Raw genomic sequence first — 67,032 nt, forward strand, 5'->3', positions numbered from 1 at the left:
CCGAGGGAATGGCTACGATCTCGAAAGCAATTTTTAAACGTGGGGCGAGGATACCCCTCCACCCTTACATCAGGTCGATTCTCGACCACTTCTAAGTCGCACCGTTCTAGTTGACGTCCAATGCATATATGATAGCAGTCGCTATCTATATTTCATTTGGCGAAAACAACCTCGGCAAACTGACAATAATGGAACTCGACTGCGCCTATTATCTAAAGAGGAGTAAAGACAATGATTCATACTACCTCTCTAAGCGATCAATGATCGAATAAGGGATATTCGGTTACCCTAGCAATGCCAGGGCTTATGAAACTAAGTATTTCTTCTTCGAGTATGAATGAGTCAATAAATTTAAGGAACCGAGTAGGTTTTCCTTTTAATTCTAAGACTGCCCATCCTCTATCTTTAACTCTTCTTTGATAACTAAGGCTAATGAATTTTTTGTTTTCTTGTAGAGAAAAAAATGACTAGGTTGTCTGCGCTAGTTGATTTTAGACACATCGAGGCATTTGGTCGCTTGCCCGAACAGAGTCGCGACGTGAAGCTGCTCGTGACTACTCTGAACTTGCGAAAATATGGTTTTTTCAACCCCAAGGCATTTTTGGAAGCTCCAGCACATAAGTAACTTCCTCTGTAAAAGAGTTTTTTATGTTTTTTACTAAGAAGAGAAGACTTTTCTTGCTGATTCACTTTTCTGCCATGCAGCGACCATGCCACCAAGGGTCGTAAAGACGTTGAAAAAAACTAAGAGGTTCACATTCCCTAAGATTAACCTGACCGAACCAGCCGCAGCGACCCCCAACGGTATCCCTACGAGGGGAATACAAATTGGTGCCAAAAGGCAACAACTTGCGAAGCAACGTGAGGAAGCTCCCCAACTCGCGATTGCTCGGGCTTCGAAGAAAAAGACCGTAGGCCAGAAGTCCAAGAAAAGAAAGCAATTACACGTTGAAGAAGACACTGAATCTAAACCAGAGGGCTTTGGGGTATTACTAGGCGGGCTTCCGCCGTACCGGATCTTTTCTACAGGGCACCCTCAAGAGAAGCTCCTAGGACTTCAGCCTCTCCCAGAAGCTCGAGAAGGAGAGAGGGAGCGACCATAACTGCCCAAGGGGGAGCAGTTGAACAACAAGTCAAAGGAGTGCCTGTTTCTTCTAGGCGAGCTCGTCGGTTCTGGATTCAATGAGGCAACTACCAGAATATTTACAATTGGTGGTTTACACCCTCTTGGAATGCCAACTTGCCACAGCCTTTGATGGGTTCGTGGCTTCTCGACCCATCGACTTAGTGGCCACCGCACTCCAAATGCAAAGTCAGGTAAAGCGACTTGTTTTCTTCGAGAACTCTTCCTTACCAGTCAAAGCTTTAGTATTTTAACAACTTACAAAAAAAACTAACTTCTCATGCTTTTCTCATGCAGTCTTTGCTCGCCTTGACCGTGGCCTAACAGTAGATGGATATGGACTCTGCTGGTAAACTTCACAAACTAAAGGAAGAAAATGCCAAACTAAAGCAAGATCTCGCAACTTTAGATGCAGAGGCAAAAGCTGCCCAAGTTCAGGTGAATTTATATATGACTGAGAGGAAATCTGTTTTGCGAGCATTAGACTTCAACAAGGTTGAGCTCGAGAAGAAGAATGATGAAAATAAAAAGTTCCAGCAAATAATAGTGAGACTCACTAAGAAATTGAGCTAGAGAAAAAAGGAGTTGCAAACGAGCTTAGAGCGCGAAAAGGAAATAGAAAAGACTCGGGCTAAGTTGTAGGAAAACTTAGAAAAGTAGATGAGGGTGCTGTAGATAGATCTCGAGCTAGCCCAAGGCCGAGTCACTTCGTTGAACAAACATATGAGGCGCTAGAACCTTGGGCTCGAGAGGAAGACTGCTCACTAGGCAATACAAGTTATATACAGCTTGCGGCTGAGAAATCTGGAAATAGATATCTTCGACCTCCCTGATGATTACCAAGGAATTCTTGTTTATATGCTCGAGGCTGAAAAGGTCGAACAGTGAGAGGAACAAGAACTTTCCCCGGAGGATGATCAGTTGAAAACAGGTATTCCTGAAGACCACGCAATCGATCCGAAGGTTGGCAATATAGTGTGTCACTTCACTGAACGAACAGCAAGAGGTCGCACCCAAGGGGCTTGGAAACAAAGACTAGTGATCGCCCCATTTTCTACTGAAATTGAGCCATTTTGCTTATTCTTTTGTTAATGTAGCTCCTTGTCACTTTTGTATACATTTTTTGAATATATAAAAAAAGAATTTTTGATCATTTATGATAACACTTTTATAACTCAAGCACTTCACAAAACAAATGTAACATATCCGATCATTGAACTTGTAAAATGTTATAAAGAATAAGATTATTAAAAACTTGAGATTACAACGCAATTATTTCTTGTGAGGAGAATTGGAACAATCTTATTCATGATATTTACAACAACGAAACTTTACAAGTAAAAAAATGATCAAGATATAAGCGAGTTTGAAATTACTGATAATAAGGGCAAAGATGCTCAACATTCCAAGCTCGCGACACTTTAAAACCATTAAGCCTTTTGAGGTGATACGTTCCAAGTCGTATTATCTTAACGATGTGATATGGATCTTCCTAGTTAGGCTCTAATACCCTCGTACTTGGTTCTCTTGTGCCGAGAAAGACTTCTTTCAAAACTAGGTCGCCAACCCGGAAGTCCCTTCTCCTAACTCTAGAGTCAAAGAATCTTTTTGCCCTCTGCTAGTAAAAAACTATCCTTAAAAAAGCCTTGTCGTGATATTCTTCAACTAAGTCCAAACTCGCACGTAAGAGTGCCTTATTATCTGTTTACTAAAAAACTCTCTCCGAAGTGAACCAGTACCTACTTCCATTGGAAACGTTGCCTCGCAGCCATATGTTAGCAAGAAGGGTGTTTCTGAAGTAGAGGTTCTCGGAGTCGTTCTATATGCCTATAGAACTTCTGGGAGATCTTCAACCCAATTGCCCTTGGCTGCACCAAGCTTGGCCTTCAATGTGTGCTTAATAGTTTTGTTGACAGTTTCAACCTTACCATTGGCTTGCGGTCTTGCCATTGAGACAAATTTCTTATGAATCCCCAACTCTTTGCAAAATTGCTTGAATTTCTCATTATCGAAATGCTTCCCATTATCAGAGATGAGTTTATGAGGAATTCTATAGTGGCATACTATATTTTTGAAGACTAAGTATTTGAGCTTTTTTGTAGTGATCGCGGCCAAAGGTTCTACTTCGACTTATTTAGTGAAATAATCCACTATGACCACCGCATACTTGACACCCCCTTTACCAGCTGGCATAGGTTTGATGAGATCAATTCCTCACATAGAGAATGGCCAAAGACCAGTCATTGTTGTTAACTGGTGGGAAGGAGCTTGCGGGATGTTTGTAACTCTTTGACACTTATCACACTTTTTCAAAAAGTTGAAGGCATCTTCGCGAAGCAGGGGCCAGTAATATCCTTGTCGGATAATTTTATTGGCAAGAGATCATGTGACAGTGTGATTACCACATATCCTTTCATGTATCTCTCTCATGATATAGTTTGCTTCATCATTGGTTACACATCGGAGGAGGGGAGTGCTAAACCCTCGCTTATACAACTGATCCCCGATAAGTGTGTAACGAGTAGCTCTAGTTTGTAGGAGTCTTGCCTTAGCCTTGCTATCGGGAAAAATCTTATCTTGGAGATACTGAAGAATCAGAGTCATCCAGGAAACAGATTCAGTTGTAGCTACGACCTGATCAGGGGAGCTGATGCTGGGAACCTCGATGTATCAAATTGGAATATTATCCGGAGCATTGGAATCCAGCGATGAGGCTATCTTTGCCAAAGCAACTGCGATAGAGTTACTATCTCTCGGGATTTGCTTGATCGTATAAGATTTGAAGGGCTTGAGCGCGACCTTAGCTTTTTTCAAATAACTGATCATATTCTTTTCTTTGGCTTGATATTTTCCCAAAATTTGATTAACAACCAATTGTGAGTTGTTATTAATGTCGATCATATCTGACCTCATTTCTCTTGCTAGTCGTTGACTAGCAAATATCGCTTCATACTCAGCTTCATTATTCATAGCTTTGAACTCAAACCTAAGGACTTCATAAATGCGAGTCCTTTTGGGACTGATGAGTAGAAGGCCATCTTCGACTCTTCTACTGTTCAAAGACCCATCAACATAGAGACTCTAAGTTGACAAGTTTTGAACAGTTTCCTGGACAACTTTGCTGGCTGGTTGTTCGGATTCCCAATCTGGCTGATGGGAGAACTCTGAAATAAAATTAGAAACAACTTACCCTTTGATTGTTGCTTTTGGTCTGTAATGTAGATCGAATTGACTTAATTCCATAGCCCACTTAAGTAACTTACTCCCACTTAAGTAACTTACTCGAAGCCTCCAGCTTCTGAAGAACTTGTCTGAATGGGTAGCTGGTTAATACATGGATGATATGAGCATGTAAATAAGGTCGCAGTACCCTAGAAGTGATCAGTAGGGCAAAAGCTAATCGTTCCATCTTTGGATACCGTGTCTAGGCGTCCAGCAGTCGCTTGCTCGTATAATATACTAGCCACTAAATTCTGCCTTGTTCTTAGATGAGAGCTGCACTGATCGCATATTGAGAGACGAACAGGTAGAGAAATAAAATTTCTTTGGGAACTGGCTTGGACAGAAGATGTGGCTTTTCGAGATGCTATTTTATTCTTTGGAAGGCTTGCTCACCTTCCGGAGTCCATTCAAATCTTTTGTTGGCCCTAAGTATATTAAAGAATGGTAAACAACAATTTGTCGCTCTTGATATGAAGCGACTGAGAGCCTCTATCCTCCCATTTAAGCTTTGAACCTGCTTCGGTTGACATGACTTTTCATATCTAAGAAAGCTTGGATCTTTTCGGGGATGACTTCAATTCCCCGATGGTTAACCATATCCCCTAAGAGCTTCCCAGAGGATACACCGAATGAACACTTGAGAGGATTGAGTTTTATTCTATATCTCCGAAGTATGTTGAACATCTCTACAAGATGGGCTATGTGATCTGAAGCGACATGCGACTTGACCAGCATGTCATCGAGATAAACTTCCATTAACTTTTCGATCTACTCGAAAAACATACGATTAACCAAATACTGATAGGTTGCCCCCGTGTTTTTTAAACTGAAGGGCATGACTTTATAACAGTATAGTCCTCGATCCGTAATGAACGAGGTATGCTCCTCGTCGGATGCGTATATCAGGATTTGATTATACTCCGAGTAGGCATACACAAAACTTAACAACTCGCACTAAGAAGTGGTATCAACGAGCTGATCAATTCTAGGCAAAGGGAACCTGTCATTTAGATAGGCTTTGTTGAGGTTGGTGAAATCAATGCAAGTTCGCCATTTGCTATTGGGTTTCTTCACCAAAACAGGATTGCCAACCCAAATAAGGTAATAAGACTCCTGAATAAACCCGATTAATAGGAGCTTATCTATCTCAACCTTACGAGCAGCATAACGCTCTGGGTATAGGGTTCTTTTTTTTTGGTGAACTGGCTTGATCTCACTGTTGATGTTGAGTGCATGACATATCACATTCGGGTTGATCTCGACCATGTCAGCAAAAGTTCAGGCAGAAACATCAATATTCTTTCTGAGGATGCTTGTCAAATTGGCAGCGAGCTGAGGGCTGAGATTACTTTCGATTCTCAATATACGGGTCATCTTGCTTTGGTCGACGATGCCTCACAAAGAGTCTCAACAGGCCCACTGTGGGAATACTTCTCTTGAACCCAAGGATCTAAATTGTGTTCCACTAGACTTGGCTGTGGTTCGATCTTGCTGATCGTCATAACCTGCTCAGGAAAGCCGATCGACTTCCCTTTCTCTTTGCATGCCATTTGCACTGCTCTTACATAGCAGTTGCGAGATTTACTTTTGAGAGGCCTTAACTTCCCCGCACCCTGTCGGTGTGGGAAATTTCATCTTTAGACGATAGATGGAGATGACAACCTTGAAGTTCCGAGTAGAGGTCGTCCCAATATGCCATTGAAAGTGGATGGACATTCTACTACCAAAAACTCGGTCATCTTAGTCACTTTGTGGGTCTCACCCAAAGTGATAGGAAGTACAATTGTTCTCTTGGGAATCAAATGATCCCCTATAAAACCATAAAAGGGGATAAAGGCAGGCTTCAAATCTGCCTCGTTCAATTGCATTTCCTTGAATGCTCGTTGAAATAGGATATTCACAGCATTACCATTATCCACTAACATCTTGTGGGCTTTGCACCAACTTATTTCAGGCGCGAAAACGAGTGCATCCTCATGGGGGTGATGCAATCATACCGCGTCTTTTTCTGAGAAGGTGATCTCCTCATTTTTGTGCACTTTTACAGGTCACAACACCGTGTTCATCACACTCACGGGGTTATGGTGAGCTTCTCGAGCGTACTTCTCCTGAGCACTTCGAGAATTCCCCGTAAGGTGAGGCCCTTTAAATATCATTATGAAAAAATGGAGGCTCTTGCGACCATGGCGCTTCTTCCCCTAGTCCCTTTGGTCCTTCTCCCGAGTGGGAGTTAGACTATCAACATACTCCTTGAAGTGCCCATTTTTAATGAGGTCCTTAATCGCTTGCTTAAAAGCCTGACATTCATCGGTATGGTGCCCATTATCCCGGTGATAACGACAATATTTCTTGTTGTTCCTGCTAAAGGGGGATTATTCATGGTCAGCAACTCTCCGAGCATACTAGCTTCTTATGATTTATCCAGAATAGCTGATACCAATGCATTAGCGGAGTATACTGATTCTTTTCGCGATTGCGATGAGAAACCTAGGCATAAGATTTCTTGGGCTCAAACCGTTGTTTCTTTCCCTTTCTTTGATCGTCATTAGCCCATCTGCGATCAGGCTTTCTACTACCTTCCCCCCAGTTTTCATCCCTCTGACTAAGAGCGCTTGTCGAAGGACTCGGGGTTGTGGCGATTCAAGGCAGCCACTGAATTTTCAATTTTGAGATACTTCTCAGTGAGGTTGTAGAAACGGGTGAGGGAAATATTATCCTCAGATTGTAGCTTCTTCCCTAGGTTGGTTTGCAGGCGAACTCTCGCAATAATAAGAGTCTGAACTGACTCTTCAAGTGTATTAGTCACCTTATGTAGCTCTTTGTGGAACTTGTCGATATAAGACGAGAGGGACTCATTCCTTTCCTGTCGTATATTGCTCAGATAGCTTAATGGCATTAAGAACTTCCTATTAGCCTGGAAGTGTCTAAAAAATAATGAACTCATTTGCTGCCACAAATTAATAGATCCTGGTGGAAGCAATCTAAACCAGTGCTTGGCTTGGGCAGTCAGAGTTACTGCTAAGCAGCGACATTGAACCAAGTTGAAAACTTGGTGAAGCTTCATGAGGTCGTTAAACTCATAGAGATAATCTTGCGGATCAGAATTCCCATCGAATGCTCGCATGTCGGGCATTCTGAATCTTGACAGGAGAGGAGTAGTCAATACTGCTAGAAAAAAGGGAAACGCCTTAACGACCTGCCCTCGCTCATTCTGTTGAGCTCTAATTTGATTCAAAGCTCGCTGTAACTCCTCAATATGAGGAAGCGGAGCTACTTGGGGATCACTTTTCGCAACGTGGGTTTGACCCTCACAATTACGATTGAAGAAAGACCGCAGGTCAGACTCTTTCTCACCTTGGACGAATCCTCCAGCATACCTTGACACACGCTGGCTTGAGCCATGCGAAAGCATGGAATGGCTAGAGGAGCTATCCTGACCTCCACGGTGGTCAAAATCGACCCGTGGATGGTGGGCATTTCCTTCATGGTGATGGTTGGAACCATCACGCCGATGATAATGGGAATCTCCCTGCCTTGCACTCTTGTGGGGGAGCCCATGAGATGTGGCGTGGGACGGCTCATGATGTGACATACCGTCAAGTCGCAAAGCCATATGTATTCTACCTGCTTCACGACCAAGGTTCGCTGGTCCCTTGGAGCCTTTTGGCACATTATCGGCCACTTGCTTCCCTTTATCTTTAAGCATTGTAGTGCGCACACCATGGGCTTTCGCCCATTTTCGTGCTTTAGCATGACCTACAGGCGCCTTCGACGGTGGCACCACTTTATCAGAATTAGCTGGTACAACATGATCCAAACGATCTAGCCTTTGGTTGACCGTTTGGAGAGTATTGTGAACCTCTCTAAGTAATTCCTCACAGTTGGGTCGAGCTGTGAGCTCGAGGGAATATCCGCCATAGTACTCTGCGAAATTGGAGGTACCTTAGGAGGGGCATCATCCTACGCCCAAAGGATCTCCTTGTTGCTAGTGCTAGCTCGCTCAGCTTCAAGACCACGAGCCATTTGTTTGCGAATAGAACTGGTTGATCAGAGATTCCTTATGAAGAGCGGATACTAAATCAGGCTCTCCTTTTAGCGCCAAACTGTTGATGCTTGATTTTGACACCAATGACTCGCACGTGCAAAGTGCTAAGCTAGTCTTAGAAATTACACGTGAATAAATATGATAATTTAATGCAAAGACTGAATAATAAATAAAAGACGATTTTTGAAGTGGTTTGGATGCTTAATGCAAGTCCTACGTCCACTGTTATTTTATATATGAGAGATTACAAGAGGTCGCATATAACGAACAGTAAGCAGAGGTATAACGATTGATTATTCAGATAGAATATCAAGTCAGTCTCTTTCTCGTAGGTTATCTTTGCTTTGAAAATATAGATTACAATCAAAGTGTGAGTTTTCTGTATCAGAATCCCGAAAATGAAAGGGGGAGTCCTCTATTTATAGTAGAGGAATTCAAGGTAATGATTACAAATCTGTAAGTGGGTAGTTGCTGTGCAAGTCCTTCCGTGCCTCCCATTGGTTGATAACTTAATATATATCCTCAAGTTACCTAGGGATTGGACAAGTGTACGACTCCCATTCACTTATAGACAAAACCTGAATCTGTCAAGTTGGTGACAGTCGTATTCTCTCTGTCTTGGGGTGATGTGGCAATCCATGGCCAGGGCAAAACCTTCCTAAATTCTGATTGGAGCTAGTTGATGTAAGCTTACATCAGCCTTGATTTTTTAGGCATAACAGAATATAAAATAAGATTTTGGGTAAATTAGATGTTAGACAGATCTAGGCACATGCACTGAAGATGATAGACAAAGGATGCCTGCTCTCTTCTCAATATCTGGGGAAATAACCAAAGTAAGAAATATGAATAATTAAATTGCAAGTTGATAATCTGAAAATGAAAATAACAGATTTGCAGAATCACATTGCCCCTCTCAACTTGCTCCTGCCGGTGGATTTATTATTCATAAATTTCTACACTAACCAATAAATTATTTCCAATTTCTTGGTATTAAACTAACTTTTTTTTTTAAATACAAAAGAGATTGATAAGATATTTCTTTTAATTTTTAAAACCTTATATTTAAGATATAATTAATGTCCTAATTTCTCTCAGCCAGCTAGATTTAAAAAAAAAAATTCTTCAAATTTATTTATCTATTTATTTTTTAATCTATAGGATTAACTTCTCTGTTATCAAGACCAAACTAAATACACTTAATTACCCAATCAAATTTTATCTCATCTTAAACTGTGATTGAATCTTTTGATTTGAGAGTGACGAGAGGACACGTGGCAGGACATCTGTTAGGATTTAAACTACAATTAGACTTGATTAATTTCATGATCATATCTCTCTCTCTTTCACAAACAGAAAACCCAACTCTTTAACAGTCCAACTTCCTTCACTTTGATAAACAACACCAACAACCAAATGTTTCTAAATTTATAACAGATTTTCATTCACATTGTAATCGAAAACCCTAAAAACCAAATAATGATTCACTGAAATTTTACATTTTTCTATCACTTTCTCCAGAAAATGGACAAACCCCTTTACATTCACCGCTTTCGTTACCATTTTTCCATCACCAAACTCCTCTTTTGGTCTTTGCTCTTTCTTTCCCTCATTTACTTCTTCTTCTACCACCCTCCCTCTTCTTCCGACTCCTCTCGCCGCCGTCTCTGGGGCGGCGCCGACTGGGAGTACCGCGTGCTCCACTCCGCTCGCCCCCGCTCCCGCGCCGGCGGTCGTGTGGTGCTCGTCACTGGCGCCGCTGGCTTCATCGGCACCCACGTGTCTGCCGCATTGCGCAGACGCGGTGACGGCGTCGTTGGACTCGACAATTTTAATGATTACTATGACACGTCACTGAAACGTGGACGCGCTTCGCTTCTTGAACGCGCAGGTGTGTTTGTTGTTGAAGGTGATATTAATGATTCTTTGTTGTTGAAAAAGCTTTTTGGGTTAGTTAAATTTAGCCACGTAATGCACTTAGCGGCTCAGGCCGGTGTTCGTTATGCAATGAAGAATCCAAGTTCTTATGTTAACAGTAACATTGCTGGGTTTGTTAATGTGCTTGAAGTTTGTAAATTTGCAAATCCACAGCCTGCTATTGTATGGGCTTCTTCCAGTTCAGTTTATGGACTAAATACTAAAATACCCTTTTCGGAGAAAGACCGGACTGATCAGCCTTCGAGTTTATATGCTGCTAGTAAGAAGGCAGGTGAAGAAATTGCACATACTTATAATCACATTTATGGTTTGTCAATTACAGGGTTGAGGTTTTTCACTGTGTATGGTCCGTGGGGTAGGCCGGATATGGCTTATTTCTTTTTCACAAGGAATATTTTGAAAAGAAAGAATGTGGTGATATTTGAAGGTCCTGATCATAGTACTGTGGCTAGGGATTTTACCTACATTGATGATATTGTGAAGGGTTGCTTGGCGGCACTGGATACTGCAAAGAAAAGCACAGGAAGTGGTGGGAAGAAGAGGGGACCGGCGCAATTGAGAGTGTTTAATCTTGGGAATACGACACCGGAGCCTGTTGGTAAGCTTGTTAGCACGTTGGAGAAGTTGTTGAAGGTGAAGGCAAAGAAGATTGTGTTACCAATGCCGGCAAATGGGGATGTGTTGTTTACTCATGCTAATGTTAGTTTGGCACAGAGGGAGCTTGGGTATAAGCCCAAAACAGATTTGCAGGCTGGGTTGAAGAAGTTTGTGAGATGGTATCTAGACTACTACTCACCATCAGGCAAGAAGAGTGCTGTGTAAATGAGTTCTTTTGTGGATCTGTGGTAGGATCTTATGAATCTTTATTTGATTTGATTCCTGATACTTGAACCACGATAGTGAAGGTTTCATGGTTGATGTGCATTCTTTGCAGGGCTTATATGAATTAGATAGAGAAACCAGAAGCATCTCTCTCATATTCCACATTGTTTTTTTTTTTTTTTCTTTCTATGATTTGTACTTTAGTCATTACAGTCATGATCTGTTAATTTGGGACATCTGATCATCTGAAAGCTTCTATAATCATCGTTTGGAGTTTCAATAATAGCATGCGCCTGTCTTGGGTTTTCCTGTGAAATTATTGTCTTCTACATGTTGCTGTGAAGAATGTAAGCTTAATTGTGTTTTATGTATTTTTGTTATACAATAATAATATGAAAATTGAAGTTTTCTTTTAGTTTTTGGCCAGCTAATTAATTATTTTAATTTAATTGTTGCATTAACGGTAGACTTACACCAAAGGAGAGGATCATTTGGCTCTTCTATTGGGCTACTTTGTATTTTTCATATAGGCTGGACAAAACCCGGAATTGATGGAAAAAAAGGTAGTCTCCTTTGTGGAAACTTTTAATTGTGAGAATAGAAATTTAAGGAGCCGAGTATAGTAAAATACGTGTAGCTAACATGCACACAATCTTAGAGCTTATACTAGACTGCAGGAGATTGAACACTTTGGAATATGCACCAGTGGATATTGCAGTGCGCCTAAAATTGAAGGTTCTATACTCGTGCATGCTCTGGTGTACTCATCTTTCAACAAATTTTATTTCAAATGAAGGAATGCTTGATTTGTTTTGTTTTTCATGTGTGATTGTTGTTTATTGTTATTGGATTTGTGTGAACAATTAGCCTGCTCTGGAGACATTTTGGATGTGATGTTATTACTACAATCTCTGGACACTTTGGATGTTGTATCTTCTTTCCCAGCTCTCTTCCCCACTCCCACTCTTCTTTTTTCATTACAGTTTTCTTGGCAATCACAGTGGATGTACTACCACAGCTACATGTCATTCTAGTGTAGTTTTGGCAGTAGCAGTTGGAAGATTTGCTACCATATTCCATGGCTAATGTGGTTCATTGAATGATTGTATTATAGCCATTTGAAAGCTACTATTGTTGCTTCTATTGTTTTCAGATGTTCGTATTCAGGGAAATTTGTTTCTTTTAAACTAGTCATAATAATCTTGATATGCCGTTTCCGAATGAATTCAATAAATTTTTTGAGCTCTGAACTTTTAACTTATTGAGCTCATGGTGCTTGTTTGTTATTAAGGCTACTAAAAAAATATTAATAATATTAATATATTAAAAAAATTGGCTTCGTTTGGTTGGTTTTTGGGAATACTATTTTTAGTATTTCAAAAAAAGTTAAAAAGTAAAATACCCAAAAACTCACAATATTATTTAACTTTTTTTAAACCTCTTAAATTTGTTAATTTAATTAAATACCCTTAAATATTTTTTTAAAAATTATAAAAACACCCCAACAATCCACATTTACCAGATTCCAGCCACCATTGCCGGAAAATGGTCGGAATCTGGTAGGATGGTGCACTACCGGCTGAATCTGGCCGGTAGTGGGCCGATTTAGCCTTTTCCGGCCAGATCTAAGGCCAAAGATCTGGCCATTGACTACCAGATCTTTGGCCGTAACTAGTCGGTAACAACGGCCAACAAACGGTCGTTGTTGACCATAAACGACGATCGTTTGTTGGCCGTCGTTGACAAGCAAATACGGCCGGATCTGGCCGTCAATGGCTAGATCTGGCCTTTGCCGGCTAGATCCACCGTGGATCTGGTCGGAAAATGCCATATCGGCGCACGACCGACAAGATCCAGCCAGTCATGTGCCGATACAACGACTTCGGCCACCCTCCGGCGGTGGTGGCCGGTTGTCCGTATTTGAGGGTGGATTGGGGGTGTTTTTGTTAACTTTTAATGTTTTATTATAGGGGTTTTTTTGTAAAAAAATAAACATAGGGGGTATCTTATTAATTTATAAATCTAACATCGTAATACCCGCCCAATTCAACTTTTTTTTAACTTTTTTAAAAAAACTTTTCCCAAAAACACAAAATTGTGAACCAAACGGAGCCGTGTTTGTCTAAATCTTCTGTTAAATAAGATTTATAAAAATAAATTATAAGCTTAAATTCATTTCCCAGATTAAGTTTTAAAGCTTAGAGCCTGTTTGACCGAACTTATGAAAATTAACTTATAAGTATTTAGTACTTATAGGCTAATTTGAGCTTATAAACATTTAAAATTTAAGTAATTATGTGTTTGATTAAAGTATTTATAAGTTACTGGTAAGTAATTGATGTGTTTGGTAAAATGTGGTTTATAATTACATTTTATTATCAAAATGACTAAAAAAGATATTATATTATTTTATCAATTAATAAATTGTATGATAGAATTTTAAAATTAAATAGAAATAATGTGATAATATACTTGGTCAAACTAGCTTATAAGCTCAACTTATAAACCCAAAAAAGGTATTTGAGATATCCAGACCCACATTGAAACCTGCCTAATCCTAAGGACTACGGAATACCCTACAAGCCTAATGAACTAAGATAATCACACAAACGTGGTATATATTACCCCTAAGTATAACTAACCCTAGTGGTTAAAAGATTTATCATTCGACAACGAAGGGAGAGGTTAATCAACAAATTCATTTACTACCAAAGTTAAGAGAAGAGGTGTATGTAGGTTGATGAAATTTATAATATGAAAAATTTAACTTCTGAAAAAGAGATCTTTATGATAAATTGGATCTGTGATGATATTTTTTGATCGCTTGATGAAAAATTTAACTTGTGAGAAGAACTTTATGATAAATGATAGTTTTATTATTGTTCTTTGGACCAATTTCTTGAAGCTTTTATTAGTGACTGAACCTTGATTTTTCAATATCGATGTCTAATGAAATTTTATTTTATTTATTTTTTAATTATTACAAATTTACCCTTGTTTGATTTTGAAAATGGTAGCTGATCTAATTAGTGGGGTTGGAATTTTCCATGGAAAAACAAGCAAGGTTTAGAACTTGGGCCAGGCTTAAACTCTGACAAAGCAACTTGAAGGCCCATTACCCAGCCGAAGAGATTGAGATCGAAACAAAAACCCTAACCCTAGTAATAACACTACACATATATAACCCTCGCAACATTTTATTGGAACTGGCCATTGTTTCACAAAGCAGAAGCTGCAGCAGCTCCCTTCTCTCTCACAATCTAGGTATCTCTCTCCCTCTCCCTCTATGTTTGACAGAATTATGACGACTTTGTTTTGTTTATGTGCCTTGTTTTATGTACTGTTTTTCCCGTTTCATTCGTGTTTCAACACTCGAAGACTGATTCATTTTTCTGTTAATCTGAAAATTAAATTATTTAGTTTATGTGATTGAAGAGCACTTGTTAGTTGCATATTTTGAATGAATTTTGGCTATTATATTCTCAGTAAGCCCTAGAATAGTCTACAAACAATGGCGGCCTACGGAATCAAACCAACCAAGCCGGGTTTGGAGGAGCCCCAAGAGCAGATTCACAAGATAAGAATCACTCTTTCCTCGAAGAATGTGAAAAATCTCGAGAAAGGTAATTTTTTCGTCTGTGTTTTGCAATCCAATCACACCCATATGATTATTATTTTATTTCGCATAATGATGCTTTGTTATCAGATCATAGCCTTGTTGTAATGGTTATGGTTTGGAGCTTATTCATGCTCTATGATTTTGTTTATATCTGAATTTGCAGTAGAATGGCAACTTAAGTATGGTATGGTAGGAATTTTTTTAAGCTATTCTTACGGCGCTTTTTTGTGGTTATATTAGTCTGTGCGGATTTAGTTCGTGGTGCCAAGGATAAGAGATTGAGGGTTAAGGGACCTGTGAGAATGCCAACCAAGGTTCTTCACATTACCACTAGGAAGTCTCCTTGTGGTGAAGGTATTGATCTCAAGACTATTTAAACATATTTGCATTTTAAATTAGTTGCTTGGATTTCTTTTGTTAATTCTGTTCCAGTGTTGAAAGTTCTTTAAAATATGTATAAATGGATATTTTCCTTGACGAGACCTTCTGTTAAGCCTCATTTTCATATGTATGACATTCGGTAAGGTTTTCTTAATTGAAGAAAAATGTGAACCTGAAAGAATTTGTCACATGTTCCATGACTCCTTTTAACTGAGTAACTTTAGGAAACAGAGTGGTGAATCAATTTTTTATTTGGAGACCCATTCAGTCTTTCCAAGCATTTGTATGCTTAGTTTTAGTTACACAATTTGATTCTTTCTTCTGACAATTAAGGTATAAATGAGCTACTATAAGTTGTGGGTAAAATAGTGCCTGGGTCCTCCAGGGGTGTGAGGGTCCTTGTTTCTATACTTAAGGCAATACGGGTGTATGGTAATGTGCAGTTGGCATAGCATGCACTTTGGATTTTTAGAATGGCTTTCATGCTTTTTATCAAAAGATAATTCGTTATGGCCATATTGTTTTCAGGAACCAACACTTGGGATAGATTTGAGCTTCGTGTTCACAAGAGAGTTATTGACCTCTTCAGCTCCCCCGATGTGGTGAAGCAGATCACTTCCATTACAATTGAACCTGGTGTTGAGGTGGAAGTTACTATCGCTGACTCTTAAATGTTTCCGACTTCCTTTCTGGCACTATTTAGTTCTTAGTGATTCAGAAGTAATCTTCCCTCCCTGTCTTACTGTCTGCTTGGAAGATATTTGTTAAGAATTAATGTTTTTAATGGTTGTTGTAGGTGAAAACTCTAGTTTGTTTTTTCCATACTATTTTTGAAGTTAACGATTATGTTCTATGTTTTGTGGAGAGGGATTTTGTTTACTCGCAATTTTCTTTCTTTAAGTTAATGTTTTGGATGTTTAATTTTGATATTAAATACAATGGCAATCTTTTCTTGCAAAATTTGGTGCTAAGCTAATTGGCTTAACCTGCTGCTGCTGGGTTGACATGGACAATGGCTTCAGAAGTTTTCAGTTAATTATCATGAATTTCAGTAATACGCCAGTGCGCTTTTGTTTTGATTGAATGTTGTATTCCCAGTATTGGAACCAAGAAAAGAATTATAGTTGAGCTTAAGAGTCAAATTGCAATTCATTGACTGACAGCTGAACTCTGATGTTCTTTAGTGATTACTGATTACATGATTAAACCTTGGTAATTAGATATTTTTAAGAGGTTCTTGCATGGGTAATTACCCTTTTTTCAAAAGTGTTTTTTTAGGAATTAGCAGGCATTATGGTGTCTGGTAGGTGTGAAGGCCTTGTGCGGTATGTCACTGGTTGGGTAAGTCATGCATGAACAGAAAAATCAGGCAAAAGCATTTTGTCAAAAAGAAATTATCAGATTGCAATAAATTATTTATTGGGAAAAGGCATTATATTTGTTGTAAACTAATTGAGGAAATATTAAATAATAATAAGGACTAAAATGTAATAAATGAAAGATAAGAGACTGTTATGAGTAGAAGAACGATAGAAGGGGTGAAGTGTTGTTTCCTTCTCATTGATTTATTTCTCAGATCAGTACTGCAAAATCCAAGGAGGGAACGGGTTTATATAGTGGTCTTTGCCGCCCCTAAACTAATTAAAACCTGTCATTTAGCCGCTAGGTAGTAGGTGTGACATATTTAGCAAGCATATACAAACTTTTTGCCATGTGTCAAAAGGTGGCAATGGGATGACGAAAAAGTCTCAAGTGGTGGTAGATCCACGTTCTTACAATACTCCTTGGATCTCTACCAAATAAAATCCACAATACACAGATAATTATATTTGACTTGGGAAAAATGCAGTGGGACCAAAAACCTTAAGCAAATAAACATAATTACATGATAAACTGTATAATGGAGTTGGATGTGTTCAATACTGCCTCATTAAAATCCATGCCCAAAAAACCCAGTGGATAAAACCTGATCAAAGAAAAAAAGTAGAGTAATACTAGCCTTACAAAGAGGCATACAAAGAGTCATACAAAAAGTCAAATCCAACCATTGAAAGAAGGGAAAAAGAGAGAGAGAAAAAGGCAATCATGAATTTAAAGGGCTGGATTTGATTCTTTATATGACTCTTTGTATGCCTCTTTGTAAGGTTAGTATTACTCAAAAAAGTGTAATGCACTTATGTCTAGTACACTAGCTCTCTCTAAATTTGCTCTCTTTGATCGATGCTCCCCTCCCATAATGCCAAAATTTACTTAATTGCTTATTGAGCCATTGCATACTGATGCCATACACCACCTTTTCAAAAGTTAATGTTGATAACCATGTGTTTTCAATTGGTTTCGTGAAGTGCTAGGATTTCTGAATTGTCTTTGTAACACCTTGGCCCACAGTCGGCCTAATACTATCAAGATATTGTGTCTGGATGGCGCGACTCCGAAGCCTAGCTCTTCACGGTTTTGTTTTCAGGCCCAAGAACCTTTACTCAAACCTAAAACGCGTCTTGACATTTGGGAGATTCTCTTGGTATTTAACTAGCTTAAGTCTCTCCTTCCCAAGAGATGTGAGATGTCTCAATCTCCCTCTCTTAGGATCTAGCGTCCTCACTGCGATCCCTCTTGGGCTAGGCGAGACCTCTTGACTATCTGCACACTTTCGGTTAGGATTGGCTCTGATTCTTCTCGGGCCAAGCTAGAGCTCTCGACTGTACGCTACAGGGATGGCAAGGAACCCCTGTGCCTGTCCCGTGGGGAAATATTGACCCCTGTGCTAGCCTCACCCCGCCCCGAATTAGGGAGACAAAACTAGTCATGCGGCACATATTATCGAAAGGATTGCACAGTTGACCTGTTAATGGCCGGCAACACAAAGACCAAGGTCGGTTTCAAAGAAAACGAGGCTACCGTGAGAGATCTCCAAAGGTTGTGTGCAAGCACGACAACATAAGTGCAAGTGGCACGGCGAGAAGAGAGCTTCTAGAAATGGCGGCTAGGTGTTTGATTGATTGGGAAAGTGTTAGCTGCAGATGGCACCGGAGTTGCGGTGAAGACCACCAACGGCGGCGTCGACTCTAGCCAAAGAGTTGAGAGAAATTTTTTTTTCTCTCTCTCTCTAAAGAGTTCACTTAATTGGTTTAGGGTTTGACCTTGGCTACATATATGGAGAGTTTTTTGTAATTGAATAAAGATAGCCTGATAAATACTTTTTACTAATACTCTTTCACAAACGCGACGTGACAGTTCACAATTGGTTAGCTTGCATTTAGTCAAGTGAGACCCATTTTTGGGCAACGGGACCATGTTAGCTGACACATCGTGTTTGTGAGAGAAAGTTAGTGAGAAATGTTTATTAATGTAGTATTAATCTTTGTAATTATATAAATATGGAAGGGTTAATTTTATAATTTTATATTGGGGTTTAAGCGGGGCGGGGTAGGTACGGGGTGGGTAGATATCTATCCCTGTCCTCATCTCATCCCCGTTTTTGGGCAATCTTTTCGTCCCCGTCCCAGCTTATTCGGAGAATCCCCACCCTGAGGTGAATCCTTAAATTTACGGGTAGAATTGTTAGCTCAAACTGAGACAATTTCATCATGCCGTATGGTAGTCACGGTTGGCATAAATTATCACGATGCAGATTTTGCTTCCCAGTTGAAATTTTTATAAATGGGCCATAAATTGGAGACAATTTGGTTGAAAAGATCAACGAAGATCAGGTTCAAGAGAAGAAAGGTTACCTAATAAAGGCAAGCCCGGCCTGCTGGACAGGTGGCAGTTATGGAATATAAACCCTAAACCATGCATACCCCTCAAGTAATGGCAAAAAGAGCAGCCAAAAGGGTCTCCCAAGATTAAGCTAGCAATCTTACTGGAAACTTTTGATGCCTGTTTGATCAAGGAAATCGAAACCTGAAGTAGAAGCAAGTTCTTGTATATATAGAAGTATAGAACAAGATTAGCTCTGAGACATGGGAGGACCCACGTTATGATGAGTGGGGTTTAGTGACCAGACTCAAAATTTTATTTTTATTAGTTTACTTCAATTTTTTCTTTAGTTGCTGTATTATTTACTTTTAATCACCGGGGCTATGAAGTTAACAATCGGGTAAACTTTTTAATGATCACCCCTATTAGCAATTGAAAGAAATCAAACTTAATACCTTTTGAGTAATATATCCAAGAATCTTTATCGCCTATCTGACCACCCAAGGATGGTTATTTGATTAAAGTCTTAATACCGAATCAAAATATACGAAGGGACCATTCATCATAATCATATATGACAATTAGGGACGTAATTAAACTGCCGTAAACCAACATCTTAGGTCGTAGTTAGCATGATTAATTAATGTCACACTTGGTTTTACTGGGAAATTTAAATTTACAAGATGCTGGTTTAAAATGAATTGCAAACGCTATTGAAGAGGACTGACTATACAATACTTCAGAAATTGGGTTCTGACTCCCATGAATGCCAATCTTTAAATTTGCTCCATCCAGATAAGGCGATGAAATGATGATATATCACATTAATTAGAACTCTTTAATTAATTTAAGACCGGGTGAATTCTTGAATTTCTATCCATATACACTTTAAAATTTATGTAATTTATCTTTCATAAAAGCTCTTTTCTATAATATAATGATGCTGTCTATAAAAACAAACAAAGCTCAAGAAAGTTTCTTAAAGTTTTAAGAGATTTAAGAGAAAGGAGAGCGAAAAGAGGAAAAGAGCAACAATTAAATGTGCATAATTATCATTTTCCGTATTGGCTTTGTTACAGTATAGTTTATGTCTCACATGACCTGGAGAGTCGGTTCTATCTTTTATGCCATCAAAATAATCAATTTCCTCTATCAAATGTCAATCTCAAGTGGTATTGTAACTACAGAACCCTGTCTAATATGACCGTCACATGTTTAGACTTTAGTAAGGAATTCGTGGACAGTATATTAAAACTCAGAACTGAAATTATAATTCAGATGGTTGGAGTCATTTTTAATCCTTTAGGCTTCAGAATCATTATTTTCCTCTTTTGATAGACATTCTCTAGTTTTTTTTTGGTAATCGGGGTGTCCGGATCAGTTTGTGCGTACCTCAACTAATCCACATGACTCATTGAACACCTTACAAGCCCTATAAGCCAAGTAAGCCATAAATGTGGTAGGTGGCTCCAAAGTGGTTTGAACTCAAGAAGTCAATGAAGGGAGCAAACCTTATTAACCATCAGGTCAACCCCTTGGGGTTACATTCTCCAATTCTAGCTAACAATAGAAGTTGTAAGACAGGCTAGTTCTCATATGTCAAGGTTGTCACCAAACAACCTTGCCTTGACATGTGAGAACTGGCACTATCTTTTGACAAGGTCGTTCAACACTATGATAGCTTTACCGTATTATCGTTGCCCATGGTTAGAATAATACTGAGGCTACGGACATTTCCAGGATGGCAATTATATGTGATTATAAGGTCTCACAATCGAGATTTGAAATACTTAATACACTCGTTATGGTTTTACCATCCTAAAGACATACATCATAACATATAATTAAATACAATTTACATGACGTAGAAAAATGTCTATTAATTATAAACATGATACAAAGAGTCAAAATACAATATGTGAATTGGCTCTAAGGCACATACTTTAACAGGTTAATGCTGTTGCATTAATGGAGATAATTCCATAAAAAATAGAGGTTGAGGAGATAGTAACATTGCTTGAGGCCATGGGTGAACAAAGGACAAGATGAAGAAGGATCAAAAAAAAAAAAAAAAAAAAAAACTCGTTGGAGCTTTTATTGCTCTGATACCATAAAAGAATAGGAGAAGTGGATGTTTTATGCATTAAGAACTGGGATATTATTGTTGAAATTTAATACAAATTGGCAACAAAACAGTGGAAGAACAACAACAAAATAGCAGAAGAACATCAGTGAAACAACAACAAAACAACAATGATACAGCAGTGAAACAGCAACGAACACAGTAGCGAAACAACAATGATACAACAACGTCAAGGCGGGCAAAAGCACTGTCCTTAAGATCAGAATTCCACCCCTACTGGAAGAATTTTCGTGGTGCAAAAAGGCTCAACAGCAGATTGACCTCCAAGATACAATGACGAACCTTTTTAGAGTGCACACTCTAATAGAGATTTAGAACAATAATAGAGAAGTAACCAAGCAATGATGATATGATATCAACAATGAGAACTAAAAGGTGTTTTGACACAATATGAAAATGGAAGCAAAAAATAATTGGAGTCTACTACAAATAAAAAGGAATGGGCCCTTTATACACAAAATATTTGGATGTTACTCTCCCAAAGAATTAATATAGTAACAATCAAATTACTCCAATTTATTAATATTATAACAGCTGAAACTATCAATCTCATAATAGTCACCCATGAAACTGCCACTCACCTATTAAAGCTCAAAAAAATGTCATTATACTAATTGCATAACAGCAATTTTTAAATAAAAAATTGAAACTATTATTGCTTTAATTGCATAACAGTCCAAAAAGCAATTAATACTTATTATTTTGAAATACCATAATGACAGCTATTATCACAATTTATACCCAAACAAGATGAAACAGAAACCCCACAAAGAGTGGGCGGTATATTTACAAAGAATATGGAAATAATATCTGGTGGTTACAGAAAGATAAAATAAATGCCATAAAAATCTCAACCATATTGACTTGGTTTAATAGGATCTAGTAAGAATGGATAGATCTTTGAAGTGGAGGCCATGGTAGTAAGAAATAACTAATAGACTTGGTAGAATCAGTAATCTGCCACATGGAATTTGTGTTCTTGTTTTTAATGTACTGATGCTAACATTGAAGCGTTCTCCTTATTTTTCTTCTTGAAATGAGTACTAGTAGAAGCATATAACATTTTGAATAGGCAACCTTGTCATATAATTCCTATCTCAAGATTTCCTAATTTAATTTGCAGGGTTAAAAAGATAAATTTTCCAGGTCTGTAAATATTGAAGGAAAATGCAAAAAATTGATATGGAATTAGAAGTTGCAACCAATATACATCAATATATGTTGTGCCTGAAAAAGTAGGGCTGATGTGGAGCCTCGTCAGTAAAGAATGGTCAGAGCTCAGAAGGGTTATGTGCTGTCCAGGTGCGGCCACGTCGCGACTAGCGCAAGTGGCATGGCTCCTGTTAGTGCAGCAGGTGAGTGCCAAGCCAGCAAGAAGCTGGAGATCGCCCATGTGTCAAAGCCCTGCTTTAATCGAGGAAATCCCTCAGGTAGGTGATCAATGGGACATTGGGATGCAAAGAAAGGATTTGCACGACACCTACCCACTTGCAGCTTTCATAATCATTACCTTGAACTTTCCCACTATAAATAGAGGACTTCCCTCTCATTTGAAGGGATTAGTTAATTTTACACTGAAATAGCTCTCTCTCTCTCTCTCTCTCTCTCTCTCTAAACTATAACTTGGCTCGCGAAATGCGACCTGATCTCTCTCTTATTAATACAATAACAGTGGATGTAGGATTCGCTTTAGAGCATCCGAACCACTTTAAATATTGCTCTTCACCTATTATTTGATTTAATCCCTTCATATCACGTGTGACTTCTAAGTCATTCTAGCATTGTACACATGCGAGTAGTTGGTGTCAAAATCAAGCATCAACAGTTTGGCGCTAGAAGGAGGGCCTGATTTAGTACCTACTTTTCATCAGAAAAATCTCTGACTAATCAGTCCCACAACAGTAAATGGCTCGCAGTTTCGAATCCGAGCGAACCAATCATGGCAATGAAGAAATCCCTTAGATCTAGGAGGACACTTCTCCCGAAATACCGCCAGTCCGGCAGAATATCACAGGGGACATCCCTTCAAGCTCGCGGCTCGACCCAACCATCATGAGTTACTTGGAGAGGTTTAATAATACTCTTCAAACGGTCTGCCAAAGGCTAGACTGATTGGATCGGGTCATGCCACCTAAATCCAATGAGGTTGTGCCACCACTAAAAACGCCTGCAGGTCGCGTGAAAGCGCGAAAAAGGGCGAAATCCCATATTACGCACACTACAGCGCGTCAGAGAAAGGGAAAGCAAGTGGTGCACAGTAGACCCAAGGGCTTCGAGGGACAAGCAAACACCGATCGTGCCCTGGGTAGATTACTCGTGGCATTGCAACTCGGCAATATGTCGCAGCATGAGCTGTCCCACGCCACGACGCACAGGCACTCCTATAAAGGTGCAAGGCGGGGAGATTCCCAATATCGCCAGAATGACGACTTTGGTTGTCATCGTGCAATGGATTCCCATCCTCTATGGGTCAGTTTGTACCACTGCGGAGGTCAGAAAGACTCCTTGAATCACACGGCTTTAGCTAGCGTGTGCCGAGATTGGCCAGAGCTTTCGGTTGAGGTGAGGAAGAGTCCGATTTGCAGTTTTTCCTTAACCGCAACTGTGAAGGTCAAACCCACGTTGCGAAAAGTGATCCCCAGGTAGCTCCGTTGCCTCAGATTGAGGAACTACAACAAGCTATGGATCAGCTTAAGGCTCAGTAGAATGAGCAAGGGCAGGTCGTAGAGGCGTCTCCCTTTTCTCCGGCAGTGTTAGCTACCCCTCTCTCATCGAGATTCATAATGCCCGACATGCGAGCATTCGATGGGAATTCTGATCCGCAAGATCATTTATACGAGTTCAACGACCTTATGGAGCTCCACCAAGTCTCTGACTTGGCAAAATGTCATTGCTTGGCAGTAACTCTTATCGCCCATGCCAAGCACTGGTTCAGGTCACTTCCAACAGGATCAGTCAGCTCATGGCCTCAAATGAGCTCGACATTTCTAAGGCACTTCCAGGAGAACAAGAAGTTCTCAATGCCGCTAAGCTACTTGAGCAATATACGGCAAGAGAGGGATGAACCCCTAAAATCTTATATAGACAGGTTCCACAGGGAGCTCCACAAAGTGGCTCATACTCTCAAAGAGTCTGTTCGAACTTTCATTGTTATGGGAGTTTGCCTGCAGACAGACTTATGGAAGGAACTGCAATCTGAGGATGATGTTTCCCTCACTCGCTTCAACAACCTTACTGAAAAGTACCTCCAAATCGAAAGTTTCGTGGTAGCTCTTAGTCGCCATGACCCCGATCCGTCAAGCAGTGCTTCCAACTGGGGGGAGAATAGGAGAGCTGATCCCAATGGGCTAATGATGATCAACGAAAAGAAAAGAAGCAGCGGTTATGAGCCTAAGAAATCTGATACTCCAGTTCCTCATCGCGATCGTGACAAGAGTCAATACACTTCTCTGAATGCTTTGGTATCGGTTATTCTAGATAAATCAGATAAGGCTGGTTTGCCCGGAGAGCCCGAACCCATGAAGAATCCCCCCTCAGCTAGAAGCAATAAAAAATACTGCTGTTATCATCGGGATAATGAGCACCACACCGATGAGTGTCGAGCCCTCAAGCAAGCAATTGAGGACCTCATTAAACAGGGGCACTTCAAAGAGTATGTTGATGACTCAACTCCCGTTCAGGAGAAAAATCAAGAGGAACCAGGGAAGAGGCATCGTGGTCGCAAAGGTCTCTACAGTGTGGGGATTATCTTTAGAGGACCACTCCTTGCCGGGAACTCTCGAGGTGCCCAGGAAAGGTATACTCGGGCAGCTCGTCATGACCCCATAAGTTTCATGAGTACAACGCCGCGACCCGCCAAGGTTCGCAGAGAGGAGGAAATCACCTTCTTTGAGAAAGATGCGGTGCGATTACATCATCCCTATAAGGATGCTCTTGTCATCACGCCTGAAATAGGTTGGTGCGAAGTCCACAGGATATTGGTGGACAATGGAGGCATCGTGAATATCTTATTTCAGTGAGCCTTCAAGAAGATGAAACTGGACGAGGCAGATCTGAAACCTGCCTCTATCCCTCTGTACGGTTTCACTGGCGATTATTTGATTCCCAAGGGGATGATCTCACTCCAGGTCACATTGGGAGAAACCAACGAGCTGACCAAAATGACTGAGTTTTTAGTAGTAGACTGTCTTTCCGCTTTCAATGGCATCTTGGGACGACCTCTACTACGAAGCTTCAAGGCAGTCACCTCAATATACCATCTGAAGATGAAGTTCCCCACCCCGATGGGGATAGGGGAAGTAAGTGGATCTCAACATGTGTCTCGCGACTACTATGTAAGGGTAGTGTAGATGACGTGCAAGGGAAAGGGAGCACCAGTTGGCATCCCTGAGCATACAATGACGATTAGCAGGATTGAGCCATAGCCTGACCCAGTTGAGGATGACATGGATCCTTGCATCCAGGAATGCCCTCACAGTGGATCGGTCGAGGACCTATCCGAGGTATCGATCGATTAAAGCTAGCTGACCCGACTGTTGAGGATCGAGAGTAATCTCAACCCTCAGCTTGCCAACAACCTGACAAGCTTCCTCAAGGAAAATGTCGACGTATTCACATGGACTCATGCTGACATGGTCGGGATCAGCCCGAATGTTATATGCCATGCCTTGAATATTGATAGTGCAGTCAGGTCGATTCACCAAAAGAGGAGAGCAATGGACCCCGAGGGGTATGCGGCCTTAAAAGTCGAGGTAAATAACCTCCTCTTGAGCGGGTCCATCCAGAAGGCACTTTACCCAAGCTGGGTTGCCAACCCGATCTTAGTAAAGAAGCCTACCGACAAATGGTAGACATGCGTTGACTTCACCGATCTCAACAAGGCCTGTTCGAAGGACAACTTTCCCTTGCAGAGAATCGACCAGCTCGTCGATGCCATCTCCGGACATGAGCCGTTGAGTTTTATGGACGCTTATTTGGGATATAATCAGATTCTGATGTATGCGTCGGACGAAGAGCATACCTCATTTGTTACAGATTGGGGGCTGTATTGCTATAAGGTTATACCTTTTGGCCTAAAAAACGCTGGGATGACTTACCAGCGGCTGGTTAATCAAATGTTTTTTGAGCAGATCAGAAAATCAGTGGAAGTCTATGTTGATGACATGCTGGTCAAATCGCATGTCGCTTCAGATCATATAGCACATCTCGCTGCGATGTTCGGTATACTCCGAAGGTACATAATGAAGCTCAATCCCCTAAAGTGTTTGTTTGGAGCATCCTTGGGAAAATTCTTGGGGTATATGGTTAACTAGAGGGGAATAGATATTAACCCCGAAAAGATTTAAGCTCTCTTTGATATGAGGAGCCCGACCAACCGAAAATAGGTTCAAAGTCTTAATGGGTGAATAACAGCTCTTAGTCGCTTCATATCAAGAGCAACAGATCGTTGCTTGCCATTTTTCAATATACTCAGGGCCAACAAGAAGTTCGAGTGGGCTCTGGACTGCGAACAGGCTTTCCAGAGCATAAAAGAGCATCTCGGAAAGCCACATCTCCTGTCCAAGCTGCTCCCTCAAGAAATTCTTCTCCTGTATCTATCCATCTCTTAGCATACGGTTAGTGCAGCTCTGATTCAGGAAGAAAACACAGTCCAATGGCTAGTATATTACGTGAGCAAGCGTTTGCTAGACATCGAAATGTGATATCTAGAAATGGAGCTTGGCTTATGCCTTGCTGGTCTCCTCCAGAAAGTTGCGACCTTATTTCCATGCTCACACTATCCATGTATTGACCAACTACACGCTCAGGCAAGTCCTCCAAAAGCCAAAGGCTTCGGGTAAGTTGCTCAAGTAGGCAATGGAACTAAGTCAGTTCGATCTGCAGTACAGACCGAAAGCAACCATTAAAGGGCAGGCTATTGCAGAATTCATTTCGGACTTTTCACACCAACCAATTTAGGAATCTGAGAAACAGTCCAGCGAAGTCACCCAGGAAACTATTCAGAATCTATCGACCTGGATCCTCTATGTCGATGGATCCTCGAATAGGAAAAGAGCCGGGGTAGGTTTTCTCCTCCTTAGTCCTGAGAGGACTCGCATCCATGGTATTCTTCTGTTTTGGTTCAAAGCTACCAACAACGAGGCCGAGTATGAAGCACTGTTCGTTGGTCTGCGGTTGGCAAAAGAAATGGGGTCAACTGCGATCAGTATTCACAGCGATTCCATGCTGGTTGTTAATTAGATTTTGGGAGAGTATCAAGCCAAGGAAGAAAACATGATCAGCTATCTGAAGAAAGCTAAGGCCGCACTCGAGTCTTTCAAGCACTTCGCGATCGCACAGATTCCTAGAGACAATAATTCTGTTGCGGATGTCTTGGCAAGAATAGCCTCATCGCTGGACTCAGATTCCCCAGAGAGTATTCCTGTTCGGTACATAGAGATCCCTAGTATCAGCTCACCCAAACAGGCCGTGGTTACGATAAAATCAGTTTCCTGGATGACCTTAGTTATTTAGTATCTCCGAGATGGGACCTTGCCCAATGACAAGGTTGAGGCCAGAACCTTGCGAACCAGAGTTGCTCGTTACACACTCATAGGGGATAAGTTGTACAGGCGAGGATTTAGTGCCCCTCTTTTCCGATGTGTAACCGACGAGGAAGTAGACTATATCATGAGGGAGATACATGAAGGGATCTACGGTAATCACACTGTTGCGTGATCTCTCACTAACAAAGTTGTTCGTCAAGGGTACTACTGACCCCTACTTCAAGAAGATACCTTCAACTTTGTAAAAAAGTATGATAAGTGCCAGCGGTTTGCAAATGTACTGCGAGCTCCTTCTCACCAGTTGATAACTATGACCAGCCCTTGCCCATTCTCCATGTAGGGAATTGATCTTATTGGACCCACGCCAGCCGGAAAGGGAGGGGTCAAGTATGTTGTGGTCGCGGTGGATTATTTCACCAAGTGGGCCGAAGCTGAACCCTTGGCCGCAACCACTACCAAGAAGCTCAAGGACTTTGTCTTCAAAAATATAGTGTGCCCCTACGGAATTCCTCATACACTCATCTCTGATAATTTGAAGCAGTTTGACAATGAGAAATTCAAGCAGTTTTGCAATTAGTTGGGGATCCATAAAAAGTTCGCCTCAGTCGCAAGACTGTAAGCCAATGGGCAGGTTGAAGCTGTCAATAAGACCATCAAACATACTTTGAAAGCCAAGCTTGGTACTGCCAAGGGAAATTGGGTCGATGACCTCCTAGAAGTCCTATAAGCATACAGGACAACTCCGAGAACCTTTACTTCAGAAACGCCTTTCTCGCTAGCATATGGCTGCGAGGCTATGATCCAAATGGAAGTGGGGGTTGGTTCACTTCAGAGGGACTTGTTCAATGGAACAGACAATGAAGCAATTTTGCATGCAAGTCTGGACTTAGTTGAAGAACACCATAACAAAGCTCAGTTAAGGATAGCAATCTACCAGCAGCGTGCGAAAAGATTCTTCAACTCTAAAGTCAGGAGAAGAGACTTCCAGGTCGGCAACCTGGTTCTGAAAGAAGTCCTTCTTGGTACAAGGGAACCAAGAGTGGGAGTATTGGGACCGAACTGGGAGGGCCTATACCGCATCGCTAAGGTGATACGACCGGGGACTTATCACCTCAAAATGCTCAACAGTTCCAAAGTACCGCGAGCTTGGAATGCTGCGCATCTTCGCCCCTATTATCAGTAATTCGAACTCACTCTTTTAATTTCCTCATAAAAATTCCCTTGAAAGCTTTGTAATTAAGATCGCTTTTAAGCCAAATTCATCTTGTATAAATGTATGATTTTGTTCCTCGCATTGTTTCTATCTTTCTGTTCGCATATGTAATGTTTGTGAAGTATGAAAAATTATAAGTGCTCACAAATAATTTAAAATCTCAAATAGCTAGAGGACGTCCCCCTGTTCGCATATGTAATGTTTGTGAAGTACGAAAGATTATAAGTGCTCACAAATAATTTAAAAAATGATCATTTTATTCATAAATTTCTAAGTACAAGAGAATATGCAAAGGCAGTTTAAAAGCAAGGTTGTGGGAAAAATAAAGGCAGAAGTGATCACTGGTCTTCGTCCCTAGGCCTTGAAGGTGCGACCTCGGTATCTCCAGGTTGGTCGTCGACCACTTGGTTAGTTACCAGGTCCTCCGAGACGTACTCCTCCGGTTGATCCTCTTCTAGGTGAGGTCTTAGACCTTCCTCCTCATCATCGACTCTCGCCATGGAGACAAGGATCCTTTGGTAATCATCCGAAAGGTCGGTGAGGTCCATGGTCAGGTTCTTTGGCCGAAGGGCATAAATGGACTGAATCGACCAGTCAGGAGTTTTCCTCTCAATTTTCAATTCTTGTCGTTTCATCTCTTCGGTTAAAGAAGCGACCCGCCCCTGAGATAATTCGAGGTCCGCCTCGAGTGCCCTCCTCTGCTTCTCGGAAGTTTCCCACAACCGAGCTCTCTTTTCCTTCGTCGGCAAGGCCCGTTTAGAGTTCGCTCGCAGCTCCAGCTCTTTCTTGCCAGCCTCTTTGGTGAGCTTGGTCACTGTCCTTTGAAGCTGTTTAAGCTCCTCTCCCTTCTTCTCCAGCTCGGCCTTCTAGAAGTCCACCGTGTGAAGAGTAGAGTTCCTCTCCGACATGTACTGGTTCGTCTGAACGATGTTCAGGCCCAGCTTTTCTTTTGCAGTTGCTAAGTCGTGCCTTAGTTGCGTGTTCTCTTCCTTCAGCTCGAAGAGTCCGCTGGCAGCTTCCAGTTGGATCTTTTGTTGGGCTAAGTGCATGGCGAGCAAATATTGCATAGTGAAATAAGCAAGCATTTGACTGTCTCCTTGAAAAGAGTAAAGTATTGGAAAGTCCTTGACGAGGACAAACCATCTTATCTGGCTTTGCATTTGAACTGCTCTAATCATCAGGTTCGCAGAGTTGGAGGCCACGAGCTCTTCAAAGACTTTGGCAAGTTGGCACTCCAAAAGGGTGAACACTATCGGCTGCAGGTGCTCTGGAAGTTGACCCATAGAGTCCAACATTGGTGTGTCAGCTCCTGAAGCAGAAGGCACCTCGCCAGCCGGCCCTTTGCCTTCTCTCATCCCGGAAGTTGCGCCCTCCTTTTGTCCCCTACGTGGACGGACCAGTGTAACCTCGGTCACGTGCCTCGAGCTCCCTCTTGAGTGAAAAGCTTGATAGGGCTGCGACCTCTCAGGCTACATCCCCAAGCCCTCCGGCTCGAACTTTGATTCCTTGGGCTGCAGCACCCTTCTTTTCTTGGACTTTTGGCCCATGGTCTTCTGCTTTGGGAGTGCGGCCGTAGGCTAAGAAGGTTATGTCGGTTGTTCGGTGGGTGGCTGCGCCCCCAACTGTGCTCCTTCGATAGGGGTGTCGCTAGGGCCCGCCTCGACTAGTTCCGTGACGCCGACCCAGGGGAAAACGAACCCCCTCTCTCTCAATGACCTTGGCACTATGGGCGGCATATTCGTTGCATACGGGTACTATTAGTAAAAGAGTTCGCTACATGCAAAAGCAAAAATTTGAAAAGACTGCGGACACTTACGAAGTAAGGGTTCCAAAATCGCTTCAGAATTGAAGAAACTATACTTCCTCAAATTGGCGGTTGTCACAAGTAGTTTCACGTCGCGATAGTGATCTGGCAGGTTATCGAATGAAATTATTCGGTTGAAGTTAGAGAGATCTGTCAACCTGGTTGACTTGTTTCCTACGAAGAGACAAAAAATATTGTTAGAAAGTAAATCCCAAAAAGAAAAGAAAAAATTCACTGAGTACAAAAGGGAAGACCTATTCGACTCCCTAAAGTGGTAGATGTCATCGTAATGGAAAAAGAAAAACTTTGTCTCGTATACCCCGACATTACTAGGGTAATTGAATATGCCTCCCTCGATCGTGGATTGCTTCGAGAGGTAGTAAGAATCTTTGTCCTTGCTCTTTTTTAAATAGTAAGAGCAAGCGAGCTCCAACGTAGTCAGTTGGCCGAGGCCGTACTCGGTGCACGCAATATACATAGCCACGACTATCATATATGCGTTAGGCGTCAGTTGTAAAGGTGCGACCCCAAAGTGATCGAGGATCGACCTAATAAAGGGATGGAAGGGAATTCGTACTCCGTATTTGAATATAGCTTCAGAGATCGCATCCATTCCCTCTAGTGAATTTTGAGCTGTATGCGACCTGTACCAGTAGACGTCTACGCTAAGTGCGTATTGGTCTACTACCTTCTGTATTTCCTCTCAGATAGCCACTGACAGAATCTCTTGCGCAGGACCCATTAGGGTGTCCTGCGCCTACGAGCTCGTCCCCTCATTTGTTCTAGCCATTGTAGGGTCCATCTCTTCTACGGTCTGAAAAAGGGGGACACGTATAGATTACTCAGTCTCCATACAGAATTTTGTACGACGACATGGAAGAACAAAACCCTAATGTATCTTCCAAAAATCCTAAAAAACCCTTGGGGACCACCCCCAATGGTTCGTACCCTGAAAACCTATTCCTTACAGAAGTCTAGCCATAAACACCCACCATTATTGCCTGGTTAAGTTGTCCACGAAATAGAAAAAGGAAAGCAATGGAAGGATCTTCCTTACCTTTTTGGCTGTGGGGGTCGAACTTCTTACTGTTAACGGAAAGTGCTCACTAACTTGAAGGATTGAAAATCTGGTCTGGCGAGAGCTTTTTGCTTTTTTGAAAGTATGAGTGTTGTAACATTGCTTAAGGCGAGCCTGGGGTTTTATAGTAGAGGAAACGACGATTGGTTTTCTTGAAGCCAAGCGACGTTTGGGTGGAATGCGTCTCTCGCCGTTGATCGCGACCACATGTCATCAATCGATGAGAATGAATAACCGCCACGCTTCGAGAAATTCAATCGTCGCTTCTCTCCGTTGAAATAATCGAGCAATGGCTCGATTCTCTCCTCTACATTAAATGCGCTCTCATCCGCATTTAATGCCTTGATAAAGAATGTTGTTTCAGCATGTCTTGCATTTAATACACATGGCTGACACTTATTGCGCACAAGACATGTTTGTTAGAATAAAGGATACTTCATTAATGGATTCGCTATCAAGCGCAACAGATAACATCTGAAGAGGTCGTTGGAAAAGAACACTCTTCGTCGCATGTCGGTTGCAAAGCGAAGTGATTCCTTGCCTCCAGCAGAAATATGCCAAGTGTAATCAGGTCGCGAACCTCGGTTAAGATAAGGTGCATCAATACGACACTGAGTAGGGTCTAATCCAGGTTATCGACTTCGCAGAAGAAGACCATCTCAGGTCACTCGTAGAAAAATGTTCTGCGACCTCCTTGTAGCCAGGTTGGCTCGACCACGCGTCATTTGGATATGTCAAATCGTGGCATAATTATTAAGTTCTTAAGGTTCGATCCTTAAACATTAAAAACTAGGGGACTTCTGTTATGCTTGAAAAAGTTGGGTTGATGTGGAACCTCGTCAGTAAAGGATGGTCAGAGCTCAGAAGGGTTCTGTGCCACCTCGGTGTGGCCATGTCGTGCCTAGCGCAAGTGGCATGGCTCCTGTCAGTGCAGCAGGTGAGTGCCAGACTAGCAAGCGACTGGAGATCGCCCACGTGTCAAAGCCCTGCTTTAATCGAGGAAATCCCTCGGGCAGGTGATCAATGGGACGCAAAGAAAGGATTTGTACGACACCTATCCACTTGCAGCTTTCATAATCATTACCTTGAACTTTCCCAGTATAAATAGAGGACTTCCCTCTCATTTGGAGGGATAAGCTGATTTTACGCTGAAATAGCTCTCTTTCTCTCTCTAAACTGTAACTCAGTTCGCAGAACACGACCTGATCTCTCTCTTATTAATACAATAACAGTAGACGTAAGATTCGCTTTAGAGCATCCAAACCACTTTAAATATTGCTCTTCACCTGTTATTTGATTCAATCCCCTCATATCACGTGTGACTTCTAAGTCATTTTAGCATTTTACACGTGCGAGTAGTTGGTGTCAAAATCAAGCATCAACAATATATAAATACAGTGGAAACACTTATTTTATTAGAATATGGGCATATGCAAACAAAATAAATTATCTCTATTTGTTGCTAGGTGAAAGAAGTTATATGTGATTTCTCACTGCTTATTACTGATAATGCTTTGTAGTAGATAATTTTGCAGTTGGTATAGCAATAAGTGGGTTTCTCTTCTTCAAAAAAATTCTTAATTTCTCTGATAAATTGAGGACTATTCCCTCCGGCAATTTCCATTTGAAAGAATGCTATGAGGTAGCTAACACAAACATTATCATTTTCTCTTCCAAAAGAATTCCAACAAAAATCCTTCTTCTAGAATCAAATGGAAGAAAACTGATTTTTTTTTTTCCTTTGTACTCACCTATTTCAGTATCTCTGAAGAACCTGTCGGGTTGAATCACGTTGATGCAGGAAATTTTGGCACCAACCAGAGGTATGTGATTGACAATGTTAGAACCACATGGGATTTTTGCGTGATCCCAGTGGCCCAGTGATGAGACAATATGATGATGAATATGCAAGAGTTAATCTAAAACACAAAGAACAAAAAGAGATTTTTTAAAGTGGTTTGGGTGCTCGTAATGCAAGGCCTACGTTCACTGTTATATTATTAAATGCGTTAAAACAATAATATGATTTACAGAGAGTTTGTAGTTTACTTTCTAAGGCTTGTTTTTCATCCCTAGAAACAGATTACAACTAGGTTTATATAGTGCAAGTTACATGGTTGAGTTGGAGATACACTCAAATTTGTTTAAACGATAAGTTGCGTGATCTTCGGCCTTGATTAGGGATCCATATTGCAAGATATCTGCATGTCAAAAGGGGTTTATCTTCTCTAGAATTCCCACACAACAAAACTCAAGTGGATTTTTCCAGGCCTCAAGGTCCCTCTGCATTGCCCAAACATCTATAAAAATTCTTGAGCCCTTAGGGATAGTGTAACCAGACAAATAGCATCTAAATAATGCAGTTTGTCAAGATAAGACTCTTCAACAATGTTGTCATTCCCTACCACTTCTTCCAATTCTTTGCAGGCTTGGATAATAAAGCACTTTTGTCATTGCCCACTCTACTGTGACAGATGTTGTTTCTGTACCTGCAATAACAATGTCATATACTCCTATTGACAAATTTAAAGAAAATACCCCTTAGAACTGAAAGGCATACGTGGTAGAGTTTACTAAGCAAATGCAAAAGTAGCTAAAAAAAATCATCAGGAAGTTTGGAATAAATTATATACCATAAGCAAAGCCTTAATTTGGTTAATGGATAATGGTGATTTATCTCCTCAATGCTTAAGTTCTTATAAGAATTGTTAAAAGTCCTTGCTTCCTTTGCCCCCAGCCTCCAAGGATTAAGCTTACTATTAGGGCCAAAAAATGTCCTCAGCCCAAATAGGATAACACTTCTGACAAAGAGGAAAGCCTAGGCCCAGTCCCGATGCAGCCCGAGCCAGAATTCCCCAGATGAGGCCCATTCGGTATGAAGTACAGTCGGTCCACACCATCTGGACCCAGGCCTCCTAATCCCAGCACACCATCTGGGCCTATGGTCCAATTCGGAGCCCACGGTCACCTACGGATCACACTCCTACTTGAACTCTGATAAGGCAGTTCACTATTATCCCAATTCCTCCAAGTTCCGTATCCGAATCATACTCGAACTCCCTTTCACGCCAGGATAAGGGGGCCAAAAGATACATCCCTGGGAGGAAGGATTACTATGAGAACTCCCAATCCCACCAGGATTGGGAGACCAGACAGTTGCTATTTAAACAGAGGCTAACCCTCTCACAAGGCATATTACATTACACCTCCAGATCCCGGAGTTCTCGCTTGAGAACTTCGCATTACAGCCGTAGTCACAGTCCCCGACTAGACTTTTGGTAACCTCTCTTCTCCTTAGCCCTCACTAAATTAGCCTCTTTCAGCCTTGCTGACTTGAGCGTTGGAGTGCCTACGGCAAACACCACCCCGGTGTTTTCTGTCGCTTCACGTTTGTTTCCTTATGTGTGCAGGTACAGCAGATCGCTAGTGGTCTCAACCTCCTTCCGTACAGGTAGATTTTTACGTCTACACTTACAATCTTTTTGGAAAAGTTCGATGCCATATTAAAGAAGATGAAAAGCTTACTGAAAATAGTTAAGCAGATTATTATGCCTTCTATATCCTTAGTTTAGTGTATATATATATATATATATATAATAATAATATATATGACAAGGGACATAAACCTACACCTTTTAATCGTAGCTAGCATGATTTCAACATTGTGTATTAAAATTAAAGATGCTTGTTTAATATTAATTGCCTCACTTGAAATGCACTATATATATTTGATATTTTACATTTGGTTGTGCTCCAGATAAGCTCTCCTAGATTAGGCTGAAGTTCATGTGGTCCCTGGAGCTAAAAGCACATGGAAGTTACTGGCTTATTTGCATGATCGATCGTCTTCATTACTGGACATTAGTTAATATTAAAATTATAACATGTGTTTAATTTGATTTTCCAATCTTATTTAAATGGACTATATATAAGATTGTAATTAAGCTGTTCTTTTCATCCAACTATTGTAATTGCAGCTACGTTGTTAGCTAACAACATATGCCTCCAAAATCTCCCGCATCTAGTCATTTTAAAAATACGTTTCCTCTCACAATTTTATATTTACAAAAGCTAGAGAATATTCTTCCCCCAACTCGTTCCAATGGTTTTTTCTACTCTATCTCAACAACCACGTTTTAAGTTTTTCTCCCTTCAATTTGCTTGTTTTGAAATCCCAAAGATTCTTTGCAATGCACTGGAATATTGTAAATGAAGTGTTCATACTATATGTCATTTCGATTTAACTTATTAAATGTCCATGATTATCATTTTTCGTGCGGGAGTCGGTTCTATCTTTTATGCCATCAAAATAATCATTTTCCTCTATCAAGTATCAATCTCAATTGGCATTGTAACTACAGAACCCAGTCTAATATGACCGTCACATGTTCAGGCTTTAGTAAGGAATTCGTCGATAGTATATTAAAACTCACAACTGAAATTATAATTCACATGGTTGTAGTCATTTTTAATCGTTTAGGCTTCAAAATCATTATTTTCCTCTTTTGATAGACATTCTCCAATTCTAGCTAACAATAGAAGTTATAAGACAGACCAGAATGTTAACCCACATTTAAAATTTGGAAATAAAAATTCACACCCTTATTATTTTTTCCATCAGATTACAGCAACTCAAAGTATGAAACTGAATCTACATGGGCATGCCATACATCAAACAGAACACACACTCTCGTTTATTGCTAGGTGAGCAAGATATTATCTTCCCACTTCACAGTCGTAACTCTCTCAATTAGTGATATTACATTATTACTACTAGTTATTAAGAAATTTTAATTTTTATATGATTTTGCGGTTGGTATGGCAAGCAGTGGTTTCCTCTTCTTCAAAACAAGACCAAATTTGTCAGATAAATCAAGCTTTGTTCCCTCTGGCAAATTCCATTTGAAAGAGTGCAATAAGGTAGCCAACAAATATGGTAGCAATTTCTCTGCCAAAGGCATTCCAGCACAAATCCTTCTCCCGGAACCAAAAGGAAGAAAATTAAAGTTTTTTCCATGGTAGTAACCATTTTCAGAATCATTCTGGAACCTGTCAGGTTGAAACTCCAGAGGATTATTCCATGCCTCAGAGTCCCTTTGCATTTTCCATACGTTTAGGATAATTCTTGAGCCCTTAGGGATGGTGTATCCGGAAATTGTGCAAGTTATACTCGGGCTGTGCGGAACTAGGAACGGCGCTGGTGGGTGCAATCGAAGTGTCTCTTTTACTATTGCATTTAAATAATGCAGTTTGTCAAGATGAAACTCCTCCACTATATTCTCATTCCCAACCACTTCCTCCAACTCTTTGCTGGCTTTTTTCATTATCTCCGACTGTTGTAGCATTTCTGCCATCGCCCACTCTAGTGTGGTTGATGTTGTATCTGTAGCCGCAACAAAAATGTCCTGTTGACAAGTTCAATATCACAAATCACAACTTAGAACTGAAAATGAATACGTGGTATTCGTTGGATTTGTATTATTGAGCTAGAAAATTAAATTTTAATAGAAAAAAAGGGCAAAAATAGCATTAAATTTCCAACAGATATATACCATGAGCAAACCCTTAATTTGGTTCAAGGATAATGAGGCTTCATCTCCTTGCTGCTTAAGCTCCAACAAGAATTGTAGAAAATCCTTGTTCCCGTTGTCTTCATTCCCGTCTTCTCCACAAACCATACCGGCTTTCATCTGATTGTCTATTAAGGACTCGAAAATCCTGTCAAACGAATGCATAAGTTTGTTCATTTTCGTTCGAAGACCTTGTAAATCAAACCGCGCAAGAGGAGGAAAAAAATCAGAAATGTTGGGAGCTCCCAACAATTCAACAATTTCTTCCACCAGTTCCCTAATTTGAACCCCGTTGCTGCTCTTATTCTCCCCAGGCAATGAAGCACCCCATAACATGTTCATTATTACTTTTAACGCAGTTAAGAAGGTTAATTCACCAATATTTATCGGTGAACCAACCTTCCCATGTACCTCCTCCATCATTTCTACTACTTTTTGTCGTCGAAGTGTGTGACAAGCATTGAGGGCTTTTTTACTCATCAGTTCAGCAACAAAAACTTTACGTAACTTTCGCCATTCATGCCCATAAGACTTCCATAATATGTCAGCTCCGCCAAATGAGAAGGGTAATGCTACTGCAGGAGGATCGCGGTTGGCAAAATTTGCATCATGGTCTTTGAGAACATGTCTTGCTAATGTAGGTGAACTTATCACAATACAAAGTTTGGTACCCAGTTTAAGTTTCATAATTGGGCCATAATTTTCGGATAATTTGGCAAAGTAACGATGGAGTTCAGGTTCAATGGAAAGAAGATTTCCTACTAAAGGCAAGCCAGGTGGAAGTGATGGAATACTTCTGGTTGATTTCTTCATCAACCAGGAAATAGCACATAATACAATGACCAAAATGGTAGTTATCACTCTGATCATGTTGATGTGCCTGGTGACTCCATCCCATTCCCACCAGAGCCACCAAGTTGACCAACCTTCCAAGATTGAGCTACCAATCATACTGGATAACTCTGGCACCATGATTGATAAAGAAAATATGAAATTAAAGCTTACTGGAAAGACCAAGTACAAGAAATTTATTTATAGAACAAGATTTGGGCACTTACTGGAAAAAGACAGCTACCATCTTTTCTTTTCTAAATTGCAGGATGGTTGGCATGTTTTTCATAGTTTTTTCGATGTACATTTTAAAAATTATGAGAAGGTAACTATGTTTGACAATTATGGTCAACTTACGGAGGCCCACCCAAAGGCCAAAGCCAGCCACCATATTTTCTAAACTGCAGGGTGGTTGCCATGATTTTCATAGTTTTTTGCTGGGCATTTTAAAATTATGAGAGGCTTAGTTTGATTCAGTTTAATGAAACTTCGCTCGAAGTCGTGGAAAAAGTCGAAAGAAAAAACAGATTCTTGTTATTATTAGAATGCACTTTTTGGCACGAGTCCTATAACAGAGACCTTTTTATATTCAAACATGGAAATTAAGAAATCAACAGAGGGATAATACGAGTGATTTTATATTAAAAAAAAAAAAAAAAAGAATTGAAAGAGAAATCACGTGCAATTATGAAGACAAATTATAAAATAGAAAATTTGTCGCGGGTGCCATTTTTAATTAAGATATGTATTATAATATTTATTAAAAAAAAATAATTTATGGTATTTTCCTAAATAATGGTTAATTAGTTGGCAGAGGTTGTCTTTATCAAAACTTCAGAAAAAGGAAAAATGTTCAACCTTCTTCACAATTATCAAACTTTAAACCTCCAATGTAATTATATATAATAAATATCAAATTAATTAATTGGTGTTGTGTGTGATTTTGTCATAAAAGCTCGCAAATCTCAAAAGCTCGTAGAGAGATAGTTTGACCCTAAACAAGCTCGACCCAGAGTCAGTTCGATTCAGAGTAAGCTCGACCTAGGTGAAGCTCACCACAGTAATCAATCCAAATAGGTTTTCAACGAAATCAAAGATAAACTTCAATCTCGGATATTTCGGAAGGAATAAGATCAACACTACTGGCAATGCAATCTCAGTGCATGATCACGAAGATCACGGGATTGCAGATCAACTCTTATTGCAATCTTGAACTTATCTCTCTCCATTAATTACAAAGTTGTATAAAAAAAACCCCTAAAACGATGAGAGAGAGGTTAGCAAATTGATTCAGGCATATTACACTATTCTTATAAGCCATATGCTACAAAAAAGGTACAAGTTATAGATCTAGCAGAGAAAAAGCTTTTGATCTCCCATGATGTCTTCTTTCATGAGGACAGATTTCCTTATTATGATGTAGTTCCCAGTTCTAGCCAACCACAAATGACACCTTTTTTGGAAGATGACCCTCCATCAGGTCCATCTTTAGAGCTCATCCCTGCTCCACTTACTACTAGCACTACAGATTTACAAATTGCTCTTTTGTCTTCTGACCTTCCAGCAGTAGAATCTTCCAGCAGTAGTATTCCACCACTCACAGAATCTCTTGGAAGAGTTCCTGATCCCCCTCCACGTCGGTCCCCACACACAATTCGGCTACCCATTTGGGTAGCTAATTGTGATTGTCCCACAATATAGACATGCATAGGTATCCCTTATCCAACATTTAACGATGTCAGCTATAATAGACTATACTAGGCCACAGGGACTGTATCAGTCAGATTTCTACGAAAAGGGAACCTTTTTATTATTCTAGGGTTGTTTCTTACTCTCTTTGGCATCAGACCACGGTTGAAGAACTTTCTGCCCCAATACTAAATCATACATGGGACTTAGTGCCAATGTTCTGAAAATCGGACCGGACAATGACCCGTTCAAGGGTCCGGTTTCCGGTTGGATCGGTCGGTTGGACCGTAATTTATAAAATTACATTTTAGTCCCTAAAGGTTTAAAATTCATCAAAAACACCCCTATATACTCCCTTAAGGTTTGAAATCTATCTAAAACACCCCTTTTTTGCGAAGATTCTGGTGATTGGTGTTGGTAGCGACGATCGACGGCCAATCGAAGCTGGAATCTTGGGGCTTTTGATGTGTAGGTGCCGACGACTCTAATAATGGTGCTAAGGAGTTCCATCGGCGCCGGAAATCGCCGGAATCAACAAAATAACTCTGACGGTCGCGTGAAGTTTCGGTGGACGGCGAGCGACGATGGCTAGACGACGGCCACTGAAAATGGCAGGGTTTTGTAGTGGAGATGCCGTCAAGTCTAATGGCGGTGATTTCTCCCTCGATCGGTGTCGGAATCCGGCGGGATTCAACCGCGATTGGACCGCGATTCGGCATTATTCTGGCGGTCCAACCGCGGTCCAATCCGGTTTAAATGCAAATAACGATTTTTTACTTATTCTGGACCGGAAATGCCGCCGGTCACCGGTCGAACCGGTCCGACCGGACGGTCCGGTCCGGTTTTCAGAACCTTGCTTAGTGCCACATCCATCTCACAGAAAACCTATTGGTTGCAAATAGGTATATAAAATCAAACACTGTTCTAATGGCTCCATTGAGAGATAAAGTTTGCCTGGTTGTAAAAGGTTTCACTCAACATGAAGGGTTTGATTATGTTGAGACTTTCTTCCTAGTGGCCAAACATTTCACTGTCTGCACTTTCCTGACAGTCACATCTGTTCGTGACTGAACCTTGCATCAAATGGACGTTCACAATGCTTTTCTCCATGATGACCTCCACAAAGAAATTTATATAGATATTCCTCTGGAACTTCAACAAACAAGGGGAGAATAAAGTATGTCATCTTCGAAAGTCCCGATATGGTTTAAACCAAGCATCCCAACAATGGAATGAGAAGTTCACTAAAGCTCTCACAAGTCTAGGATTTTCTCAATCTAAACATGATTATGCTTTTTTCTTAAGACGAAGATGTAACTCTCTTGTTGCTCTTATTATATATGTAGATGATGTCTTGATCATAAGAAATGACGAAATAACCATCAAGAGCCTAAAAGAGCATCTGAATAAGCATTTTCATATCAAAGATTTAGGAGAACCAAAATATTTCCTTGGAATTGAAATTGCAAGGTCTCCAACAGGAATATCTCTTAGCCAACAGAAATATGTTCTAAAACTTTTGTCTGATTTTGGTTTGTCGGCATGTAAACCAAGTGTTATTCTTGTTGAGCATAATTCTAAACTCACTACCTAAGAGTATGACAGAGCAATATCATCTTCAGAAGTGTATCTACCATTGGAAGATGCGTCACATTATCAGAGACTTATGGGTCGTCTTATCTATCTCACTATGACACGGCCAGACATTGGTTACGCAGTCCACATCCCCAGTCAGTTCATGCATGGACCAAAACAATCTCATATGGATGTGGCAATAAAGATAATCAAGTATTTAAAGGGATGCCCTGGATCGAGACTTTTCTTATCTCGAAATGCAAACTTAGATGTCACAGCTTATTGCGACTCAGATTGGGGCACATGTCCAATGACGAGGAGATCCCTTACTGGGCTTTGTATAAAACTTGGAGAAGCATTGATTTCCTGGAAAATAAAGAAGTAGTCCATTATATCTCTCTCATCAGCTGAAGCTGAATACAGAGCTATGGCCAAAACCATCTATGAGATCACTTGGATTCTTGGATTACTGGGAGATCTAGAAGTACAAGTAAAAGACCTTGTGCATTTATATTTTGATAATAAAGCAACAAACGATATTGCAACAAATCTAGTGTTTCATGAAAGAACGAAACACATTGAGATTAACTGTCACTTCGTAAGAGGAAAAATTCAAGAAGGAATCATTAAAACCATGCACATTGGTATTGCAGAGTAGCCAGTAGACATCTTCACCAAACCACTGTGCAACAGACAACATTCATATCTATTATGCAAGCTTGACATTTATGATATTTACCAACCGTATGTTTGAGAGGGAATGTTGAGATATGAAAATATTTGTTTTAATTACAATTGATTCTTTCCATACATTGTACATTAATGTCCGGATTTCAAGTGTTGTGTGTGATCCTTCCATCAAACTCGGAGTATCATGAGGTTATAGCCTAATCCGAAAATAGCTCGACTTCATCGATTGTCTGACCTAGTGTAAAGCTCGTCAAGCTATAGCTCGACCCAGCACAAGCTAAATGTGAACAATCTATGCGATCGTTCAACCAATTCCCAGATAACTTTAGATCCCAGATATCTTGGAAGGGATCAGACTGACAGCAATTTTTGAGCGATCACAACGCCCAATCACGAGAATATGGAGTTGCATTTTAGTTCAATTGTAATCCCTTTATTTTTGCTCTTTCCTTTATACAAACTCTGTATATAAACCTCCTCAAATAATGAGAAAGGGGTTGGAAAATATTTCTAGAATTACTATTGTAAGCTCTTACAGCAAATACAAAAACAGTGGTCGTAGGCTTAAGAGTTTATTCGCAGAACCACTTTAAAAATCTCTTTGCTATCTTCTTTACTGCATTCATTACTTATTCATTGCTGATTATCTGTAATCACGCATACACCAGCTTCGATTCCACCAAGGTCGATCGAAACACTCTAGTTGGTGCAGATTTATGTATCAACACTTTGGTGCTAGAAGGAGGGCTTTCGCAAACATCTTAGAAATTTTGGCAAACAACCACAACAATTTAACCAGCTAGGCCCATGATGGTGCGTACAAGATCGAAAACCATCTCCAGAAACCACGATAATGTGGAGACCACCCACCAAGAGGTGCAATAGGGCGCCGCTAGATGTCGACCACTAGTGCCACCTACTCAGCATGCCACGAATAACCAAGGGTAGGAACATCAAACCCCAAAAACAGCCAACTAGTGGAGATGATCAGAACCATGGTTGCACAGGCGGTGTCACAGACTGTGGTTGAGCTAAGAAATCAGCAACCAACCGCTCAAAAATTTGACCAGCCACGCTTCACCAATAACACCCCGCGGGTCAGAATTTAGCCGAGGAGCAAACCAGCTCACTGGCGCCAAAGGGGCGATCGATACCCCCGACGTCACAGAGTGCACTCCGCTCACTAGTGTGAGTCCTGCAGGTAAACTAACCCCAAGAGGCGGCTGGGAAACAACCAACAGGTGAAAGCGAAGGATTATTTGCATGATCAATCGTCTTCATTATTTATTTTACTGCTTTTAATTTGATTTTCCAATCTTATTTAAATGGACTATATATAAGATTGTAATTAAGCTGTTCTTTTCATCCAACTATTGTAATTGCAGCTACGTTGTCAGCTAACAACAGATGCCTCCAAAATCTCCCGCATCTAGTCATTTTAAAAATACGTTTCCTTTCACAATTTATATTTACAAAAGCTAAAGAATATTCTTCCCCCAACTTGTTCCAATGGTTTTTTTCTACTTTATATCAACAACCACGTTCTAAATTTTTCTCCCTTCAATTTGCTTGTTTTGAAACCCCAAAGATTCTTTGCAATGCACTGGAATATTGCAAATGAAGTGTTTATACTATATGTCATTTCGATTTAACTTATTGAAGTAAAACTTGGGACTTTCGATTTCTTTTAAGTGATCATCAAGTTTATACTAGTTAATTAATTTAAGACCGGATGAATTCTTGAATTTCTATCCATATACTCTGTAATTTATCCTCCATAAAAGCTCTTTTCTATAATATAATGATGCTCTCTATAAAAACAAAGCTCAAGAATAGTGATGGCAATGGGTCGAGCCAGGATCGGGTACCCCTTGGCCCAGGCCTAAGCCTGACCTCATAACAAAGGCCCAAGGCCGGCCCGAGCCCGTCACGGGCATGACAGGTGAAGCCCAAGCCTGGCCCGACATGCTTTTTGTAACATTAGGCTCGGCCCAAGCCCGTCCATTTTTATAATGTGAATTTTTAAATATTAATAAATTGTAATTTTTTTTTATATTTTTAATTCTAGAAACAATTTTTGAATATTAATTTATTTTTGAATACTCACCAAATATATAAATAACTTTCCACAAAGTGCATCAATCCATCCATATAGGGTTTGGGAAAAATGAGTATATATATGTAGGATAATCTTGTAATTAAATAAATAGTATAAGGGTAATTTAGTATAATTAATACTAAAATTGTCGGGTCAGACCGAGTCGGGCTTAAAGATATACCTAAGCCCGGCCCGTACCCGAGGTCGAGCCTTAAAATCAGGCCCAGGCCCAAGCCCAAGCCCGCAAATATCGGGTAAAGCCCAACCTTTTCGGGCCAAGTATCCCAAAATACCAGGCCCATTGCCATCCCTACTCAAGAAAGTTTCTTAAAGTTTTAAGAGATTTAAGAGAGAGGAGATTGAAAATAGGAAAAGAGCAACAATTTTCATTAAAAACATTAAATGTCCATGATTATCATTTTTCGTGCGGGAGTCGGTTCTATCTTTTATGCCATCAAAATAATCAATTTCCTGTATCAAGTATCAATCTCAAGTGGTATTGTAACTACAGAACCCACATTTAAAACTTGGAAATAAAAATTCGAACCCTTATTATTTTTTCCATCAGATTACAGCAACTCAAAGTATGAAACTGAATCTACATGGGCATGCCATACATCAAACAGAACACACACTCTCGTTTATTGCTAGGTGAGAAAGAAATTATCTTCCCACTTCATAGTCGTAACTCTCTCAATTAGTGATATTACNTTATTGAGAATCCAAGCTGAAAATCATGAATTTAAGAGAAGAACGACAAAAAAATAAGATTTAATCAGATATTTGAAAACTATGAACAAAATTATAATATAAAGTTGTAGACGTAAAAATCTACCTGTACGGAAAGAGGGACTGATCCCGTGAGGTTGAGGCCACTAGCGATCTATTGCACCTGCACACGTAAAGAAACAAAGCGTGAAGAAGACAGAAAACACCAAGGTGGTGTTTGCCGTAGGCACTCCAACGCTCAAGCCAGCAAGGTTGAGTGAGGCTAGTGTAGTGAGGGTTAGGGAGAAGAAAGGTTACCGGAAGTCTAGTCGAGGACTGTGACTATGGCTGTAATGCGAAGTTCTCAAGAGTGAGAACTTCAGGGTCTGAAGGTGTAATGTCTTTGTCCTTTGTGAGAGGGTTGGCCTCTACTTAAATAGTGATTGTATGGTCCCCGAATCCTGGTGGGACTGAGAGTCCTTATAGCGGTGGTCTCCCCAAAGAGTGGAGCCTTTGGCTCCCTTATCTTAGTAGGAAAGGGAGTCCCAGTATGCCTAGGATACGGACCTTAGACGAATTGGGATAGCCATTGACTCCCTTAGTAGAGTTCAAGTAGTACTGTCGTTCGTAGGCGACTATGGACTCCGAGTTGATCGTTAGCCTAGAAGGCATTCCAAGATCAGAAGGCTAGACTTGGCAGTGATGTAGGCTTGTTGGTTGAATCTGAATGGATAGGAGTACGTGTGATTCAAATCGGGGAAACTTGCTCGCTCGGTCAGGATAACCGATGGGTGGAGCTCATGTTTCGTTGAGCAATGTTCGGTATGGGGTCGGAGAACTGAGGCTGGATAGTCAATAATCCCAACGGTAACTCTGCTCGGTAGGGTGAACCAAACGAGTGGTTACCTTGCAACACGTGTACGATCAAGGAATCTTTTGCATTTTGGCAGGAACATCAAAATCGCGTGGTTCTCGATGACCAATCATAGGCCGCCACATGTTGAGCCTGACATCTTTTTGCTGATAAAATCTATGGGCTGACTGATCTTTTCATCTTCTCCCTCCTTTCTCTTTCACTTCACATTTTTCTCTGGGTTTTGGGTTAACTTCGCAGCTTTGGATGATTTCTGGATTTTGGCTATTTCTACGGTAAAAAATTCATTCCTTTATGCTCTTTTCTGTTTGGTTTCTTGTTTTCTTCATTTCTGCGGTGTTTTTATAGAGAGATTGAGCGAAGTTTTGGAGGACTTTGTGGGTTTGGTGGATTTCTGGGAGGTTTGGAAAGTTTTTTAGGAGTTGTAGTGTTTTGGTTTTCAAATAGGTTTGAATTTTGGGTCAATGGAAAAGGGAAAAAAAACTTTTGTCGACGATAGAAAAATCTGGTTTCACGGTGGCCTTTCTGGGTTTCTGGAAGATGAATTCAATTTTTTTGAGTTTCCCATTCGGCTCGTTTCGGTCTACTTGACCGAGTCAAGTGTAGCATTCGGCTGGGGGTTTGAAGTTTGGTAGTATTTCTGGGTCGACTGGTCTTTCAGGCCGGGTGGTCATTGGTTGACTCTAAGTTGATATTTGGTTATCCATATCGAGTCAAAGGTCGAGTAGGAGTTGGGAGAGTTTTGGTGTTTGACCAGCCGGTCGGTGTCGCGGGGCGAGTGGGGTAACCGAGCAGAGTTAGTTTTTTAGGAGTGATCGGTGGTGTAGGGCAAGCAGTGATCAAACGCCGTTAGGTTTTGGGAAGAGTAGGCTCTTAATTAGGGAGGTTGATCTCCCGGGGCGAGTGGGTAGATTCCCCAATGTCTAGGTCAGGGTCAGGCAACTCGAATGGAGCTGAGTCAGAAGTTGGGGATGAGTACAAGAATGCCCCGACCATAATGATGATGCCCGAAGGTTGGGGCGTTCCGGTTGGTATACCAACCGGGGTGAACGTGGCTGCCCCTAGAACGAGTGGCGCCACCCCGAGTGATGATGAGTCGGATAGGCATGGGGCGAGTGGGAAAGACTCTGATAAAGTTGGTGATTCTAGGAGTTCACCTTCCACCGGTAATGGCTTTGAGGACGAGCCGAGTGGGCCTTGTAGTGGGATACTTAGTTAGGATTATCCGCCCTTACTAAAGGACAATGATGTGTGATGGATCCGGATGATTTATCATATCCAAATTCCATCGAAATCAGGGCATTGCAGTCGTACGAGCAGGTCAACTGAGAGTCAAAAGGTTGGGTGAGTGTCTACAAGAAATGGTTTCACGATGGGCTGAGGTTTCCCATCCCTCGCCTTGTCTGGGAGGTCCTGAACTACTTTATGATCGTCCAGTCCCAGATTATGCCGAACTGTTGGAGGTTACTGATGGCACTGGAGGACCTTTATGTGTGGAACCAAGTGGTGTTTAGGCTGCAAGAGCTTCTGTATTCGTATTTCTTGAAGGAAACCGATAAGGAGAAAGGTCGATATCTGATCAACCTTAGGCATGATCGGTCTCACTTAGTAACTGACCTTCAATCGAATGACAAGAATTGGAAGGATCGATACTTTCTTGTAAGGGGTGAGGCAGTCTTCGGAGAGAGAGGCCAGGGCCAGATTTCGTACACCTAGCGAGTGACTGGTGAGGAACTTTGTCTTTACCTTTGATTTTGGTTACTAAAATCTTATTGTGTTTGTTCTTTGCAGATCTTGAATTCAACCAAGCCGGGCAGAGCGGGGATGGCTTGGACATGCAGACCTAGAAGGTTCTAGCCATTCCGAAGGCGTAGAGGGATTGAGTGTTAGAGGAGGCCAATCTTAGGACGAGCCATTTTTGGGCCGGAGTAGGTGCTATCCAGAGAGTTATCCCCTTCCTTTCGCTAAAGCAAACCTGGAGCGTGCTACTCATCCGCTACTGCAGTCATATTTTGTTTAGTAAGTTGAGGCTGAACCCACTAATCGTTGAAGAGTTTGCGATTGCAGAAAAGCTAATGAAGAAGTTGACAGTCCCAAGTGCGAGCGAGTCCATTGCGAGACGTCGTGAGAAATAGAAAAGGGAATCTGCGGTCAGAAAGGAGAGGAGAGCGGCAGATGTGGTGGCGACTCCATCAAATCGTCAACTTACTGTCGGAGCTGGGTCCTCCAAGACTGTAGTCTTGGATGAGGAGACTGAGATGCTCACTTTTAGCATCCCGGCTTCTGCATCCACTTATTTGGCCGTGGCTTCCATGAGCCAGTTGGCTAACTCATTCTTGTTCCAACGGACGAGAGCTGTTTGAACCAGATGGGTGCGGTTGCGGTTGCGGCCGCTGACTAGGATGCTTCCCGTGCTTTCGAGGTATGAGCCGGTTTTCTACCTTTTTATGCTTATTTTGGTCATGTACTAATCAAGTTGTTTTGTTATGTAGGCATTTACGAGCAGCTTGCACCTGAGGAAGTCCATCATGGCGCAGGAGAAGATGATACAGGATGTATCCAAATCAAATGCTAGTCTGCACCAGATAGAGGCGACGGCCCAGAAAGCCGAACGGGAGAGCCAGCAGCGCCTTAGAGAGGTAAAGGCCGAGTTGGATCAACTGAAGAAAGAACTGGTTGAGAAGAACACGGAGGTCGAGTCCCTGAAGGAGTAGTGCATCAGTATTGCTGACAACGCCATCATCAGGGTGCGAGGAGAATTGATGCTAGAGTACAAGGTCGGGAATACCTCCCATTGGAACCTAGACGAGGACATCCAGCTTATGCGAGAGATGGAGGAAGAGGAGGCCGCTGGGCACATGGAGGAGCGGGTCGATGAGTAGGTATTCGGTCTCGCTAGCTAGCCGGGGCTCTCGGTTACAGGGGATATGGGCGACCAGGCTGTAAGGGCAAGCACTGGGGTCGGTGACAGGATGACCGAGTCAGAGATAGGCGAGACGACTCGCACCGATGATATGGGCCATGATGCCCCTTAGGCTTATTGTTACTCTTATGTACTTTTGGGGCCTACGATGCCCTTCCCTGGCATGTGTGCCTTACTTTTGTACTTGATACTTAGCCACTTCAGGCTCTTTAATATTATACTTGCGATTCTGTTTTGCTGCTTTCCTTGTGGATGAATGAGTTGATTGTTTGTTTGTTTGTAGATGTATTTGGGTTTGAACCGACTGCTTATGTTGTGAATTTGATGAGGCCAAGTGGCTGAATCGTGTGGACTATTTAGTTGGCTGCGTCGATTACTTCATCGATTGAAGGCGTAAACTCAGAATCGGTCTGGGCCGATCGAAGGCGTAAACTCATGAAGGCGTAAAATCATGAAGGCGTAAACTCATGAAAGCATAAAATCATGAAGGCATAAAATCATGAAGGTGTAAACTCATGAAGGCATAAAATCATGAAGGTGTAAACTCATGGATCGGTCTGGGTCGATCGAAGGTGTAAACTCGTGAAAAGTAAAATCATGAAGGCGTAAAATCGTGGATCGGTTTAGGCCGATTGAAGGCGTAAACTCATGAAGGCATAAAATCATGAAGGTGTAAACTCGTGGATCGGTCTGGGTCGATCGAAGGTGTAAACTCGTGAAAAGTAAAATCATGAAGGCGTAAAATCGTGGATCGGTTTAGGCCGATTGAAGGCGTAAACTCATGAAGGCATAAAATCATGAAGGTGTAAACTCATGGATCGGTCTGGGTCGATCGAAGGTGTAAACTCGTGAAAAGTAAAATCATGAAGGCGTAAAATCGTGGATCGGTTTAGGCCGATTGAAGGCGTAAACTCATGAAGGCATAAAATCATGAAGGTGTAAACTCGTGGATCGGTCTAGGACGATCGAAGGCGTAAAATCATGAAGGCGTAAACTCGTGGATCGGTCTAGGCCGATCGAAGGCGTAAACTCATGAAGGCGTAAACTCGTGGATCGGTCTAGGCCGATCGAAGGCATAAACTCATAAAGGCGTAAACTCGTAGATTGGTCTGGGTCGATGTTAGACCAGTCGTCACAGTCACAAAATTAAACCTAAGTACCGTAGTTAGCGGTAAGCAGGGTCGAATCCACAGAGAGCAAGACTAACGACCTAATGTATATTTGAGTTAACAAAAGAGAAATTGGCAAAATGATTGATTAAAACTAAGGAAACTAATTACTTGCAGGAAATTAAAAGCATTAAATAAATTGCTAACTAAAACACAATATTAAAAGCGTTGTCGCTACGGGTTCGGTTTGACTCAAGACCAACTCTCACAATTCCTCTCCTCGCTCTTCAATTTCCTAATCCTACAAGGCTAGGCAAATCAATAGAAATATCTCCCGGCAATCTAGGCATAATCTATCCTGTCTCCCCGTCGTCTTAGTTACAGATCGATTGGTTAAAGACTATCATTGACTAACCGAAAAATGCTAAACCCTTAAACACCACTAGTTGGTACAACGTTAACAAGTACAACCTACTAACTTGTATCATCCAATCAACTAATTACACAATAAATGCATTCCTAGTAGAAATGATATTAAACGCTACTACAACTTGATTGCAATCAGTACCGAAGCAATTTAAAGTCATAATCAACATTCAATAATCTCAAACCGACATTCAATTATGCGAAAAGTTATATATCAATAAACGTTCTCAATGGACATTATCAATTCAACACGTCGAGCATCAGAATAATATTAAAGTATCGCAAACAAACTAAAACGAAAACAAATATAATCTGAATACAAGAAACTTAACCAAATATCTAACATTCGGGCTCATCCAACTAGTCGAGAGCTGATGAGGAGATCAGTGGAGTCAATCTCGATCTCGCCTACACCGTAACGGACAACCGGGAACTTAGCCGCTCATGGTGGTGATGACGGAGGCTGAAACGGTGGAAACGAAGCTAATCATGGTGAAGAGGAGGTAACAGACAGCGATATGATGTGAAGAAGGGTCGAAAACGACCAACGGACAGCCCAGAATACGAACAGCCGCACTCGCCGGAAAACGTTAATTTTTCAGCGAGTCTTCCGAAAAACGGTGGCGGAAATGGGATCCGAAGGTACCGATGGAAAGCTCTGGTGATGGGAAGTTCACATCAGGTCCTGGGGACGTGAGAAGTCGCCAGAAATGAGCAGGATCTGGGCTGGAAGATGAAGAGGCGCGGCGGCAAAATCGCGGATTCCGACGGTTTTCGCGGCGGCTGAAGCAAGGGAAGTGTAGATCCGGCCGTGGGGAATGAAGATCAAGTCTTGGGGAGCCGAATCGTCACCGGAAAATGGCCAAAATTGGCCGGGAAGACGAAACGTCGCGGTGGTGGAAGACGAATCGTCGCGGCTTTGTGATGTTTCACGGTGGCGGTTTGTGGTGGCTGATGACGGATCGGTGCATGGGGAGATGAATCGTCATCGGAGGGAGATGAAGGGTCGCCGAAGCTCGCCGAAAAACTGGGTGAACAGCCTCCCCTGTACGCGACTTTTCATCTTCTTTTTATAGAACAAAATATAAAATATCATTTTGGTCCCTACATGTTTGAAAGTGACAAATCAACCCCAAGATTATGACAATCTGACCCCTGAATGGCATAAATGAGACAACATCAACCCTAGAAAATAAATCACATCCTAATATCAACTTACACAATCTCAAATTTCAATCCAAACATGCCAAATTAGTAAGAAAAACTCAAAATATGATTTTTAAACATAAATTCATAATTTCTCTTAATTGTCTCAATATAACTTCAATTCAATTACACATAGGGTCTTTTTGTCACCAAAGTAGATTCACTTTCATGACTCTAACAGTCGATCGAAGGCGTAAACTGTTCAATTGCTGAATAATGCTTCATTGACTTTGGGCCATGAGGCCGACTGACGGTGAAGGAGGTGGATAGGCCCACTCATCTTTTTTTAAACTAGAAAAAAGAAAACAGAAATGTAGATGAATGAGTTAACCTAAAAGTAGTAACATTGGAGATGGACTGCATTCCAACTGTTACTGATGTCTTTGCCTTCGTGAGTTTGGAGTCGATAGGCGCCCTTCCCTACTTCTTTAGTGATCTTGTAGAGACCCTCCCAAGTGGGGCCGAGCTTACAAAAATTGATCTCTTTAGTGTTTTGAAAGACCTTACGAAGGACCCAATCGCTAGTTTTGAAAGTTCTGATCCGGACATTGCGGTTGTAGTGTCGAGTGGCCTGCTGCTGATAAACTGCGTTACGAATGTTCGCCTGCTCGCGTAGCTCATTGACGATGTCCAGGTTCTGGCTGTTGATTTCCTCGTCCGCCTATTGGAGTCTGGTGGAAGAAACAAATACTTTGGTTGGGATGACCGCTTCAGATCCGTATGTGAAAGAAAAAGGAGTTTTGCCCGTGGATGAACAGGTTGTAGTCCAGTAGGACCAAATGACCCCAAGTAGTTCATCTGCCCATGCACCCTTGGCTTTCTACAGGCGCTTCTTTAAAGTCTGCATGATGGTTTTATTCGATGATTCGAAGTTGGATTAGGGGGTATGGGGGGTAGAGAAGCTAAGCTTGATTCCCCACATGCCGTAGAAATCTCTAAAGCCTAAACTGACAAATTGGGATCCATTGTCGGTGACGATTTCCTTTGGTATCCCAAACCTACAGATGACGTGTTTCCAGATGAAGGCTTTTACCTCTCGGTCTCTGACTTGTGCGATGCTTCGGCTTCGATCCACTTAGTAAAGTAATCAGTGGCTGCCAACATGAAGACTCGTTGCCTGGGCGCAGTCGGGAGCTTTCCTACTATATACATTCCCCACTTCATGAACGGCCAAGGTGTGAGAGTGGAGTGGAGTGGAGTCGCTCAGGTGGGAGGTGTGAGACGTGGGCAAACCTCTAACAACTATCACATTTCTTCACATAAGCCGCTTAGTCAATGCCTATGGTTGGCCAATAGTATCCAGTAGGGATCACCCAATGTGCGAGGCTGCATCCTCCTGCCTGGTTTCCACATTTTCCTTCATGGAGTTCGGCGATAACCCGTTTGGCGTCTTCTGGGCTTATGCGTTTAAGGTAGGGACATGAGAATAACTTCATAAGGAGTTGGCCCTCATATATGGTGAACCTGGAGGCTCTCGCTCTCAGGCTGCGTGCTTCATTCTTGTCGGCTAGGAGCTCATTGTGTTCCAAGTATTTCACTATCAGGGTCATCCAAGAGTCGACCAGTTCGATGTCCATTGCTTCTTCGGACGACTTGTTTGTTAGTCGTTCCTTCCAGTCGACTGGCCATTGGAGGAATAACAGAGGGATGGATGACTGGAAAGAACATTGAAGGGTTAAGCCGAGGTTAGCAAGGGCGTCAGCATGGGTGTTCTCCGTTCTTGGGACTTGGGCGATGGAGAATTCTTCGAATTCGGTTTTCAATTCTTTATCCAAGTTCAAGTAGGCTGTCATCTTCGTGTCGCGGGCTTGGTAAGTGCCTTATAGCTGGTTTACCACGAGTTAGGAGTCAGACTTTACCTCCAGCTTCCTTACTCCAATTTCTTTGGCTAGGGAAAGTCCAGTGATGAGAGTCTCGTATTCAGCTTCGTTGTTGGTGCATTTGAATCTGCATCGTATGGCCCGCTGGATGACTTCTGCTTCTGGTGTAGTAAGTACTACCCCGAGCCCACTTCTGTTCACGTTGCTTGAGCCATCCACTGAGAGAGTCTACTTTGAAGGCGACCCACTATTCGTGCATAGTAACTCTCTTTCTACTTGGACAATGGTGTTCGGGGTGAAATCAACAATAAAGTCTATCAATGCTTCGAACTTGACGGTAGTGCGTGGATGGAAAGATATGTCAAACTTACTAAGATCTACTGTCAATTGCGTGAGTCAGCCTGATAACTCTGGTTTATGTGGTATCTTCTTCAGTGGGAAAGAGGTGAGTACGACTATAGAGTGACACTGAAAGTATGGCCTGAGCTTCTTGGATGCATGTACGAGGGCGAGGGCCAGTTTCTCCAATTGACTGTATCGTGTCTCCGCGTTGAGGAGTGATTTACTTACATACTAAACCGGTAGCTACTTCGTATTATCTTTCCGAACTAACATTGCTAAGATTGCTGTCTCCGAGACTGTCAGATAGGTGTAAAGCTTCTCCCCATCCACAGGTTGGAAAGGAATGAGGGGGAGGTCAAGTATCTCTTCAGTTGTCAAAAGACTTCCTCGTAAGAAGAGGTTTATTCAAACTTCTTAGATTTCTTGAGCGTGTAGAAGAAGTGGTGGCACTTGTCGGTGGATCTGGAGATGAAACGGCTCAAGACGGCTACTTGTCCTGCGAGGCGCTGATTTGGTCAGGGTTAGCTTCTAACCATCGCTGAGTTACCATGTATCCCAAGAATTTACCTGATGAGACCCCGAACGAGTATTGGCTGGATTCAACTTTATGTTATACTTCCTTAGAATGGCAAACGCCTGACTAAGGTGGTCGAGGTGCTGCTCGGCCATCAGGGACTTGACAAGCATGTCGTCGATGTACACTTCCATGGTGTTCCCGAGGTGTTCGACAAACATTTTGTTGACTAGCCGCTGATAGGTAGCCCCGGCGTTCTTGAGACCAAATGGCATCACCTTATAGCAGTAGGTCCCTCTCTTTGTGATGAAGGCTGTTTTCTCCTAGTCATCCAGATGCATCAAAATCTGGTTGTACCTTAAGAAGGCATCCATGAAACTTAGGAGCTCGTGGCCTGCTGTTGCATTAACCATCATGTCGATATGTGGGAACGGGTAGGAGTCCTTAGGGCATGCTTTGTTTAAATCCGTGAAGTCAATGCAAACCCTCCACTTTCCATTCTTTTTCTTTACGACCACAACATTTGCCAGCCAGTCGGGGTAATGGACCTGTCTGAGCAGACCATTATTCAGTAACTTATCAATCTCCTCATTGACAATCTGATTGCACTCTGGTGCGAATTTCCTATGCCTCTGTTTCATTGGGGGATCATCCGGATCTACTTTGAGATGGTGGACGATTGCCTCTAGGCTGACTCCTATCATGTCAGCGTGGGACCAAGCGAACAGTCCTGGTTTCGTTTGAGGAATTCTATGAGTCTCTCTCTTATCTCGGGCACGAGTTCTTTCGAGGTCGTCCGGGTGTATCTACACTTCATCCAACTCTTCCATAGATGGTTGATCTGGCTCGATTGGAGGGGTTGAATGAGACCGTAGTTGCTATGAAGTATGACCTTTGCCTTTGAAGGTGTTTTTGTAGCAATCTTTGGAAGCCTTAGGATCGCCCTTGATTTTCGTTACTCCCCATTTTGTTGGAAACCTTATAGTTTGATGGAAGATAGATAGAACGGCTCGCATGTCATGGATCTAAGGTCAGCCCTAGATGACGTTGTATGGTGAAGGACAATTGATCACTAGAAAAACGGTTTGCTTGTTGACTCTGCTTGCGTAAACAGGCAGAACGATTTCTCTGATAGTGTATTTCTACTCAGAACTGAACCCAACCAGTATGGTTGGTCGTTTACTGATGTTTGCTTCTTCTAGACCCATGGCCTTCACTACTTCAAGGAAGAGAATGTTCGCCGAGGATCCCCAATCTATGAATACTTTCTTGACTAGGATGTTAGCAATCTGGAGGGAGATGACTAAAGCATCGTGATGAGGGGCAGCCAGGGTGACTAGCTCGTCATCTTCAAACTGAATTACCTAGTGGGTGTGTGACCGAGAGGACGGATGGATGGATTGGATTTCATGGTGATGGTTGGCTCTAGCGTAGCGCTTGGTTGAGGAATAACTGACCCCACTGATCTCCGACCCTCTTGAGATAAGTGAGCAGAATCCTTTTGGTGTAGGTTCTCGTGGAGATGGAGATGTTTCTTTTGAGCTTCTCTGGTTCACTGTATTCTTCCCTTTATCCATCAATAGATCTCGGAGAAGTCCCCTCTTCAGTAGTGTTGCGACTTCCAACCATAGGGTGATGCAATCCGCCATGTTATGTCTATGGTCATTGTGGAATTCGCACCACTTGGTTTTGTCCCTGCTCACCTTGGGATGGAGCTTGTTCGGCCACTTGACTATAGGTCCCATCCCCTTCATGATTGCCACTACCTAGACTGGTTCGACGTTAAGGTTGTACTCTGGAATTTTGTATTGGCTCGATCCGGTTGGTCTGTTGTCAGCTCTAAGTGGCTGGCGATCATATGGTTTTTTTACTTTGTTCAGATTGCGTAGAGGGGGTTGGTAACGGGGTTCAATCGGTATGAGCTTTGACCTCCTATCATTTCGCCTTGGGTTGTACCTGGCATGACTCGCCCGATTCATCTCATCTTCCTCCCAGCTTATTTGAATCATAGCTCTGGCCAATGCATCTTCCATCGTGGTGCAACCGAGCTTCGTCAAGTCTTTGTATAGTTCTCCATCCGGGAGAAGACCCCTTTTCTAAAGGCGTCTACGGCTGTCTCGGGGTTATAGGAGGGAATGGAGATTTTTTCTCTGTTGAATCTGCTAACGTACTCTCTTAGTGGCTCCCCCCTCTTCTGGTAGACTCTGTACAGGTCGGCCGCTAGTTTCTCAAGTTTCTTGCTGCTAGCGAATTATTCAACGAAGGTGTCAGTGAGCTAGGCGAATAAGTTTATTGAACTGTTCGGAAGGTTGGTGTACCACTGAAGAGCTGGACTGGAGAGGCTTGAACCAAAGCTCTTACACATGCAGGTTTCCATCAGCGTTTAGGGTATCGAGATGGTAAACAGCTACTGCTTATATGAGGCTATGTGATCATTTGGGTCAGTTGTGCTATCGTAAGACATCATGCTAAGGATAGTGAATTTGTGGGGCATGTTGGCTAGCGCGATTGCATCCATGAAGGGCGAATCGGCATAGCAGTAAGGATTGCTCTTTTTGGTAGGGATTGGCACTCCTGGTATGCGCCTCATCATTGCCTCTATGTCGACCAGTCTCTTGGCCAATATCTGCTCCATGGGAGAGGCAGATACAACTAGGTCATCCTGATTGACTCGATTGGCCAAAGGATTCGCACTCGGTGCATTCTGTTGGTCAATCCGTGTGGTGTAGCTTGGTAGATCATTCCGTCATGTATCGTTTGGTAGCCTAGATCCCCATTCATTCCCTCCGGTTGGGTGACTCCCATTGTAACTGATCGGGTGTTTCGCCCTACATGGATGGTTAAGGGGGCTATTTGGAACTCGCTCAATCCGTTGGGATGGATGGACTCGAGTGGGATGGTTTGAAGTGGGTGACCGCTCAACCCGCGAGGATGAGCTGAGTCGAGTGGAGTTTGGGTAGGGACAGTTGACCGAAGGTGAGGTGGTATGGCGAGGATGAGTGGTTCTTGTTGTAGCAAGCTTTTTGTCACTTGGACGCCTTGATCTCATGCCTGAAGCGGATCTACCGAGAGGGGTTTTATTGGTAGCCCCCGTTCACCATAAGTCAGGGCTGAATGGTCGACCAATGATGAACATAGTTGGCGCGACCTCTTATATGAGGTCGTGGGTCTATGCTCTGGAGTTTGGAGAGGTTGCATAGAGGGAACTGTGGCGCGAAACCGGCTGGGTTGTACTTGACAAGGCAGAAACTCAAGATCATAAAACCGACTTACCTTCTCTTTTAGAGACTGGTTTTCGGCCCTAATGGAGGCGTTTTTAGTCCGGATGGTAGTGTTCTCAGCTTCCAGTACGGCCACCTTGTCTGAGTGTTATTGCATGAGGGCGGTTAGCACCTCTAGTTTGGGCTTGAGGCCAAGGTTAGTGTTATCAGAATTGTCAACCATCGAGAGTTTCTTTACGTAGTAGGGTTTGTGAAACGAAACGATTGCCAGAGGCCCCATAGTGGGCGCCAAATTGTAGACATAAAAATCTACCTGTACGGAAAGAGGTACTGATCCCGTGAGGTTGAGGCCACTAGCGATCTACTGCACCTACACACATAAGGAAACAAGCGTGAAGCAGACAAAAAACACCAGGGTGGTGTTTGCCGTAGGCACTCCGACGCTCAAGTTAGCAAGGCTGAGTAAGGCTAGTGTAGTGAGGGTTAGAGAGAAGAAAGGTTACCGAAAGTCTAGTCGGGGACTATGACTATGGCTGTAATGCAAAGTTCTCAAGAGTGAGAACTTCAGAGTTTGAAGGTGTAATGTCTCTGTCCTTTGTGAGAGTTCTAACCTTTACTTAAACAGTGACTGTATGGTCCTCGAATCTTGGTGGGACTAGGAGTCCTTGTAGCAGTGGTCTCCTCAAAGAGTGGAGCCTTTGGCTCCCTTATCTCAGTAGGAAAGGGAGTCCTAGTATGCCTAGGATACGGACCTTAGACGAATTGGGATAGCCATTGACTCCCTTAGTAGAGTTCAAGTAGTACTGTCGTTCGTAGGCAACTGTGGACTCCGAGTTGATCGTAAGCCCAGAAGGCGTTCTAAGATCAGGAGGCCTGGGTCCAGATAGTGAGGAGCTGAGAAAACATATCGAACGGGCCTCATCTACAGAACTCTGATTTGGGCCCCATCGGAATTGGGCCTGAGCTTTCATCTTTGTTGGAGGTGTCTCCGTCTTTGGGCCTATTTGGGCCGAGCACCTTTTTTGGCCCTAACAAAGGTTAAGTGAAAATTTAATTTTGAAAAGCGATTAAAACACGTCTCGTAATTGCACTGCTCGTGATATTGGTCCAGTAATTGTCATAAAATTTTAAGTTAATTTGTAATTATGGTGATTTAAAATTTAAAAAAAAAATTAAATACACATATAGGTATATTAAGACATCAAATACAGAAAAAAAAATTAATATTATTAGAGTAATTAGAAAAAAAATCCAAACTTTTAAGGATAATTTGAGCTTATAATTGGAATGATGAATAATTTTACTATATATACGCATGGTCATTATTGGCAGCATAAATTATATAATTAAATTATTTTAGAGAAAAATTAAACAAAGAGGAATAAATATCTTCTACAAGAACTACCCTTGAGTGGTTGAATAGTGAATTTTAGGGTATTACCTAAGAGATCCTGAGTTCGATTCACCTCGATTACTAATAAGGGTGATCATTAGAGGTTTATCTGGCCGTTGACTTTAAGATCCCGAGGATTAGTTGAGGTGCATGTCAGCTAGCCCGGACACCTCGGTTACCAAAAAAAAATAATAATAAATATCCTCTACATTAATAGATAAATTTAGAATAAATTAGAATATGAAGGCAAGAAAAAGAATTAGATATCTTTCATTAATAAGGACATTAAATAATGGATTCACCCTAATCATATCTATCCTAGAATTAGATATCTTTCATTACACTCTCCAGATTCTGAAGAACCCAAACCCACCTGTATTTTCTCTTTATTCAGCAATACAAATTCAATTTCTACCTTCTCCTTTCCCTATATATAATCTTCATCTTCTTCTCTCATGACAAACCAGCCATAGCTTGCAATAACTAGCCAAAGAAGAAAAAAATATTATATAATATAGCAAAAATGGCGAGCCACCCTGGTGCCATGATCTCCAATTTTTCGAGTGTCCCTTATGTCTCAGCAAATTTACCGAGTGATATTATTAATGATATTTTTGCTAGACTTCCTGTGAAGTCTCTTGCTCGATTCATGTGTGTGTCCAAATCCATGTATGCGTTGCTTCACAATCAGAAATTCATTAAGAAGCATCTTGAAAGAGCAATACGGATAGACCCGAATCTCATCCTGAGAACAGACTTCAAGCTTTTTGCTGTTGATAATGAAGGATGGAGCAAAGCTCGAAAACTTCAAGTACCCTTTTCTTTATCTCTTGATAAAGTTGAGATTTCGGGTTCATACCATGGCCTGCTTTGCATTTCTGATCAGAGATGCAATGAAGATATTTATCTCTTTAACCCTTCTACCGGAGTTTACAGGAAGCTTCCGCCTCCGGAGTTCGATGTCCCCACCATTGAAAGTACTTGTTTTACTTCGTTGGGATTCGGTTTCCATCGAGCAGAGAATGATTACAAGGTAATAAGATCTATTTTCCTTTATGATAAGCCTTTTGAAAACATTGATTCTTATCAATGTGAAGCTAGGATTTACTCTTTAAGCACTGATAAGTGGAAGAAAATTGGAGCTGTTCCATTCCATATCAGCACTCGAGCTGCAGTTTGTTTTGATGATCAAATTTTTATTTGGAAAGCGTCTCGAGGGTTTGGAAGAAGAATGAGTATTCTGGTGGTTGCTTTTGACATGGACAAAGAAGAGTTCAAAGAGGTTCCAAAACCTGAGCTCAGAGATCCTGCGAGCTGTCAGATTGAAGTCGGGGTGATGAAAGAGTACTTTTCGATGTTTCATATGTGGAGAGGTGAGCGTGTTGAGATTTGGGCAATGAAGGAGTTCGGCGTGAAGGAGTCGTGGACAAAGATGTTTGTGATCGGACCCCAGATGATGATAGATCCCTGTTACATATTTTTGAGGCCTCTGTGTATGAAGAAGAATGGCGAAATTCTGATAGAGAAGGGCGAGGGGAAGTTGGTTATGTATGCACCTGAAGATGAAATTGTGAATGAGTTTACTGCCATTCGAAGAGCTCCGAGATGGTTTTCTCTGTATACTTATGTGGGGAGCTTGGTTTCACCCTTCACCAACGGGGCGGAAAGTGCTTGAAGAAGAAAATGAAAGAAGAGATGAGGAGACTAGCAGAATTTAAATGAAATTATATTTTGAGTGTGCTTTTATGTTTTGAATTTAAATTTGTCCAACATAGCTAGATTGTGATATTTCGAGAATAAGTTCAGAAGTTCTACTCAGGCCCATTTATCACTCTACACATGTTTACCCTCAAATTTTAAGCTAGTTGCCAAAAAACAATAGATTCTAACTAAACAAATTACCTGTTAATCACAGCAACAAATTACATGTTCTCTAAAATAATCTTTAAAAGGAAAAACCATTCAAAAATTCGTGCAAAACAATTATAAGAATGGTTTCAAAAGTTAATGTGCAAAAATATCCCGTGAGTTTTTACAGGCAATCCCCTCTTTTGTTGTTTGCTTCAGAGTTCAGACCACGAATTTATTTATTTTTTTATTTTTTTGTGACTAGAGGTTTACGCGCCAATTTACGTGCATTTTAACTAATCTTGTGAGGACTTAAAGTTAACGGCCGAGTAAATTCCCTTAATGACCACCCATATTAGCAACTCAGATAGATCGAACTCAAGATTTTTTTAATAATATACTCAAGAGTCTTAATTGATCATTAGACTATCCAATAGTGGTTCAGACCAAGAAATTTGACGAATGTTCTTTCCAATAGATTGATATTTTTTTTTTTTTTTTTTTTTTTTGGGACATTACTTTCCGACCCGACAACTAAAAATGTGAATTTGTTCACTGGTAAAGGTATAATTAACATCTTAATATCCCACCACATTATGATGCACGTGAACAATGAAACATTTTACCTAATAATAGTCTTACAAATCTCCGACAATGGTCACTATTCCAGCTTCTGTTGTATATTGCATTATCTCTGAGTTTGATAAATAGCCCCCAAATTTCAACAATCGCTTGAACTATCAAAGGATCAACCACCTTTTTAATTTTATTCAATACAATCTAAGAAGGAATCTGAATTCCTGAACTCTTCCTCTAGTCCAGATAAAAATAAAGTAAATACTCTGCAAGAATTTTTGCCATAAATGATGCCCCTTTATCGCAGGGAAAGTTCCAGAGTTCATCTGTGAATGCAGATGGAATTTTGACTTTTGAAGTGCAGGAAAAATTCAAGGTTCAAAGGTCGGAACTTCAGATGTAAAGCCATGTGTGGCCTGGTAAATTAGCCGAGGCAATAAATTCCGGTAAGGATCACTTTCTCTCTTCTCCTTCAAGTAAGAAATGCATTTCTCAACCTCAGACTTCACTTCCAAATACAACTCATGACATTTCTTCCTGTCTCTTAATTCTTGTTTCCTCCCTTCAAAGCAACATTAATGATACAAGTCAATACATGGTAAGGGTCAAAGTTGCGGAAAATCAAAATTCTATTAACTTATTATTGCCTTACGGAACAAATTAAATTGAACTCTTTAGAAGTTTAAACCCATTAGATGGAATTCTTTGCTAATTTAGTCTATATACTGACCAGCAACACTGGACTGAACAATATTAGTTGATTTCTTACAGTTTGACTCAAAATCTTGGTCGTTTGTAGCCACCAAAAGTGAATAGGGCAGCTCATGAGTTCATGATTATCAGTTGGGCTTTTCAACTAGAGGGTATTGATTTCTATCCCTATCAGTTGCATCATATAATTCCTGGATTTAATTTTTCTGTGGCCCAATAACATGTATATATATTGGTTTTTGACTAACTAGATAGTGGTCAAATAGGTAAGCTAATAGATTTAAAAAACATGGACTGTCTAATTACCATACCTGCTGTTTCAATTGGTTTTCCAAAGTAATAATAAAACCGGCCTGGAACTTTAGGTAGAATTCCTGGAAGATGAACATCTTGGTTTGCTACCTCACCACTCGCATCAGTCCTATTACCAACACATCACGACAAATTCAAAAAGAGGCAATGCAGGAAGGCATAGACATTAAGAAAAAAAAATGAAAGGACACATGAAGAGAGAGATTCAATTTTAGTTGAGATGAAAAAACTCAGATTACCTCAAGTGTACAGCCTCACTAGTCAGTTCATTTATTTCATTCCTAAAGTAAGGAATCTTCATAAGGTCATCATAATCAAAAACTACCTGAAAACAACGAATATGCATTTTTATTATTCCTTAGAGAACAGAGATCATATCAGAAATAACAATCTCTAAATAAGTTAGCACATGTAATGCCTAAAGTAAATATGACATGCAATAGATTAATAAAACTCGAAACTTCAAAATATCTACAGTAGAAAAGGAAACTTTTGTGGACAGCTTGTTCACTCTCTTGTAATTTCTACAAGTAATGAAATTATTTTAGTTTCTTCTCAAAATAGAAAGGAAACATTTTCCGTAAAACAACAGACACGTCAAACACTACTCAAGACAACATCCAAGTCCCAGTTTTGTTGGCACCAGTTAGGACATTTATGATATCACTAACCTACATTTACAAGAAGAAAATATATATGTATGTGGAGAGACATTGTAATATGCATCTAATTGGCACATAATACTTATCAGAATATTATTCCTTTCTCCTTAACAGAAATGTATTCATTTCTTAATCTTGCTCATTTTCCTATCACACAAGATAAGCACAAAATTTCAGATGTGGACAGTCAACAATAAGCAGGAAGGATAGAAGCACAACCAATTCAGTGAGTACCACTTCACCATATACCAATTAAATTAAATCAGGCAATAAACTTCAGAGCACCATATATGCAAGTACATGACAGAAATAACAGTTGTTAAGGTAGACAATAATCAGAGAAAGGAAAATTGGGTTTCAGGCTTACTTGACCAATATCATCTTCTCCAACAGCACCAAAAGGTACGATTTTGGCCCCAAACCTAGCTGCCATCCTGACAAACTCTGACTGTTCTGGCCAAAATAACTTGTATTCTTCTCCCTGCAAATATGATAGGTTGAGTATACCAAAATGGTAGTAATAACTTGAAATTAAAGAATCTAGTGCTTGACCATGAGGAAGACAAGTATACCAAAGAAATAAACAGGAAAACAAAATTTGTGTTTGAAGCCACAGAGTGTACAAAAACACCAACAAGAGTTGGTCAAACAAAATGTGCACGCACTTTTACACCGATTCAGGCTTAAAGAAGAGTGAGAGACAAAAGTGGAAATAGTCAATGTTGCATCATCTAACTAGATGTATCTTATTAGAATGTTCCATTCATATTAGAAAGAATACAGGCTATCCACCTATTCATTATCTTCTCCTCTTTCAGATTTTTGTGGCATGCAGGAAACCAGAAAATGAGATTTTTATACTAGAGAAAAATTGTGAAGTTCTGAATAAAATGAAACATCGAAGTAATAGATACAATAAGAACTGCAGATCAAGGTAACAATGTAACAATAAAGAGATCTAACCTTCCTATGAAGAGCCTCACGCATGCCTCCAGGATAAAGTAGGACATGAGACTTCGAAGATAGAAGTTTGAAGAAATTGGTTCCTGAGACAGGAACTGCGCCCATTATTCTAATCTTGTCATATTGGGACAACTCAGGTAACTTTCCATCTTTCAATTTCTTAAACATCATTGGATGTGCTATTCCTCGCAGAACAATATTTCTTTCAATCATAAATTGTGAAACCAGGGGAGTCAATTCAAGTCCTAGTAACATGTGATAGCCAACGAATAAGACTGGTCCCTCAGAAGGAATCCCAGCAAGGCCTTTCACAATCTTCCCATCCTCTAAAGTTGAGAGCATCACAGGTGCAGTAGCAACATATATCCACCTATAGATAATAAAATTTAAAAAAAAATGAAAGTAATTGCAACTCAATCAGATGGCTAAATATCAGTGAAAAACCATCGTCCAGATTACGATTGGCTAATGTGTTTGACACATCAAGGATTGAATTATTATTTGGTATTTGATAGGACTGGGATTCAATTAGATAGGACTGTTCATAAACACTATTGTCTTTTGTTTGAGCAACAAGGGTTAGATGAGCTTGTACATAATGGATATATTCAAATTCTACTGTGAAACTAATTAAACCAATTTAATACTTTAAGATATAATTTAGGTTAATTTTTAAGGTTTTATTATTATTTGCATACTAATAGACAATTGATACATATTTCACCGTCTTATTTTTGTTCTGTACACCAAACGCACGATTAAGCGGGGAAAAATTATATTTTCACCATCCCATTACACTTCTTCTATGATGATTTTTAATTCATCGAAAGAATGGTACAGTCAGGAACTTTCAGCAAATCCTTAACTGATATATTTCAAATAGATGAGTTTCTTTTACATCATTTTCACACTGATTGGATAAGTATAATTTATTTCTTTTGCTATAGCATAAGTTCTCTTGAAAGTTAATAATTACCTGTCTGATTCGAATGTCTTTTTGAATTCAGAAGGGGTTGGTGGTATAAAATCTGAAATATAGTCAAGGTACTTTCCACAGCGATAGAAACCAGCCCCTTTGATGACAGTTACCAAGTCAAAATCATCTTCCTGCCACACATAAGATGAACTATTATATGCATCAAAATTCAAATTTGCAGGACGACTTTTTAAGTGAAATTATGCAACAAAGCTGCAAAGACAGGCATCAGCTTCAACAAAAATGCCAATACACTTTACTATGGAAGAAAAAGAAGCAAAATGGTTTCTGATGCCTGATTATAGCTTCTCTGATCACTCACATGGAAGATGATGCAGGCACATACACGCAAGCAAAACAGAAAGTAATAGAATTTTACCAGGAAAAGAGCATGACGACTGTCATTGAACCTACGAATCTGACAATGTGATAGTGCAAGACGAAGTCTTTCACCTTCCTCTCGACTTGGCAAAAGCTGATCTCTCCCACTGTAAGGAAGACAAACAGTGACTTCTATACATTGTTCCGGAAGAATCATAGACATAAACTGAAGAAGTGCTTAAACTGATAGCATAAAAATATGGAATGTATGCGCGATTATAGAAGTTTAAACTGCTGAAATTAAAAGACCATGCCAAAGATAAGGACCTGGAGAGTATCAGTGTTTGAGCTTTCACAGCATGCAGGCGGGAATTGGCATATGCAGATGCTGATTTTAGCATTTCTAGCTTCCAACGGAGAGTTTCTTTAGGCATCATATCATTAATAACCTGCAACCTAAGTTATCAATTCTTTTCATGCAATACCAGATATAATGAGAAAAATATATTGGCAACCTCAACCTGAAAGAATAGACACTCCATGGAAAGCAAATGTCTCTGTAAGAATTCCAACAGACTTCCAGCATGCTCTTTATTTTTTCTTTTTGATATATAATATGTCGTAATATCATAAAACGTTGAAATATAGAGCCATACATTGTGATGAGACATATGGATACAAAACATCATAAAACTACTTGTATCATAGTCTTTAGCATATTAACAGAAAATTGTTTCTCAAAGTCCTAAGATAACATGTTGCTAATTTTTTAATGCCTACGGTAATATATTATTAACAGTTAACTAATTTATATTCATTCTAGGTTTGGATCTTACAGGGAGGTAAGATGATACTGTAAAAGGATCCCGTGACTGATCTCCAATTTTTGTTTGCAAAGGAAGTCCCTTTATCAGATTATCCACAGCCATCCTCAAAGGGTCACCTATATGCATATATTATAATAGCTGGTATCACTTCAAAGACAAGATTACAAGGGTAATAAACATGCGACAAACTTATGTGTCACTGGGCCATTAATGTTCACCAGAACTAAGAATAATGAAAAGAAATACGCTGGCATCATTTCCTGGAAGCAGTAAGAAGAAATAAACATTCTTTCTACACATTTAAGTTAAAGAGAGAAGCTCCAGAAAAATTGAAGCCCTGCCCCCAACTCTGCGCCCCAGGTCATTAAAGAAGTGACCGGGAAGAACAAAGCTGATAGATATCTCTCATCATAATATTGAAGCATGAATATGGAAAAGCATCATAGGTATCTAAAAAATGCATTGACAACTCAAAAGTATATCATGGAATCCTATCTCCTAATTTGAAAAAACAAATAATTTTTTTTTTTTTTAAAAATAGAAAATCTTTGCCAATGTATATCAATCTACCGGAAATATGTTGCTAAAGTCAATTGTCAATGGCTATCACGTTGCGCAGCTTGCTTCAAATTGAACACCTATTTAAGTAATATTATCTCTAAAATGATTACTTGACAATATATGTCTGAGTGAAAACAATATGTAGCTAAAGTAACGAAGACATAAGACAGAAATTTGAGCAGAAGAGCAAACCTTCCATTAAAGACAGCACTGACAGAAGAATAAGAGGGACTTGATGTGGCATAAGCTCCAATAAAGGTATTAACGGTTGGAACTGGGACTTGCTAAAAGATGTAGCTGTAAAAGAACATCAATTAGATACCATGCAAGTAAGAAAAGGTATTCATGAACTGAATGCCATCCACGATGAAGCGAGTGTACTTGCATGCTAAAGTGACATAGATTTTTTTCCCAATATCTCAAGGAGAGCTCTATTTAGAACAGTACTTAGGTCCCAGAAGATCATTGCCCATATTTGGCGGTCTCTTGCTTGCATCACTATTTCAAGAGGCATTAAATCACTTTTGCTAAGCTAGACACAACTGTATAAACCAACAAAAAATCAAGGACCAATTCAGCATTGTCATGTTTACCCATCACACAAATTTGGATGGTCATCAACAGAATAGCAGAAAATCAACAATCAGAATACAT

The 67,032-nt window shown here is 40.9% G+C and overlaps 5 protein-coding genes across 7 annotated transcripts in view; 3 read left to right on the plus strand and 2 right to left on the minus strand.

The window, feature by feature from the left end:
• Positions 1-9,798: 9,798 nt before the first annotated feature.
• Positions 9,799-11,305, plus strand: LOC116124301 (UDP-glucuronate 4-epimerase 2-like). 2 transcript variants are annotated; one of them, XM_031410015.1, is made up of 2 exons: positions 9,799-10,281; positions 10,651-11,305. In XM_031410015.1, exons 1-2 carry the CDS (start codon positions 9,915-9,917, stop codon positions 11,148-11,150), a joined length of 867 nt encoding a protein of 288 aa, XP_031265875.1. In that variant the 5' UTR covers positions 9,799-9,914; the 3' UTR covers positions 11,151-11,305. The 2 variants fall into 2 exon arrangements, with proteins under 2 accessions (XP_031265875.1, XP_031265874.1); XM_031410014.1 differs by having other exon boundaries at positions 9,799-11,305.
• A 2,985-nt stretch (positions 11,306-14,290) lies between these two features.
• LOC116124290 (40S ribosomal protein S20-2) lies at positions 14,291-16,036 on the plus strand. The gene is made up of 4 exons (XM_031409996.1): positions 14,291-14,414; positions 14,637-14,773; positions 15,010-15,123; positions 15,679-16,036. The coding sequence occupies exons 2-4, from the start codon at positions 14,662-14,664 to the stop codon at positions 15,819-15,821; spliced, it is 369 nt and encodes a 122-aa protein (XP_031265856.1). The 5' UTR covers positions 14,291-14,414; positions 14,637-14,661; the 3' UTR covers positions 15,822-16,036.
• Positions 16,037-36,403: 20,367 nt separating this feature from the next.
• LOC116124330 (geraniol 8-hydroxylase-like) lies at positions 36,404-38,109 on the minus strand. The gene is made up of 2 exons (XM_031410052.1): positions 37,185-38,109; positions 36,404-37,037 (listed from the first exon to the last, which is right to left on the minus strand). The coding sequence occupies exons 1-2, from the start codon at positions 38,070-38,072 to the stop codon at positions 36,423-36,425; spliced, it is 1,503 nt and encodes a 500-aa protein (XP_031265912.1). The 5' UTR covers positions 38,073-38,109; the 3' UTR covers positions 36,404-36,422.
• Positions 38,110-59,144: 21,035 nt separating this feature from the next.
• Positions 59,145-60,296, plus strand: LOC116124280 (F-box protein CPR1-like). Its single transcript, XM_031409972.1, has one exon. It carries the CDS (start codon positions 59,145-59,147, stop codon positions 60,294-60,296), a length of 1,152 nt encoding a protein of 383 aa, XP_031265832.1.
• Positions 60,297-61,069: 773 nt separating this feature from the next.
• LOC116124247 (acyltransferase-like protein At3g26840, chloroplastic) overlaps positions 61,070-67,032 on the minus strand; it is an 8,535-nt gene continuing 2,572 nt past the window's right edge. Inside the window, exons 5-14 of one of the 2 annotated variants that reach the window (XM_031409944.1) lie at positions 66,571-66,675; positions 65,827-65,933; positions 65,318-65,439; positions 65,049-65,157; positions 64,670-64,800; positions 63,694-64,063; positions 63,098-63,211; positions 62,308-62,393; positions 62,068-62,177; positions 61,070-61,607 (exon numbers count right to left, since the gene is read on the minus strand). In XM_031409944.1, the coding sequence (XP_031265804.1) occupies positions 61,417-61,607; positions 62,068-62,177; positions 62,308-62,393; positions 63,098-63,211; positions 63,694-64,063; positions 64,670-64,800; positions 65,049-65,157; positions 65,318-65,439; positions 65,827-65,933; positions 66,571-66,675 (1,445 nt within the window). In that variant the 3' untranslated portion in view covers positions 61,070-61,416. The remainder of the gene's footprint in view (positions 61,608-62,067; positions 62,178-62,307; positions 62,394-63,097; positions 63,212-63,693; positions 64,064-64,669; positions 64,801-65,048; positions 65,158-65,317; positions 65,440-65,826; positions 65,934-66,570; positions 66,676-67,032) is intronic. The other variant, XM_031409945.1, reaches the window with a different exon arrangement.

Source organism: Pistacia vera, unplaced genomic scaffold (assembly GCF_008641045.1).
Source record: "Pistacia vera cultivar Batoury unplaced genomic scaffold, PisVer_v2 Contig151, whole genome shotgun sequence".
Lineage (NCBI taxonomy): Eukaryota > Viridiplantae > Streptophyta > Magnoliopsida > Sapindales > Anacardiaceae > Pistacia > Pistacia vera.

What these genes read in the sequence shown, in the direction of transcription:
- LOC116124301 (XM_031410014.1), top strand. Translation starts at nt 9,915, where the DNA reads ATGGACAAACCCCTTTACATTCACCGCTTTCGTTACCATTTTTCCATC.
- LOC116124290 (XM_031409996.1), top strand. Translation starts at nt 14,662, where the DNA reads ATGGCGGCCTACGGAATCAAACCAACCAAGCCGGGTTTGGAGGAGCCC. An exon ending in TGTGAAAAATCTCGAGAAAG is followed by an intron (nt 14,774 to 15,009) that starts GTAATTTTTTCG and finishes TGGTTATATTAG; the next exon opens with TCTGTGCGGATTTAGTTCGT. An exon ending in GAAGTCTCCTTGTGGTGAAG is followed by an intron (nt 15,124 to 15,678) that starts GTATTGATCTCA and finishes TATTGTTTTCAG; the next exon opens with GAACCAACACTTGGGATAGA.
- LOC116124330 (XM_031410052.1), bottom strand. Translation starts at nt 38,072, where the DNA reads ATGATCAGAGTGATAACTACCATTTTGGTCATTGTATTATGTGCTATT. An exon ending in AAATTAAGGGTTTGCTCATG is followed by an intron (nt 37,038 to 37,184) that starts GTATATATCTGT and finishes ACTTGTCAACAG; the next exon opens with GACATTTTTGTTGCGGCTAC.
- LOC116124280 (XM_031409972.1), top strand. Translation starts at nt 59,145, where the DNA reads ATGGCGAGCCACCCTGGTGCCATGATCTCCAATTTTTCGAGTGTCCCT.